Source organism: Coptis chinensis, chromosome 6 (assembly GCF_015680905.1).
Source record: "Coptis chinensis isolate HL-2020 chromosome 6, ASM1568090v1, whole genome shotgun sequence".
NCBI lineage: Eukaryota > Viridiplantae > Streptophyta > Magnoliopsida > Ranunculales > Ranunculaceae > Coptis > Coptis chinensis.
In genome coordinates this window covers 60615195-60687283 of record NC_141461.1, presented here as the reverse complement: position 1 = coordinate 60687283, position 72089 = coordinate 60615195, and the positions used below count along the sequence as shown (strand labels likewise).

General features: G+C 39.0%; 1 long non-coding RNA gene across 4 annotated transcripts; it reads left to right on the top strand.

Annotated features, from left to right (window-relative positions):
* Positions 1-23056: 23056 nt before the first annotated feature.
* On the top strand, positions 23057-56814 carry LOC147493801 (uncharacterized). Of its 4 annotated transcripts, none has more exons than XR_015199037.1 (5): positions 23057-23145; positions 54985-55083; positions 56008-56151; positions 56350-56432; positions 56649-56814. It is a non-coding gene; the product is annotated as an uncharacterized LOC147493801 (long non-coding RNA). The 4 variants fall into 4 exon arrangements; XR_015199035.1 differs by lacking the exon at positions 23057-23145 and adding an exon at positions 53986-54055 and having other exon boundaries at positions 56649-56813; XR_015199036.1 differs by lacking the exon at positions 23057-23145 and adding an exon at positions 54544-54745.
* Positions 56815-72089: the final 15275 nt, after the last annotated feature.

Below are 72089 nucleotides of genomic sequence, written 5' to 3'. Positions count from 1 at the left end.
TTGGGTTGACGTAATCTAAACTTAGATTTCCTTCGTTCGCATAACTTACGTCACACACGCACTTCTAGGCCTTCTTCCACCCTCTTATACATCACCCATGGTTGGAATTGAGTGTTTTATAGATCATTGGATTGGAAATTCTCTACTGATCATTTCCATAACTCATTCGCCAAAATCGGGCCCAAGAACGAAGCGCAAATTGAGTTTGAATTTGCTTTAAAAATCGAAAATTTTGAATTCAAACCGGGCTTAGGCCCCAAACGCATCGACGACGGCGTCACCTTCCTTCCCAAACCGCACGCACGCACAGTGTTTCCACTTCCATCCCGCCGGTTACAAGTTAAATAAAATTTTGGAAACCAAAATAAAAAAATAAATATAGAGAGAGGGAAGAAAACCTAACTACAACTACACCAAGGAAATCAAACCCACCTAAAATCTTCTCTAAACCATCATCACCACCAACCCAACTCCGAAAAACAGCCACCAATTATAGTCTCCACCACCACCACCACCGCCACCAACGCCGTTTTTAGTAGTTTTCTTCAAAACTTGCCTCCCCACAGTCTACAAACCATTAGTAGTCTAAGAAATTTCAATGGGCCACTTACGTAGAATTTTGCCGAACACGCGTTTGCTTCCGACCGGAAAGCCATTTTATGACGGAGATGTTCAAGAGACATTGAACGGATCGGTTGTTGTACTCAACTGAGGAGTTCTATCACTATGATTTGGTAGAACAGTTTTATAAAAGTTTAAAATTGGAAGGGGATAGGATTTTCATAAAGTTAGGAGGAACGCGGAGAGAAGTAACAAGACGGTTGTTAGTCGAATCGTTAGGAATTATGCTTGAAAGCAGCCTAGTAACGACAATTCAGGAATCCCAGTATACTAGAGTTCCTGCTTTGATGAGGATACGGTCGTGGAGGGTGAATACAATCCAACATCCCATTCGTCCGCTAGACCATTCTCGAGAACCAATCAACCGGGTCAGAGCTCGGTGGATTGGTAGGAACGCCCTCAGGAAAGTCAAAGTCAGTGATATCGGCCTGCAATGTCTGCACGTTCTCTGGATTTTGCAAACAAAGAAGTATAATTTCTGCATCCTCGATTTAATGTTTAATGTGATTTGAGGAGTGGGGAAGAGTTTGGGCGCCCTCTTCTTCCGTATTGATCACTTTAAGATCATGCTCTCCTTTAGAGTCTGCCGCAAGATCTACTCCTATTAAGATCAAATTGCATTCTAATGCAAGTATCTATACAGATTGCATCCAAGAGACTTGGCGTTATCCGAAGAAAAAATGGATGAGTCGGAGGATGAAAGGAGGATATGACATGTCCGGATGAAGATGCATTAGATAATTGTAATTCTAATTTAGAACGATGCAAGTGTTGCAAACCGCCTTGGAATGCGTTTATGGTATTTGTGAAAATATCCGAGATAGACAGAGTGTAGTTCAAAAGAAACAAGGGAACCTTCGTGAGGAGATTTGAAATGCTCGAAGGGGTTCGACGATATCTTATCTAACATGGAGACTATCCACCAAGCAACAACAACCAAAGATGCACGATTACTTTCGATCGAGATGGAAGCCCAACGCTTGTTCCGAATAGAGATGCTACGACGCGATGCCACCCGTGGAGGACTCTGTTTCAGCCGAGTCCGACAGCATGAGCCGCCGTCGCCAAGCGACGATGGTTCAAGCCATTCTCCATCCCAGAGCCAATCTCCATCTCGTGGTCCATCTTCATCACACAACTAGGTGTTCACCCGGTTGGAGTTATTTGTTATTTCATAATTTCGTTTTATTAGTTGAATTTTTTAATTAGGTAGTTAAATTTAAATATTCATGTGTTTGTTTTATGTTGTTTGGATTTAAATTTTATTTTTAATATAATTGGTTAATTTCGAAAGTAACGCTTGTTTTATCATTAATCCCACCTTCCCCGACTTCGTTTGGGGTGGAAATATTTAGACCGAGCATAAGTCGTTATATGATCATATGCTGTAAGTTGTCTTGGAGGAAAGGTTGATAATTTGGCCGATATCGGCATATCTATGACTTGTGTGATGATAGCATGAAATCTACGAGAGTTTAGAAGTTACTATTCTAAATCAAGTATGAAAGATACCAGGATTTTTAGAAAATCATGGAAATGGTTTGTTTCGTTTTTCGGTTTTGGAATTTTCCTATTTTTCGAAATTGCCTTCAAACAAATTGGGAACTTCCCGATTCGCTTTGGTAGCTCAGAACCTATTTAAACTCCTTTCTTTCTACACTAACAAACCACACTACATCCCACCATCATCCCGCAAGACCTTCCACTCCAAGTTTTTTTTCTTTTTGCTCCAAACTATGGTTTCAAATTTCTTCAGAAATTTTAGGCCTTTACATTTTCGAAAATTTTTGTCGAGCGACCAGCCCAAAACACTGTAATTTTAAAACCCACGAAGCGACCATCACGCTTCTATGGTGAGCCGCCGCCACGTTAACGCGAAAAATTGAAATTTTCGGACGGTCATTCCGAGGATTTTTTGTGGAGCTATTCAAAGAGTTATTGTGATGACATCTCCTATAGTCATACCCGAACAGTCCTTCAAAGATGTGTTGGCACCGAGACCTATGGACATTGGTTCCGACAAAGAATCTATGAGTTAGGATGGCGCCATCTATCGTAAGTGATGACGATTCATATTCACCACGCCTACCACCGCTTATTTCTACGACCATGTTAAATTCTATTGTAATCAAGATGGAGAACAAGAATTCTCCGTCAGAAGTCGAGGACACACACATCAATTCGATAAAAATGTAGTCGCTCTAGTTTCGGATTACCACAATACCGATCCTCGCTCACACATCGGTGTATATGACCGATAATGCATATCTTTATGATTATACATATTTCCATGAGTATTATGGGGAGGGTATTTCGAAAGTAATGGACCGAGGGCGATATAGCATTGCCCTTGGTAGCCTTTCCCTAAACGAGGCACCACCATGTTATTCATCCCCGATGAATATTTTGGGGAATGGTCCGCAAAAAAGATCAGGTGACATTTTCCTCGCTTTAGCTGAGGGGGCCGCCGATATGACATTCCCCGAAGTTTTAGTCGCTAGTTTTAAGAGAGAGCCAAAGCAAGAGGCATAAGTATCTTCTTATGCCTGTTTTGGTAAGTCGCATTATCGTAGTTGCCGTATTATTATGTGCACAATTCACAGATTGGGAAAGGGTTGAAGTCATGAGACCCAACCAATCGGTGGTTCGTTCGTCATGAATAATGACTTGGCGGGATGGACGGTGCGACCTCATTTGGTTGCCCCGCACATCCCATCGTATTATGATAACACTTTAACAAAGTTAGCATTAGTAGATGATAACCTGGCGGCAAGCTTGGCAAATTACAATGGATCGGCAGGATGCTTAAGGAACCTCGCCTCACTAATGAGGAAGAGGATGCTTAAAAGGGAGATAAGGTAAGTTTTTAGTTTTGTTAGTGTCCGCTTATGTCCCAAGCAATTTAATTCGTTACCCCCATAATGGGTGGAACTCTTATAGAGTCAATGCCGCTTTTATTTCCTATATTAGTACGCTCTAACTTTGTTTTTGTGATGTTCCTGAATTTCACACGCTTTCAATGGTATTTTTCCTACCCTCTTTATTTACAATACATTGAGGACAAAGCATGATTCTTGTTTCAGCGATAGAAACATGTGTAATTAAGGCATCCGTGAGGATATAGATATGTATAATATGCATTTGTTTCTAGTTAAAATTTCAAAATTTTTCAAAAATATAAATAAATAAGTTTATGCTATACACTTAGGAATATTGGTATTGTTTTCTCTATGCTTTTAACAATCTAGAAGTCTCAACGAAGCTTTTGCATCGTAATAATTGTTAGAAACTTAGGTTAATATGTAGGTAATAATCCTTGCATCTATCCATAAATATATTACATGAGTATCTATGATTGTTAGCAAGAAGTTTCCAAATCTAGGCTAGAGTACTTATTCTACAAATCCCGCGGAGAATATAGCCTTATATGAGCTTAAACATTTGAGAAATGACACAAGGGAGAAGTAAAACCGGATAGAAATCACACGCCCACTTTGCTTGATCACTATGCCATATCCTGCTTAGAATTTAGGCCCCTTTGATCGATATAGCTAGAAATTCAAACCTATGAATTATTTTTCGCTAGTCCCCCTCGAGCCTTTCTTTAGCTTTTCATAAACCACAAATTTTTTACCCCTACAAAAACAAAACAAAACAAAATAAAAAAAAAAAAAAAAAAAAAAAAAAAAAACAAATCAACCTACCCAATTAGAATAAGTTCGAGAATAGAATGAGGAAGAAAGAAGAAAGAAAACCTGTGTAAAAAAAAAAAAATTATCAGTTGCTTCTTTGAAAAACAAGAAAAGAAGTGTTCATTCAAAGAAAAGAAAAATCAAAAAAAAGAAAAAAAAACTCAAAAATACAAAAGAATCAAAGAAGCCAAAGAAAAGATGGGAAAGATGGAACAAGTATAGAAGAAAAGGGTTTCGCCTTTCAATTTTTCTTTTAATATTTTATACATGAAATTTTCCTGATTTCAACCTTTTGAATATCCATTTCATTCATTGAATATCTTATTTTGTTCATGGCGTCGGCTCCATCACTTTCTTTGTTGTCATTGAGATTGCTAGTAAATTTGAGGATGGAAAGTTAACCGGAGCAGAGTTTTTCGCCTGACAATATATGAGATAGTTTTGTTTTATTCCTCGAAGTTTTTCAGAAACAACCGCCTGGCATTTCTCATGTATTACCATAAGAGTATATCTTTTTGTCATAGATGATCGATTATTACAAGGCCAGCTTCAGTTTTCAGTTTGTGTTTTCGATTTCGTTACTTAATTTGCTTTAGTGAGATGTATGGAGGGTTGCATTGAAAATCAAATTTGCGTTTCGAGCACGTTGTCGAAATTCCATGCTTGAGTTTTATTGGTATCAATTGGGACCTTACGCATCCCAGTAAAATCAATTTGCCTTTGGTCGCATGATTGCAATGGTTTACAAAGAAAACGGCAGTAGATAAAAATTTTGTACTTATTTCAAAAGTTCGACACGCAAGAAAAAAAAAGCTTCTTAGGTTTGACAAAAATAAATTACCGAAAAATCAGATCTTCAAAGTCCACAAACGACACGAGTATATTTTAAAAGTCGAAGTTTCACCGACACGTAAGCATTTCAAAGAATCCGCATTACGTGCAGAATTGTTGACGACCCAAGAAGATTAAAAGAGTCGTTTTCAACCGAAACAAAAGCCTTTGGAAGAATCGCCTTGAAACAAAGCCAAACGCCACATGTCGCCAAGTCGATCTTTGATCGCATCTTCGATTCGGGGCTAATGCTCAAATGACCAGCCCGGAAAAAAGTTCAACGGTAAAGCTTGACCCATGCAGAGAGAATAGGGGGACGAAAGATCCAACCCAATGGTTAGGCCTCGACCTAAAGAATGGGCCCTGCGCCAAAACATGGCCCAGTTCATGCACAATTTTTGATTAGATAAATAAAAAACAAAGCTTATCCTTGAATCGAAAGGCCAGACCATTAGAGATCAGTACCCCAGATTGCTTTGATTAAATTACCATTTAGTTCATTTTCAACCTGGAGATTTAATCATTATTTGTTTGAGATTAGATAAATAAAAAATTTCGATGAATTGTGTTATTCAATTCAGCCTTTTAGATTCATATGGGAATGATCATTATTGAGTTTGACCAAGGCTAAAACCTCCATTAGAGGTTGATGATTAAAACTTCGATGAAAAGTTCGATGCATTGGTAGAACTTAGACGGGTAGAAGAAAATGTGGGTGGAAGTGGATGCACAGTAATTATCGGCCACAGTGCCATGATTCAGGCAGATGAAGAACTGTGATTCAGAAGCCCGTTCGTGAAGAATACAAGAATCGAGATCTAGTCCTAGTTCCATGGTTAGTTATTGTTGATTCGGAGGTGATTCCTCCCCAATCTCTTTTATCAGATTAAAATAACATATTTCCATAGTATTCGTAGTTTAAATTCAAATAATCAAATTCAGTAAGTATCATAGCATATTAGAAGAAAGTTTCCTCATCGACTTTAAGATTGATCATTAGACTAGAAAACATTCCATGTTAGAGTAGAGTGGAACGAACCTTTTACTCACCACTATATCCCCAAGTGATTGAGAGTAGAGAAATCTTTGATAAATTAGACACTTAAGATTGTTTTGTTTATTTTACGCTTGAGTTTCATTATTTCATTTAGGTAAAACTATCAATTTTATCTTTATCACAGCCATCTCTTGATGCTTCTTCTGGGTGGAGGTAGTGATAAAAATAAAATTGAATAGCTTACCTACTTAAATAAACGATGAAACTCAAAACGTAAGTAAACTAAAACTATTTTATGATCCTATATGCTTATCAAAGATTTCTACTCAATCCTATGAGATATAGTATGAGTAGGAAGTTCGCTCCACTCCTAGTGCTCTAGCATGGAATTGTTTTCTAATCTAATTAGTCGCTTTAAAGTCTAATGAGAGCTTTAATTAAGGTGTGTTATACTACGATACCTATATGAAATTGATTATGTTGAATCTAACTACAAATGCTATGGAAATATGATTGTTTTGAATCTAGATAAAGGATTAGAGGGGAATTGAATCCACCCTAATCCAACTTAATAGCCTAGCATAGATTCTTGTATCTCGATTCTTACGCTCTACGGCAAGAAATTCGAAGTTCTAATCCCTAGTGTTCATGGCATTTCTACCGAAAGTACTAACTAGCATGTGAGGTCGCCCACCCATTCTCATGGCTTAATCAATAACCTTCTAGATTGGAATAGATTCTACAATGCTTCTACACTATACCACTAGTTTTCATCAAGGCTTCATTAACCCTCTAATGGAGGTTTTAGCCTTGAATCATTTCAAGAATTATTCCCATATGAATCTAAACTAAACATATTATCAAGATTCAAATTTACTAATCTAAACTAAACGATAATTAAATTCTAATTAACAACTAAGAAATGGTAACCAACAATAATTAAAACTAGATCTAATAGATTGAAATAACACAACCAAATTGATAAAATAACTATTTTAATTATCTAATCAATCAAGAATAATGATTCAAAGACTTAATCTAAAACAAGAATTGAAAATGGAACTAAAACTTAGTTTAATTAATTAAACTAGATCTAGAATTATCTATATTGTTTTAGGTCTAACTAGCTACCATTAACAAAGAGCTAAGCTTTGGTTTTTATATGTCTAGATCCAAAAAATCGTGCATGGGCTTGGAGCCATGTTTTGGGCCAGAGAATCAGGCCCAAAACCCAATATTTTCAGTCCAAAAAGGCATCTTCAGCTGCAGTTGGCTTCAACAGACTTTTCGTCCACTTCTGCTTCTCTGATTGGGTCAAGGATTGGATCATTGAAAGCCCTTTCCGAGCCAGTTGTTTTGACATAAGGTAGGCCCCATTCCGGAGGTCTGAGTCCAAACATACGCCATCGGAAGTTCTCCGACTTGTGTGTCAAGCTTTTCTGCCCGCGGTTGACTTTTCAGCTTTTGACCGACTTTTAGGAAGGCTTTGTCTTCTTTGAATCTAGGCCTTTAATCACGGAACTCCTTAGTAACCGACCTTTGCTCTTTTATCTCGCTAAAGTGGCACATTTCTGCACATAATGGACTTTGAAACCCCGAATGCATAAAACACGTGAATCAGTGTTAACTCTTAATTATTACTCACATAATCGGGTCTAAAACTATGGATGTTATTGTGGTTAAAACTACAGTTTTGGGCTCTTATCAAACCACCCCCCAAACAGCATTTTGCTTGTCCTCAAGCAAAGATGAGAAATTAGAATAAGTGACCAAAAAATGGAGTTCTATCTACTCTCATTTTCATTGAAAAGCATTGCATTGACCATATGCAACAAGGCCTTAAATCACTAGGAATTCCCTAGTGGACGAAGTTATAGCCTCGCGGAGAGTTTTCCAAGCTGAAGGTACTCACAAACTTCAACTATACTACAACGACTAAGAAATAAAACTATTGTTTCCTCATTCATGTCCCAACTATCTATACATCTCACTAGCAACCTAATAAGAATAACTAAGTCAAAACCCTAAGCTAATACATGCATAATAATCAATCATCTATGATACAAATATAAATACTACTTGTAATACTATAAAATGCCTAGCGTGTTCGCTTCTGAAAACTCGAATAGCTGCCCTTAAGTAGGTCCTCACATAAATGTTAAGACAAAACCACTCGATTTTTCTCGCCAAGTTTCGCTTTTTATCCAGCAAAGTGTGGGCACACACTTTACCTTACAATCTCAATGACAAACAAGGAAGCCGGAGTCGATCAAACACATCCGCCATTTACTATCACACTAACCTAATCCTAATTGAGTTTAGAGGTCTTTATTAGGTGTCATGGGATTAGGAAATGGTTTAAGAAGGAAGAAAAAATGGATATTCAAAAGGACAAGTCCGAGATAATAGAGTCTTCATATTATGTAACTTAGAGAAAACATTGTTATTTTATTTTTGCTTCTATACTTTGTTTCCATCCTTAGCCATATATTTTTCTTTTTCTTTTTCTTTTGGCTTTTGGAGTTTTTTATTCTCTTTTTTTGGAGTTTGATTTATTTTATTTTTTTTTTTTTCCTTGGATGGAAACTTCTTTTCTTTTTCCTCAAGCAACTACTAATTTTCGCTTAATGTGTTTTTTCTTCTTCTTCTTTACTCATTCTATTCTCGACTTATTTTATATTGGGTAAGTTGAATTTTTATTTTGTTTTGTTTTGTAACAGTGGTAAGGATTTGTGGGTTATAAAAGGCTAAAGAAAAGGCTCGTGAGGGGCTTATTAGCGGAAAATAATTCATAGGTTTGAATTTCTCGCTATATCGATCCAAAGAGGCCTAAATTCTCGCGCTAGATATGGCATAGTGATCAAGCAAGTGGACGGTGATTTCTATCCGATTTTACTTCTCCCTTGTGTCATTTCTCAAATGTTTCGCTTCATATAAGGCTTTAGGCTATATTCTCACAGGATTTGTAGAATAAGTACTCTAGCCTAGATTTCGTAAATTTTAATCGCTAACAATCATAGATACTCATGTAATATATTTATAGATAGATGCAAAGATTATTACCTACATATTAACCTAAGTTTCTAACAATTATTCCGATGCAAAAGCTACGGAGACTTCTAGATTGTTAAGAGCATAGAGAAAGAAAACAATACCAATATTTCTAAGTGTATAGCATAAACTTATTTATTTATATTTTTGAAAATTTTGAAACTTTAACTAGAAAACAAATGCATATTATACATATCTATATCCTAACAGATGCCTTAATTACACGTGTTTCTATGCCCCCAAACAAGAATCATGCTTTGTCCTCAAAGTATTGTAAATAAAGAGGGTAGGAAAAATACCATTGAAATGTGTGAAATTCGTGAACATTTGCAAAACAAAGTTAGAACGCATTAATATAGGAAATAAAACCGACGCTAACTCTATAAGAGTTCCACCCATTATGGGGTTAACCGAATTAAATTGCTTTGGGACATAAGCGCACACTCAACAAAACTAAAAACTTACCTTATCTCCCCGCTTTAACATCCTCTTTCCTCGCTAGTGAGACGAGGTTCCTTCGCGATCCCCGCCACCATTGTAATTTGCCAAGCTTGCCGCCAGTTATCATCTACTAATGCTAACCTCGTTTGTTATCATGTCCGATGGGATGTACGGGCAACCAAATGAGGGTCGCACCGCCATCCCGCCAAGTCATTATTCACAACGAATTTAACCAATCGGATTGGTGGGTCTCATGATTTCAACCCTTTTCCAACTGCGGAATTATGCAATAATACACGTAAACAACTACGCATGATGCGCTTTTACTAACACGTGCATAAGAAGATACTTACGCCTCATGGTTTGGGCTCTCTTAAGACTAGAGACTAATACTGGGAATGTCATATCGGCGACGCCCCTCGCCTAAAACGAGGAAAATGTCACCAGCAAGATCGTTTTGAAATGAACCGCCATTCCCAAAAAATATTCATCGATGAATAACATGGTGGTGCCTACGCTTGGAAAGGCTACCAAGGGCAATGCTATATCGCCTCGGTCCATTACTCAAATACCCCCCCCATAATACTCATAGAAATATGTATAATCATAAAGATATGCATTATCGGGTCATATATGCCCATGTGTGAACGGATCGTATTGGTAATCCCAAACTAAAGCGCCACATTTTTATCTAATTGATGTGCCGCGCGGTCTTCGACTCACGACGGAGAATTTTTGTTCTCCATCCCGACACAATAGAATTTAACATGGTCGAGAAATAAAAGAAGTTGTGGTGAATATGAATCGCCATCATTTACCGTTAGGATGACGCCATCCTAATCGGCAGGATCCCTTGTGGTCGGAACCAATGTCCATAGGTCTCGTGCCCAACACATCTTCGAAAGACTGTTCGTGTATGATTATAGGAGATGTCATCTTAACTACTCTTTGAATAGTTCCAAAAATCCCGGATCAACCCTCCAAAATTGGAATTTCCCGCTAATCAAGGTAAGGTATGCGGGCGCCACATAGGCGGTGGTCAAAGGCCTACGCGGTGTTAATGCTTTTTACAGTGTTTTGGCGCTGGTCGCACTCGAGAGGGGGCTGGGTCGCCTTTGCAAAATTTCGCGGAAAATGTAGAGCAGCGCAGCGCGTTCGTAAGTGTCAAAACCGGGTTTAGAGCAAAAAGAAAGAAAAACTTGGAGTGGAAGGTGGATAATGGTGGGGTGTAGTGTGGTTTGTTAGTGTAGAAATAAAGGAGTTTAAATAGGTTCTGAGCTACCAAAACGAATCGGAAGTTCCCAAATTGTTTGAAGGCAATTTCCGAAAATAGAAAAAAAATTCCAAACCCAAAAACGAAACAAACCATTTCCATGATTTTCTATAAATCCCGGTATCTTTCATACTTGATTTAGAATAGTAACTTCTAAACTCTCCTAGATTTCATGCTACCACCACACAAATCATAGATATGCCGATATCGGTCAAATTATCAACATTTCCTCCAATACAACTTTACAGCCAGATGATCATATAAATAACTTATGCTCGGTATAAATATTTCCACCCCAAACAAGTCGGGAAGGTGGGATTAATGATAAAACAAGCAAGACTAAAAATAACCAATTATATTAAAAATAAAATTTAAATCCAAACAACATTAAATAAACACATTACTATTTAAATTTAACCATCAATTAAAATCCAACTAATAAAACAAAATTTTGAAATAACAAATAACACAACCGATGGTGAACACCTAGTTTTGTGATGATGATGGGCCCCTGGATGGAGATTGGCTTGAACCATTCTGTTCTTTTACGACGACGCCATGCCCGGCCGGACTCGGCTGAAACAGAGTCCTCCACGGGTGGCATGCGTCAGAGCATCTCTATTCGAACAAGCTGGCTTCCATCTCAAGCATCGAAAAGTAACGATAACCGGGTTTTGTTGATGCTGGTGGATAGTCTCCATGTTAGACAAGATATCGCCCGTAACCCCTTCGAAAGCATTTCAAATCTCCTCCGGGTTCCCTTGTTTCTTTGAACTACAACTGCCTATCTCGGATATTTCCACAAATACCATAAACGCATCAGCAAGGCAGTTTGCAAACACTTGCATACGCGTTCTAAATTAGAATTACAATTATCTAATGCATCTTCATCCGCACATGTCATATCTTCCCTTTCATCCTCCGACTCAACCATTTTTTCTTCGCATAACGCCAAGTCTCTTGATGCAATCCAGATAGATACTTGCATTAGAATGCAATTTGATCTTAATAGGAGCAGATCTTGCGACATTCTAAAGGAGAGCATGATCTTAGTGATCAATATAGGAAGAGGCGCCAAGCTATTTTCCCCACTCCTCTAATCACATTAAACATTAAATCAAGGATGCAGAAATTATACTTATTTGTTTGCAAAATCCGATTGAGAACGTCGAATCGCGACATTGCGTGTCGATATCATCGACTTTGTCTTTCCCGAGGACGTTCCTACCAATCCACCGAAAGCTACAGCCAGTTGATTGGTTCTCGTGGGTGGATGGAATGGTGGTTACTTGAACCGGTGGCTGTTTTTCGAGTTACCGATGCGGTGGATAGAATTGTCGTGGTGGTGGTGGTAATGGTTTAGAGAAGATTTAAGTTGGCATTTTTTGATTATCTTGGTGTGGGTGTAGTTAGGTTTCCTTCTCTCTATTTTTTTTATTTTGGTTTTCAAAGTTTGATTTAACTTATAACCGCAGATTGAAAGGGAAACACCGGTGGCGTATGTGGTTACTTGCGCGGCGGTTTGGGAAGGAATGGAGAAGACGGCTTTACGGCGCGGCGGTTTGGGCCCAAGCCTAATTTGAATTCCAAAATTTTCCAATTTTTTTCCAATTTCAAATTCAATTTGCCGCTTGCAAGCATCGCCTCGATTTTGGCTTAATGAGTTATGGAAATGATCAGTAGAGAATTTCCAATCCAATGATCCATAAAACACTCAATTCCAACCATGGGTGACGTATAAGAGGGTGGAAAATGCCTCGGCGCGGTGTGACGAAGTTATGCTTAACGGCGAATTCTAGGTTTAGATTACGCCAACCCAATTGAACTACAAGTAATGGGCCTAAGCAACACCAATGGAAAGTTCGAAAGCAATACCAATGGAAAGATCGATCGTTTCACCCCCAAACAAATTTTTAAACACAAAATTTGTTTAAAACGCGGGTCGCTTAAAGTCGATTCCCAAGACTTGTTGGATTGCTATTTCTATGATTTTAGAATTTTTATTTTATTTTTATTTTTATTTATTTTTATTTTTATTAGTTCATTATAAGAAACACTAAAAACAATAAATACATAATTCACCCCATAGAGGAACATGACTCAAAACCAAGAAAACATGCAAAAGTGGAAAACGTGGAATTATGTTAACCGTGGACTTAGGATCCGTACTTTACAGCCACACACTCCATAGGGAGGGCCCGTTACCTGAATGGTGCACTTACCACTATATAGGAGTGAAAGGAAGTACACCAAATGACAAAGGTCGGTCCTCATAGATGTGGTCCCGTGAAAAGGACTTCCTCTACATCGGGACGTAAGTTCGTGGAAAATGTTTTAACCGCTGACCATTAACTTGAAAGGTACCGTTGTCATTTGATTTACCAAGGTGATTGCCCCGTAGTGGGTGACTTCAAGAACTGTAAAGGGCCGCACTAACGGTTTTTAGTTTTCCCGGGAAAATATGTAGACGGAGTTGTAAAGCAAGATCTTTTGACCGACCACAAACTCTTTTGGCGAAGATATGCTTATCATGAACACGCTTCATGTTAGTTTTATAATCCTTCATGAGATCGCATTTAATCGCCACGGATTTCTTCAAGCTCATTCAATTGTAACTTCGCTTGACACCCGCCCTCATCAATATTAAAGTTAAGGCTTTTATAGCCCACGAGCACGGTGCTCTAATTCAACGGGCAAATGACATGGTTTCCCAAATACAAGTCTAAAGGGAGACATACCTATAGGAGTTTTGAAAGCAGCCCTATACGCCCATAAGGCATCCGATAGACGCTTTGACCAGCTTTTCCTATCGTGGTTTACAGCTTGTTTCTAAAATCTTTTGATTTCCTATTAGAAACTTCTACTTGTCCGCTAGTTTGTGGATGATAAGGAGTTGCTACTTTGTGTGTAACTCCATACTTTTTCACTAGGGATGCAACAACTCGTTGTAAAATGTGTTCCACCATCACTAATGATGGCTTTCGAATGCCAAACCGACGTAAAAATATATTCTTTAATAAAAAATACAACGGTCTTATGGTCATTGCTACAAGCAAGCTAGGGCATCTATCCATTTAGACACGTGAGTCCACTAACAACTAGAATATAAATGAAACCGTGGGGAAACCGAAAGGACCCATGAAATCAATGCCCCAAACGCCAAAAATTTCTACTATCAAGATTGGATTTAATGGCATCATATTACGCTTCATGATTCGCCCAAGTTGTTGGCAAATAATACACGCCTTGCAATACATTTGGGCATCCTTAAAAAGGGTAGGCCAATAAAATCCACATTGAAGAACTTTAGCGGCTGTTTTCATCCCACTAAAATGGCCACCACACTCTTTGTCATGGCAGTAACGATAGAACTTCATTGTATTCCCACCGGGAATACAACGATTTAATAACTGATCCGCACAATACTTAAAAAGATAGGGCTCATCCCAAAGAGTATAACTTAACTCGCCAAGAACTTCTTACGCTCATTTCTTGACCAATTATAAAGCATAACATCAGCCGCTAAATAATTTACAATGTCAAAGATACCATGGTGCTGAAAAAATGGCATACGATGCTCATCAAAGAAAAAGTCCGGTATGGACTCGTAATCACCGATCGCCGCTTATGAAGTCTAGATAGGTGGTCGGCAACCACGCTTTTGACCCCTCTTTTGTCCTTTATTTCTAATGTGAACTCTTGCAGGAGAAGGATCCATCGGATTAATCTTTGCTTAGCATCCTTCTTCGCAAGAAGGTACTTAAGTGGTCGCATGGTCCGCGGTAAACTAAGGTTTTAGAACCAACCAAATAAGGGCTAAACTTATCTAAAGCATAAATGACGGCTAAGAATTCTTTTTCGGTAGTTGAATAATTCCGCTGAGCATCGCTTAATGTTTTACTAGCATAATAAATAACAGTGGACTTATTATCTAGTTTTTGTCCCAAGATCGCACTAACCGCGATAGTCACTAGCATCACACATGAGTTCGAAAAGGTTTAGACCAATCGGGAGGTCAGATAATTGGTGCAGAGGTTGCATGCTTTTAAAGTTTCAAAAGCCCGCTTACAGCTTAAAATTAAAATCAAAGATTGCATCTTTCAAAAGCAGATTAGTTAAAGGCCTAGCTATTTTCGGAGAAGTCTTTAATAAATTGCCTATAAAACCTCGCATGGCCTAGAAAGGTTCTAATATCACGGACAGTCCCGGGTTTAGGTAGAGTCGCTTATCTTATCTAGTTTGGCCTTATCTACTTTGATGCCATCACTAGATACAATGTGACCTAGTACTATGCCCTTTTTCACCATGAAATGACACTTTTCCCAGCTTTAAAACGAGGCTCTTTCTTCACACACGGTCAAAACCTTAGACAAAGTTAGACAAATAGTCTATGAAGGAGTCTCCATAGATAGAAAAAATCATCCATGAAAACTTCCATAAAGCTTCTACCATGTCACAAAATATATGAAGCATACACCGCTAGAAGGTTCCCAGAGCATTACAAAAAGCCAAAAGGCATTCGCTTATAGGCATACGCTCCAAAGGGACATGTGAAGGTAGTCTTTTCTTGGTCATCAATATCAATAATAATCTGAAAATAGCCCGAGTAGCCATCCGTAAAACAATAAAAGCATGACCAGCCTAGGCGCTCGAAAGCATTTGATCTATAAAAGGTAAGCGGAAAGTGATCCTTTCGTGGCATAGCATTTAACCATCTCAGAATCAATACAGATCCTCCATTTCATAGGACCTCAGGTGACAACATAGTCACCCTTCCCATTTCGCACCATGGTAACTCCCGATTTCTTAGGAACTACATGAATGGGGCTTACCCATTCGCTATCGAGATTGGGTATATGATACCCGCGATCGAAAGTAATCGTAAGACTTCTTCCCTAACCACCTCTTTTTATGGGTGGTTCAAGCGACGCTTAAGGTTCGCGAAGTCTTCGCTATCCTCCAAATGGATACGATGAGTGCAAACATTAGGGTCAATTCCCTTTAATGTCGGCTAGGGACCAACCAATCGCAGACCGATGTTCCCTAATCACCCGGATTAAACGCGGTTCTTCATTCTTAGATAACAGAGAAGATATAATTACCGGATGACTACCATCCGGATCAAGTTGAATATATTTTAACTCGTGGAAGCGGGTTTAAGACCGGGTGGAAGGAAAATCAATAGATATTTCGCCGGGTCCTCATTTTGCATAATGAATACTTGCTTAGGTAGCAAGTCTTCATACTCAATATGTGGAGCAACCGAAGTGTCTACAATTGGTGTGGACTCAAGGATGGTGTTGACTTCCTCTAAGTTAGGAGTCATTTACAAAAAATGAAGTTCCAAAAGAAAGGAATTTGTACATATTGTTTTCGGAAACGTGTTGTTAAAATAATCTTGAGCTAAGCTCTCGATCATGCTAACCTCCCCATCTATGATCTAATCGGGTAATTGTTTCATCATTTTAAAAATATTTACCTCAACCGTAAGATGGCCAAAAAGATAAGGACATCTTACCATCGCGGCAATTTATAAGCGCTAAGGCAGTTGCTAAGAAGGGGCTTCTTTAAGATGATCAAGACAGAGTCATTGGCTTAATTTCTCAGACGAGGATAACAAAATCAGCAGGATAGTAAAAATCCTGAACCTTAACAAGCACGTTTTCCACTACACCCTTAGGATACTTAATTGACCCGTCCGCTTAATTGCAACGCTATTTTTATAGGTTGAATTTCCCCGTAGACTCCATTTGTTTATACAAGTAATACGGGAGTTAGTTAACACCGCCCTCGTGTCTAATAAAGCCGTCGTCGTGGTGGGAATCTCCTAAGGTGCATTTTACAAGAGGGATCTAATTGTGGTCCTTGTACTTAACAATTCCATTATTTTCGGATAAAGTGGGAATTGTTCAATTAAAAAGCCGCCTTTAGGTATGTTGGTCTTACGCCTAGTAGTGCACAACTCTTTAAGAAACTTAGCTGGTTAGGAGCTTTTAATAGCTTTGAGAAAAGGAAGGTTTATCGCTAGATTCTTGAAAATGTTCCTAATCTCCTCAAAGTTTGTATCCCCGGTTAGCATGGCTAACTTCGAGGGAATGGTGGTTTTGCTCTATATTTAGCGTGCATGGCTCTAATTTGATGTGTTACCTTGGCTTTTCGCTTTTTAGTTTGTTGTTTAAATGGTACCTCTACGCTGGTAGGGTCTTCAGTTTCTATTTCGTATCTAGTTCGATATCCGTGTGGAGTATCATGGGGTAACTATAGGTATAGTTACTTTGTTATCAACCACTCTTCCGAGCGGAGAGTGGTGATGGCATTTAGGTCACCTACTATTGTCGCTTCCGCGACTAGTATTACCGCTTACCTCAAAGGTCGTGGTTTGTTGTTTTAAGGTGGGTATGGCTTGTCCCGAAAACACCTTTTGGTCATTTCTCTTGGGCTAACTATTGTATGCCCCGATTTATGGATTGTAAGATCTGTTGGTTTGATTGAGTCATTGATTGGAAAAGTTGTTGGGTAACCTCAGATAAAGGTGTCGATACGATCCGGTTGTGTAGGTGTAGTAGTCACAAGTGGTGCGACCGAACTATCTCACGCTGATTATTAATGGGTGGGTTGTGATAGTTACTATTGTTAACCGAACGATACCTCTATTGGTATTATAACTATTATAATTATTCTCGACCTTGTGCTACACCTTGTCGTGGTTGGCGCTTTGGTTGTTATAATTATTATAATTTCCTTGACCTTGTCCCCGCCCCTGCCTAGGTGGAGCTTGATTATAGTTGTTTGCTTGCCTAACATTTTGGTTATTAAACCCCTCGAGGTGTAACTTGTTGATTGTTTCGCCAACTAAAGTTGGGATGTTGTCTCCATGGGGCATTAGGAATAGATAGTTATTAATAGAGCAAACATTATCTTGCTCTAATTGTTGTTGTTCATAGGCTTAGAGGACAATAGGAGTCGTGGTGCTCGTGGACTCAAAACAGAAATTACATGGGTTGGAGTTTACATTCATGACGGGATAGGCTTTTGTTGAATAGAAATAGCCTCTACCTTTTAGTTAGAGATTCGATTAAATTTTTAAGTTCTCGATCGGGTTTCATCTCAAACATACCGGCGCCTTAATCGTTGAAGAAGAACTAGCAGAGCGGGGATATCATCACTCCCCCCAATTGTTATGGCGTTTTTTAGTTTGTTCTTCTAAAAATTTGTAAGCCTCCGGGCTCCTTTACTTAGGAAACTACCCCCATTCATTATGTCAAGGACTTCTTTATGGTGATGTTGAAGTCCTTTGAAAAGGCACTAACTAACGGTCTTTTGCTAGAGATTGGTGTGGACACTATAAGCAGATCGGTGAAACGATTCCAAGCCTCGTAAAATGATTCATGAGGGTTTTGTCGAAGAAATGAATCTTGGAAAGCATCTCATCCGCCTTTAAGGGGTGGGTAAATATGTTCCATAAATAGTGAACAAGTTTAGCCCACGAAGTTCACAGAGTTAGCGCCAAGCGCTAATCAAGACGCCTTTATCGGGCTAAGGTGAAAGGAAATACCCTCCGCCTTTAATTTGTTCCGCACCAACCGTAGGGATGATGGAATGTTGTAAGGACTTGTTCAATCCTACGATGTGTTGGTAAGGTTTTTCATGGCCTAAACCATGGAAAACGGGTAACAAATTAAATATGTTTGGGGATTCAAAAAATCCCCATCGGTCCGCTAGAACGATGCAAGATTTAGGCTATCGCCAAGGCTTTGTAAAAGCCTGGAGAGGAGTCTCTTTCTTCAGCCATTAGGTCAAGGTGTGGTTGGTGGAATAGTAGTTAGAGGTGTAGTGATTGGTATACTCAATAGATTTGTTTGTTGACGCTGACGGTTAATTACGCTCGTGTTTTCCTCCCACTGCACCTTTAATCTCATGCAAGTCTAAGTCTAAACACTACAACAATCCAAACAATCTTGATATATTAGTATGAACCTCTAACCGAGACGCGAGGTATGGAAGAAAGGAATACCGATAGCGCCCTTGCTGCTTCGCTTTATGAATAGCGCCTTGTTTACGCTGTTCAGTGTAAATAACAAGTTAGAACACTAAAAACTTAAAAATCAAGTTTGAAACAAACCCGCTGAAACCGGGATTTTGGCTTAGGCGCAGTGCGCCAAGATAGGGCGGGTCGTCAAAGCCCTTGTTCCAGACTGACTTAGCTGGTCGAGCTCGGGTATGAAAGGGCTGGTCGCGCCGGTATGAGGGCTGGTCGCGCCTGTTCCAAACTATAGGGCATGTGTTCCTTTATAGGGCCGGGTCGCCAAAGCTGTAATTTTGTCGCGAAATTTTTCGACTAAACGGATAACCACAAAGATGAATCAAACAAGGGGTGGGTGGGTTTAATGGGACTTAAAAATGACTAATTCTATTATGAAAACAATGCTAAAGTGCAACTAAGATGGCAGCCGCCATTTGATAAAAATGAAATTGAATAGCTTACCTACTTAAAATGAACGATGAAACTCAAAACGTAAGTAAACTAAAACTATTTATGATCCTATATGCTTATCAAAGATTTCTCTACTCTCAATCCTATGAGATATAGTGGAGTAGGAAGTTCGCTCCACCCTAGTGCTCTAGCATGGAATTGTTTTCTAATCTAATTAGTCATTTTAAGTCTAATGAGAGCTTTATGAAGGTGTGTTATACTATGATACCTATATGAAATTGATTATGTTGAATCTAACTACTTAATGCTATGGAAATATGATTGTTTTGAATCTAGATAAAGGATTAGAGGGAATTGAATCCACCTCTAATCCAACTTAATAGCCTATCATAGATTATTGTATCTCGATTCTTACGCTCTTACTACGGCAAGAAATTCGAAGTTCTAATCCCTAGTGTTCATGGCATTTCTACCGAAAGTACTAACTAGCATGTGAGGTCGCCCACCCATTCTCATGGCTTAATCACGACCTTCTAGATTGGAATATATTCTACAATGTTTCTACACTATACCACTAAGTTTTCATCAAGGCTTCATCAACCCTCTAATGGAGGTTTTAGCCTTGAATCATTCCAAGAATCATTCCCATATGAATCTAAACTAAACATATTATCAAGATTCGAAATTTACTAATCTAAACTAAACGATAATTAAATTCTAATTAACAACTAAGAAATGGTAACCAACAATAATTAAAACTAGATCTAATAGATTGAAATAACACAATTTGAAATTGTTAAAATAACTATTTTATTTATCTAATCAATCAAGAACAATGATTCAAAGACTTAATCTAAAACAAGAATTGAAAATGGAACTAAAACTTAATTTAATTAATTAAACTAGATCTAGAATTATCTATATTGTTTTAGGTCTAACTAGCTACCATTAACAAAGAGCTAAGCTTTGGTTTTTATATGTCCAGATCCAAAAAATCGTGCATGGGCTTGGAGCCATGTTTTGGGCCAGAGAATCAGGCCCAAAACCCAATATTTTCAGTCCAAAAAGGCCTCTTCAGCTATAGTTGGCTTCAATAGACTTTTCGTCCACTTTTGCTCCTCTGATTGGGTCATGGCTTGGACCATTGGAAAGATCTTTCCGAGCCGGTTGTTTTGACATAAGGTAGGCCCCATTCCGGAGGTCTGAGTCCAAAGATACGCCATCGGAAGTTCTCACTGACTTTAGGCCGCTTTTTGCCCGTGGTTGACTTTTCAGCTTTTGACCGGCTTTAGGAAGGCTTTGTCTTCTTGAATCTAGGCCTTTAATCACGGAACTCCTTAGTAAACCACCTTTGCTCTTTTATCTCGGGCTTAAAGTGGCACATTTCTGCACATAATGGACTTTGAAACCCGAAATGCATAAAAACACGAAATGTGTTAACTCTTAATTATTACTCACATAATTGGTCTAAAAGTATGACTGCTATGTGGTTATAACTACAGTTTTGGGCTCTTATCATGTAGCTCATTAGATTGCAGAGAGCAAACAAGCTTTAGCCATTATTGAGCGAGCTCGTAAAGAATATAACAACCGGTTGACTCGGTAGATAGTGGTGATGTCTCACGCTCCGTGGATGACTACATGGAGCTAGAACGTAAGTACAAAACTCTCAAAAGGTCTGTTGAAAGTGGAGCTGCAACAATCACTGTAGAAAGTACTGTTGCAGATGCTAGTAGACGATCTGATCTACCAACCGACCTGGGTGTTGCTTTTATTGCTCAGCCCACAAAAGATGCTGCCACTAATGTGCTGAATGCAAGTGGTGATCCGGCAAGTGGCTCTGTTGGTGAAAAGGGCTGCCAACTGGACCCTTTGAATGTGGAGAATCTTCCTTGTATCAACTGATTGTGTTATTCTTGTAATTTTATTTGATGATAGATAGATGAAGTTTTTTAACTATATTATCTTTTATTGTTGATACTGATACTTCTATTGTTGATGGGGATGATGAGGTCTTTTTCCCAGGATAACCTCGGGGCTCTAGTATCTAACCAAATTTGTAATAAGTAAAAATATTTAAATTACTTGTTTTGAATTGAGACTGTCTTTGAATTTTGTATGCATGTGATTGTTCCTCTTACTTTTTATTTTGTTATTTGACTAATTGCGGTTGTATAGTAGTAGATTCGACGACCTATTATACCTTGCTAGATCGTATGATGCTTGTAGGTCGTAGGTGTTTGTGTACGACCTGATAGAAGCGCGTAGTTGGCACCTAGGTTGCTTCGTGTCCTTACGTGTGTGCGTTACACCAAAACTACCATTTTCTAAAAGTTAATTTTACATCAAGAACGGTTATATATGTTACCACCTTTATCACCTAAAATATCCGCTAGTAAATAAAACAATCGTTAGAAAATATCGCAAATAATAATTTTAATAATTTTGATTAACTTGGTCACGGTTAGTGCGGTATTGTATAACGCTTGTATCCGTGGAGTAAAGTAATAAACCAATTAAAGAAATAGCTTAAAAGGAAAGAAAAGAAAGAAGCTGGCAATTTTGGGTAGGCACCCATCTCCCCTTTGATTCTCTCTCATTCTCATTGCAAACACTAGCTAATAGTTAGAACAATGAATTTCATCGCCCCCCGTAAACTCTCTCTCTCAATTGACCGAAATGGAATCCACGATCTCGGATTTATTTGTAATTAGAATCGGATCTCGACGAGCAACTAGTTCCAGCAGGAGGTTGGATCTTGTTAGGCATGGAGAAGCATTCTTAAAGGCTATTCCCAATTGCAGCAAAGCAGATTAGGTAAGCTCCCCTCGCTCTCTTTTCTATCCGTGTTCTTCAAATTTGGTAATACGGTGGTTTAATTTCTTATTTTTGTTCCAAGGTTTTTAAAGAGTGATTTTTCTCCAAGTGATTTTTAAATTATCGAGAGAAGACTTTTAGTAAACTATCATGTGTTTTCGATTATAAATTCCTTTCCTTTTCCTTTATCTCATATTTGTAGTGTTTACTTATTGAAGGGTGTTTGTCTACCGGTTTTGCAATAGTTTCCCTGCTATGCTAAGTCTAACTTTGACGAAAAGTTAAATATTTATTGGTTTAATTTGGGGTTAGAGCTTCTTTGTCTTTGTTTTGATGTATCATGTGTATATTAGACTTTAATGACTTTGTTTCTTTAACAAAATGAATGAGGTTTTTTTTTGTGATATTCCGATTAGGGAAAAACAGTGAAGAGAATTATTAGAACATTATAATCATGACAAAGATAAAACAATGAAGAGAATTATTAGAACATTATAATCATGACAAAGACAAACTGTTTATATGTTACAAGGTTATGAGAGTCTCAAGGAATACCTTTAATAAACATTTGATGGTTGATTTTATTTTATACTTTTTGTGGCTATAAATTGAACATGTGTTGGCTGGTCTTCCCCATGTTGGACAGTTTATATGTTATATATGCACCTAAGACTCTAAGGCACCATGAATATCCTAATGAATATACCCCTTATTAAACAATTAAGTGGTTTTATTTTCCAAAGTGGGTCAACATGACTGCAAAGAGTTGATCCACTACTTTACCCATCCATTTAATACAACTAGAGGTGTTGTTTCAAGAAATTAACTACATGAGTAGCATTTTTGTGCATTTTCGGGTCAGGTAGGCTCACATCCTAACATTGTAGACTGTCAGCAAGGGAGGAGCTTCTCGCCATCTCTCAATGGCTGATATAGTGACTCCAAGTTTGAAGGAGGTTACTAGGTGGTGTGAGTTAGGACATAGTAGGTAATGATCCAATTTCTTCTAATTTTAACTTGGTAGTTGCATCTCAAAAGTTTCCCAAGAGATTTGGGAACTCTCAAATAAGGTTTTTGTGAGGTGTCATAAAACAAAGGTTCAAGAAAATCGGTTTCGTGGAAATCCTCGATGCAATTATGGTCCTTCATTGCCCGGATTAGTAGCAAACGGTGGGGATTAGATGTGACATTGACCGATAACTCAACCAGATCATAGGCAGAGTAACACTTGTTTCAAAGAGTAATATCCGAAGTTGATAATTTTGCTATCTATATATTGGTGTATATTATTGTATTCAAAGTATGTTTTAATCGGCAATTCCTTTTAAAATTGCATTAAGAGTAAAATTTTTATGATGCTTGGGAGGCTTGGTTTGAGCAAAGTTTGGACATACATATATAGAATTTGGGAATATGAATAACCTCAAAAATTATTAGAATGACAGGTTTGTCCTATTATTTTGTTCTATTTTTATTTTTTTTTTTTATTGAAAGATGTCTTTATCTTCCCCGTGAATAGAACCTCTTTGTTATTCTATGCCTCTAACAAAGGTCCCTACTCTATATACCTTCATCATATATGGCTTCATTTTTTTTCTTCCCAGATTGGATCACTTCTTGCCATATAGACACTAATTAAATTACCGATGTTTTTTCAATTCCCCCGACGCCTCCATGGTAAAGATACAATCACAGCCTTTAAATTATTTCCCTTTCCTTTTGAGTCTGTGTTAGTTGTGTGCAAATTTTAGACTTCAAGGGTGACTAACTGACTATCCTCCACTTTGTTGAGCCTTAGTGTTGAAGTTTAGGCATGTACTAATTCATCGGCTTTTTCCACCGATTTATTTGCATGTTATCAGGTCGGGCTTGTTAGTGTCCAAATCCTTACTCCATGAATGTTTCATTTGCTCTACGAGTTTGGTCGAAGAAAAATGGACAAGATTGGTCACAAGACATAATTTTGCCATCTTTCTCATAGTAATGGAGGTTTCATATCTCACATATTCTATTAAGGTAACATATATGTTTCCATATAGCTTAATGTCATTGTAGAGTCAACCTTGTGTATGTGTATTTTTATGCATTTGGTCTGCCCATCTTTCTTTTGCATCTTAGTGTTTCGCTTTCTTAGTAAGTGGTGAGTCATAAAGGAGCTAGTGTGGATTTCCTCAGAGTGTATTAATGCACCTTCAAAGTAAATTACTTAGTAAGTCGAATTAGAAATTAGAGATCTCGTGGAATTCTAGTGTGAGGTTGGTTGTTTATTTTCACTCAAGTTATATTGGTTGTACATTCCTTATTGTTGGAAGTTAAAACTTGATAGAGGTATTTGGAAGTTCTCTACTTAATATCTTATCATTTGCAAGCTTAGTTATATTAAATATGGGGTTCCCGAATGGAAGTGGGTAGTTTGTTGTAGAAAAGGATTCTCTTGTTCCGAGTTGAATTCGATATTTTAATATTGAATTAATCTTTGGTGCTAATATAATGATAGTACTCATGGGTTGGAGTACAATTGGGACAATATGCCAAGGCTTTAGATATGACACGTAAATTTCCTTACACTTACGTAACGATTACTCAAGGGTATTTAGGTTTCTTAATTAAGTGGTCGATAGCCTTAAATATGTTTTGGTTTGCAAAAGACAAATGTGTAGTTCTTGGGTTCGTTAGGAAATCGACACCCCACCGAACTTGCTCTTGGGGTTTGTTTAATATATTTTCTTAGCTTATGCAGATATTGTATATCGCTGCATGCAACTTCTTGTACATAGTATCTTGTTCTTGCTTCTTTGGACCATCTTCACATTAGTTAACTCGGCCATTTCTTTTTATATTCACCGTAAGTGACTAGCAAATGCATCCAAGAGCTTTGTATGCCTTCATAACGCTATTTCCCTTTTTCTTTTCTCGATAACTAATGAAATTTGTGTACTTAGGTGGCTTCCGCTTGATGTTGTAAGGATATGAGGACGCCATTGGCTTGAACCGCTGTTTCACCCAGTTCTAGTTCAGACATACCGACATTTGCAATCACAAATAATCCTTCCTTTCCTCTCTTGAATGTGGTTAATATAACAAGGTATTTCACAGACTTTCACATTTACCTTCGATATAGATATGTCCGCTAAAAGTGGCTTAAAAAATTGGTCTCAGATTTATTTGTACCGAAGTTTCTTTTTCGAATGGGCACACACAAAATACACCTTGAACTATAAGCATAAAACCCGATAGGCACCGAAGTTTTACGGATTTAAAGATTTTGTTGGACTGGTCTATGCAGAGTGTGGGTTGCAATCCTTTACCTCCCCGTGGAAGTGATGTTTGTGATGTCTCGCCTAGAGAGCATGCACCGTAGTAGGGGAAGGTATTTGTTATATTCTCTCTGTCATCTTATTACTAATCCCTCCTTTTGTTGCTATTTATTCACCTAGTTCCTTTTACATGTTTGAGATTAGCAAGAATACCATTATGTATTGAAACTATACAACTAGAACCTATATGCCTATTATGTTGTAAACGGACTAGTATTTTGGTTGTGGTTGTGATTGTTAGGGGTTGGTTTTGTGTTGGGTTCTTTTTCAGAAACTACAATGCAAGTACTCATGGGTTAAGTTGGAGTATAATGGTGACAATATGCCGAGGCTTTAGATATGATGCGAAGTTTTTTACTCTTACAAGAATGATTGCTCAAGGGTAGGTAAGTGGTCTTAAAACAGTTTTTGCTTTACGTTTACCCAAATTGTATTGCCTATTGAGAGGTTGTTGCTTGTTGCCATTTTTTCGATTTTCTCTTTAAATGCTTTTTTGAGGCCAAAAGCTATCCTTTATGTGTTGTTGTTTTGTCGCGAACCGGTGGAGCCTTTTAAATGTGCTCTCGCTTCATTTCCTACTTAAACAAATCATTCTCTTTACTTGAAGATAATATGGAGGAATGTTGAAAGGCTAGATTATGAAACGGACTTTGCTCGCTTATGTTTGTTTATATATGTCGCTGAAATGAATCAAGGAAGGAAGTAGGAAAACTTCTTTAGCTTTAGTTTTTATGTTTATGTAAATTGGGATTTGGGTGGATTGGAGGCTTTGTTTCTATGTAAATTGGGATTTGGATTGGTGGATTTGTTTCTATAAAGTTTAATTGGTTGGTTTTTCTTTGTTATTCTTTTGTTGTTGTGGAGTGTGATATATTATGTAAGATGGAATAATCGATCCGGGGCTAGAGCTATAAGTGTGGTGGAAACAATTTGATCCCGAAATTAATTTTATTTTCCAGTGTTTACAATTTAGTAACGGATATATCCGTGACATACCAAATCATTTTTCCCGCCTAATTATTAGAAATGTAACAAATGCATCCGTTAGTGACTGACCACCAAACTTTACTCACATTTATATCCGCTATAAAACCACCAATTTGATTGACATTTATCTGTTACAAATATTTATAGTAACGGATATATCCGCTAGTAATTTTTTTGCCTAAGTGATCAGAATATCTCGTGAGCTAACTAATATAATCGTTAGTAAAATATAAGTAACGCTTATAACCGTTGTAAACGCCTCTTTTGGTGTAGTGGTGTATTGATTGGTTACTTTTAGGGGAACGCTTTTTTATCGATAATTAATCTTTGAGTGGTAATTATAGTTGAGTCAAACTTAACCTTTTCAAATGCCTCAAGTTGATTTATGGTCCTTTTGGGGGTACCCCGGATTGTATTTGATCGATAATTAGGCTTTATGGCAATTATAGTTGAATCGTTTTAAACCCGGCGCTGGCGTTAAGTTGATTTGTGGTCCTTTTGGGGACCGTGGATTGAATTTGATTGATAATTAACAACCTGCGGTAATTATAGTTGGTCGTGACTTAACCCTGGCATTGGTGTTACGATCTGATACTTTGATATCCTAGATCAGGTAGTGATTGCAAGATACGTGGCACTCATGTAATGCAAGGATAACATTTATACACAAAATGCTGATGGAATTTTATTCATATTGGTTGATATATATGGAGACAAATTATTGATAAAAACGCTTTAAGTAGAGTCAGATTCCAAGGTCGGGAAGCATATCACCGAAGCTGAGTTTTGATCCAAGAACTTCATTTCCAATGATTTTGTAAACTATGTATGGGCCTTCCCAAGTTGGGTCAAGCTTGGGTAGTGCTAAGGTGTTTTTGAGGACTAGGTCGCCAGCTTTGAAAGATCTTGGGATGACCTTCTTATCAGAAGATCATTGGATTGTTTGGTGGTACCGAAGCCAGGGATATTGCAGCTTGTTTCCCTTTGCTCCTTTAGAGGTCGACTTTTGGTTAAGATGATATCATTTTCTCCTCGATTTGACGATGTCCTAACGGTGGTTGTGGATTGTAAGTTCCGATGGTATGACCGCTTCGCTCAAGCAAAGTGTGAAAGGAGACTCGTTGGTACCGCTCGGCCATTGTTATGTATGCCCATAAGATGTTCTCGAGTTGTTCCGCCATCAGTTTTTCTTTGCTCTCCAACTTCTTTTTGGAGATTTTCTTTGATGGATTTGTTTGTGGCCTCCGCCGCCATTGCTTTGTGCATATCTAGGTGTAGAAAATGCTTGAGTGATGTGCCATTTTGTAGGAAAGCCTTGACTTGCATGCCAAAGAAATCGGGTTCCGCTTGTCCATGACGAGGGTGTAAGGTAGACCAAATCTTGTGATGATATTAGTCCATATAAAGTTGATGACGTGAACTTCCTTGACTTGAACGAGTGGTATTGCTTCAACCCATTTGGTGAAGTAATCTGTGGTTGTATGGATGTATTTGAGTCATGTTTTCTTTTGTGGGATAAATGGTCCCATGATGTCTAGCCCCCACATATGGAAAGGCTAGGGGGCTAGCTATGTTGATCAACTCCCATGCTGGACTTAGATAGTTATGGAAAAATATTTGACATTGGTGGCATTTGAGAGCATACTTCTTTGCCTCGATGTGCATGGTTTGCCAATAATACCCTTGGGCAATTGCTTTACGGGCCGTAGATCTTGCTCTCGCATGGTTGCCACATTCGCCTTTGTGAATTTTGTCAAGATGAGTTGGTCTTCGGTGGAGTTATGCACCTTAGGTGGGTCCTCCTACGATTTGGCGGAACAATCGCCTATTGATCACAAGTATCGGGAGTTCGAATTGTATGGCATGAGCATTCCTTACCCGCGGGAGCTCGCCATGTAATATAAATTTCAGAAATGGGCCTATCCAAGATTTAGTGATTTCTTTTTCGGATGAGGGTGAAAGTTCGCGAGGTCAGCTTGACACTTTCTTGTTGGTAGGCGGCCTCTCTAGGATGTCAATGTAGACTATGCCGACATGCATCTAGGGTTTTCAAGGCTAAGAAAGCCGGATCGTCCGCATGATGTGTGTATCCTCTCCGGGAATGTGTTCCAAGAAGAATATTGTGAACGAGCCGATGATATCATTGACGCACCGGAATGCACGTCGCGAGCTAAGTTTGCTCGCTTTGTCACATACTCTTTAATCGACCGTTTGACGATTAGTTTTGAGTCACTATAAGTTTTGAACTTTCGACTTGTAGTGTTGTGCCATTTGGAGGCTTGTGATTAATGCTTCATATTCCGCTTCGTTGTTGGATGTTGCGTAAATCGATCTTGATTGACTTTTTGTAGCCGGGTTCCTTTCGGTTAAGTTCACACAACCCCCACCCACTACCATTGTTGTTGCACGCCCATCTACATAGAGGTTCCATGTGTCCGGGAGGTCGATTGACGGGTTCCCGTTAACATCTTCGACAGGGAAGTCAAAGAACGACCGACCTTTGTGAGACGCTCGGGAAAAATTTGATGTCATGTTCATCGAAGTTCTTCGCCCCCATTTGGCCATGCGGGTCTTTTTTTGTTGTTAGAACTAAAACCCGCTTTGATGGGTACATCTATTATTAGCTTGATGATGTGAGCCCGAAGTAAGGTCGAAACTTGCAAGCGAGTATATCAAAGATAACATTGTTTTCTTAATTGGAGAGTAATGCTTTTCTAAATCTGCTAATGTCTTGCTAGTGAAATAGACCGGTTTTTCGATTCCTTCGCTTTCGCGAAAGAGGTTGAGCTGATGGCAAATTCAGTAGTTGCGAGGTAAAGCCCTAGTATTTTTCCTTCATTCGGTTTGGACAGGACGAGCAGAGTTGATAGGTAAGCCTTCGAGTCGCTGAAAGCTTTATGGCATTCATCTGTCCATGTGAATGTTGCACCCTTCTTTAGTATTTGTAGAAATGGTCCGTGATTTGTCGATGCACGGAGATAAATCGTTGAGGGTTTGAAACCATGCCGGATAGCTTGTGAATTTGTTGCTTGCAAGTTGGTTCGCATTTCAAGGAGAGGTCGATTTGTTTCGGGGTTTGCTTCAACGCGCCTTTGTGAAACGAGATATCCTAGGAATTTCCTCGAGGCTACCCCCAAATACACACTTTGTGGGTTGAGCTTCATCTTGTTTTGCGCTAATCTTTCAAAGGCTTTTGCAGGTGAGAAATGTGGTCGCCAGCCTTTTCACTTTTAACTACCATGTTGTCTACGAGACTTCCATGGTGTCGCCTAGCAAGTCTTTTGAACATCTTTGTGACAAGTATCCGGTAGGTCGCACTTGTTCTTCAAGCCGAATGGTAGGACGTGTAGCAGAATCGTCTTTTTGTTCGGGTTATGAAGGACGCTTTTTCCTGGTCTTCTTTTGCAAGTGGCATCTAATTGTATCCGCTATATGCGTCCATAAATAATAAAAAATCATGTCCACAAGTTTGATCTACCAGTATGTCAATCCTGAGTAGGGGGAAGCTATCCTTTGGGCAATGCTTGTTGACGTTGGTGAAGTCTATGCAAAGTCGTACTTGGCCATTTTTCTTAGGAGCAACTACAATGTTAGCTAGCCAGGTCGGGTATTAGACTTCTCTGATGGATCTAACATTTTTGAGCTTTTATATCTCTTCATTAATGGCTTTTTGAAATTTGAGTGCTAGTTTCTTAGGTCGTTGTTTGATAGCCTTTATAGTTGGATCTACATTTAATTTTCCAGGCGTTTAATTCGAGGGTCGATTCCCCGCATATCGATATACGACCAAGCAAAAACATCTTTATTGAGAGATAGAAAATTGACAAGTTGCTCCTTGAGCTTGGGGTCTAAATCAGCCCCTACATAAACATATTTTGGGCCATCATTTGTGCCCAAATTGATTTTTTCTCCTGGTTCGATTTGTGCTTGTATTTCCTTGAGCTTGGCTGCCGATGTCGAGGGGCTGGAAGCTGGAGGATCTTGGCGCTTTAGGATGTCTTTGGTTTGGACGACCTGAAGTTTTGACCGGTTGCCGCTTTTGACTTGATTGCATCGATGAGCTTCTAGTTGGTTGCTTCTAAGCTCGCGGATGCCTCGAGGTCCCGGGAACCGCAGGACTTGGTGTAAGGTTGATGGAACTACTAGGATCTTGTGAATCCATCTCAAGGCCCTAAGATGGCAATGTATGACGACTTGACATCAATCATACTAAAGCGTGTTAAGGTCTTGACCATGTCATCTTTTTTCTCCAATGGAGACCGGTAGAATGACGCCTCCAATGGTATCTCAGGCGTCTCCATGAAACCCATAGAGTGGTGCATTTGACTCTATCATCACCGAAGTCCGCAAGTGCATATCCTTGTAGGTTTGGCAGAAGACGGCGTCACAGAGCCGCCCTCGATCGATTAGGGACCCGCTTTGACCGTCCATCCGTTAATCTTGACGTGCACTACCGGGGGCATCATTGTGGGGTAGGCACACCTTGCCCAGATTTTCCTCGTGAATGATATATGAAGGTCGATTGAGAGCTAGTAGAGTGGTCACTTCCAGCCTTTGTGGGAGAGGTGGTAGATTTCTTGCAAGGTTTTACCGGCGCTTTTCAACGAATTCGAGGTCTTGTTGTTGGAGGTGTATGTAATCATGTGGATTACTTTTTCCTCATCATGATCGAGGAGTGATGTCTCCCCGTTATGTCTCTACCGACCCAGAGATTTAGATCATCGGGTTGTTCTCGCCGCTTCCTTCAAGCGAAAGGTGTCGTTCATGGCTATAGCTCCCCGCTTTTATTGAGGTTGGCATTCAGCTTTATGCATGAGGTCGTCGGCAGAACTCTTTTTAGCTTTCCCTCTTCGACTAAATCTTGGAGGTAGTGCTTAAGGCTCAAACATTCATCGTGTCATGGTGGTGGAGCTTATGGAAGTGGGCAAGATGGACGCCCTCGATATTGCAATCACCTTGTTGATATTTAGTTTGAAGTAAGGTGTCAGATATATCTTTTTTAGGATATGGCTTGGCATCCCCGAGAAGTTGGAGAATTCCTCGCTTGGTGCATGAGGGTTTTGGGAGTTGTTGCCTTGTTGTTGTTGCTTGAGTATCATTGATTCTTTGGGTCTCAACTTGTCGCCATCGCAGGACTTCTTTTGCCTTTGGGCCGGGCCATCCATTCTTCGTGACTTCATGAACTTGTCGATTCTGTGGTACGTGTCGCCTAGGGCGCTCGCTTGTTGCGCGCATGAAAGACCCCCGCTAGGTTAGAGTCGACTAGGAGGGTGTTGGTGAATGCAGAGGTTGCAAAGCCGCCTTTGAGGCCCGACTCCATTGATAGAAGTTCCTACTTGAAACGCCCTAGGAAAGCACGGATAGTCTCGGCCCGGTGTTTGCTTCACCGGAACAAATGAAGTCTAGGTCGGCTTGTTTCTTTCTATTGTGGATGAACTCTTCCGCAAACGCCCTACCCGATTTTGTCAAAGTTGTTGATTGAATCAAGAGTGAGCGTGTAAAACCAGCCTAATGTTCCGGCCCTTCAAGCCGGGCCGGAAAGAGTTTGCACTTTAGGTAGTCATAGTCCGAGCGCTGTAAAGCGCCGATTTTAATCAAAACGAAGCTATGTGCTAGCCCGACATGAGCTGCCTTCGCACAATGGGAACTTTGGTTGGATAAAGTCGGTTGGAGGCTACTTTGTCCCCGACTTCTCGCGGGTGAATGGTGACGCCTTTGTATGGCCGGAGCATCTTCGAACGATCCGGCCGCTACCGGGCTTTTTCGCTTGTTTTGTCCAATTGTTGGGTGAGGTCATCAAAGGCGCTGATTAGTGGTTGTTGTGGAGGCTGCGGACCGCATTGTTGTCGATGGCGCTTTGAGTCACGCTTGTTGGTGTTGAAGTGGTTTGCTCGCGGCATCGCTTTTGGTTCTCTTGGTGGAGTGTGGTGAATGACTCATGGAGGAACTTGACTTGATCTACTAGAGCTTGTATTTGTCCTTCCATGGTGGTTTTCTAACCGCCTTCGCGGGCTTTGGCGTAAAATAGTGTGGGTGTTTTCTCAAGGAAACGAACCGCGACGCGCCAATGTAGATGTGGATTTTGTGTTCACGACGATGTTGAGTTTGGTAGGGAATGATCGCGACTCTTTCTTTGGACAAAAGTTGCTACACGATCAAGTTTTCTTTGGGTAAACTTGAATCAAACCTTACGAAGTTCATCTCTCTACTTATAGATGTTTGAGATGACTTTCCTTATTTGCCCTGTGCCGCTGTCAAGTATAGATCCATATTTTGTGCTATCTTGATGATTCGGCCATTACTTCGATGTTACAAAGTAAATGTCTCCTTGATTGGTGCGTTGACCGAGCTCCGGGATCGCTGTGGGTAGATCACTTGCTTCCATATATGGTCAGTGTTTGATATTTGGGACTACCCGAACCGGGTTGTTGTTACGCCCCGTATGGTAATGAAATGGGTGATGTACGAAATGGAAGATACTACCTAGTGTGTGGACATGTGTGCTATAATGATATGTTTGAGAACGGAGGGTACTTTACACTTCCTAAGAGGTGTTAATTTGAGTTCTTTTTACTAGAATACTTTGTAAGCAGTTCGAAGTTATGCAATTACTTATATGCCTATCTACAAAAAGCCTTGTGGCTTTGAATGAGAGTATGAGATGGGTGTGACTATCGGTTGTTGTTTTTTGGTAATCAAACTATCAAAGTGTTATATTGCTTTATGCTCTTCCCGACTTCTTAGATATATTAACCGATAAACACCTAAAACCGTAATATTAAACCCCGTAGAGACATAGTATTTTGGTTAATTATGTGTTTAATAATCATGAAATAATTATATTTTCGTGTTTTTGCAGGTTTTCGCGAATTAACATGAATATGATGATAAACATGCATCAAAGTACGAGAATATTGTGCATACCAAGTCTTCCCACTCAGCCCCTGAAGCTAACATAGCCCGGCTAGAGCCAAGATTCCAAAGGACATAACCAAAGGCGTAACGGGTCCACGTGTAAAGAAGCAACAAACTTCGAAGCTCACATCTTTCAAACTTGGACGGGCGAAGTTCGAAAGTGAACCGCCATATTGACCATATTGTAGCCTCACGCGAAAGACGTAAAGTTGTAAAATGCCAAAATCCTAGCTACCATCGACACAACATGTGAACCCACTCTGCAGCCCACAAGATATGATGAGTCAAAGATACATCGACAAGTGGAAAGACACTTATGTGCCACCTTGCAAATGGGAAAAAGACAAAACAAAAATCCATGCATGATTTGATGTTGCAAATGAAGAAAAAGCAAAAACAAATTAAAAAGTAAAGACAAACTTTTGTAATATAAAGTTTGGATTGTTGCAAAGTGAAAAACAAAACAAATAAAGGGAGGCTTCACGGAAGGGCTATATATATGAGAAGGGACTTTACCTTGTTGGGGACTTTAGGACTTAGCTTTATATTCTTGTATTAGTTTCATTTCCAAAGACGATTGTTGCTTTCTCCTTCCAAGAGTTTATCTTTTCTTTTTAAAGCATCAAGTACTATAAGTACTCTTTTATAAAACTTATTTCTTTTCAAGTTAAATTCCATTTCTTCATTTACTTATTTATTGTATACAGAAGATCAATTAATCATCCAATGACCATGAGCTAAAATCCTCCCAAGGGGAGGGTTAATGATGTTCATGTGAGGATCCCGATTGACACTTTAATGTTCCGTAATCACTACTTAGGAATTAGGTATAGATTATGCATCCAAATTCCAAAATGATTGAGACCGCCCAAGTTTGGAGTGTTGATACTCCGTAATCAGCCTCGCGAGAGACCTAAAATGTCTCGCTAAGACTCTATGGTGTCGATAGCTCTCTCGATTTGTTCCAAATTGGATGTAGAATCAAACCAGAGCTGAAATGATATTCCGTGAGATAGAATATTAGTTCAACTCCTTATGCTAGTGAGATGAGCCTAAAGATGCGCATCTCACTAGGGATCGATAGTCGACATCGCCTTAGGTTTGTCTATGAACTCTAGACGGATTAGAGCTGTGAGTGATATGGTAATTTAACCGCTGAAATCGATTCTTGCATGAGTACGGTTAACCCTTCTCCCGTGATCTTTATCCCCGTTTATTTTACGAGAAATCAATCATTGTTATCTTACATCACTTGCATTATCAAGTAATTTAATTAAACTTGAGAAATAACCTAAACTCCTACTCAATATAAGTTGTAAATCCGGCCAGAACCTTGTCGAGCCCCTAAGGTATGGACTCCATCCCTTTACTCGACCTATCATACAAACCCACGCGGAGTAAGGTAACTTGACTAAACGGACGCTACGTACTTTTGACTTTGGACTTAAAAAATCAAAACCTGAAATTACCGCTTATCATTAACCCAAGGAATAAAGAAAGCAATAAGTCATTTCTTTTGTTGTCATCTTGTAGATAACTTATGTTCATGCCGGGTTATTTTGATTACAAATATTTAAACAAACGACACTGAGGTTAGCTCTCACACCGCTCAACTTTTCTTGTACCCAAGAGCCATATATTGCCGGGTCCGGTCCGAGTTCCACGGGGAGTTAATTTGTTTTAGGTTCCAATAGGTACAAATGTTTAGTTCTCTTCCTACAAAGGTGAGGAACTCACTCACCTTTTGTAACCGGGTGTTTTGCACTTGACCCCATCAATAAAATTAACCTTATAAAAAAAAATCATAAATAAATAACTTAAAGTTCCAAATTTCTAAGCATTGTGCACATCGCACACACCCCTCACGCCACGCCGTATGATTGTGTGGGCTTGAAGCGAGAGGTTCACCGTAACTAACCATCTACAAAGCTTTTAGGGCTTTAGGCAATTAGGCTAAGCAAGTTAGTTGTCTTTCGGGCTTAATTTTGATCTAGGTAGTACATAAAAACAATTTCACTATAAGTTGAAATGTCCACCCGATTTTGATCTAGCATATTCCCAAGTACTCTCTGGCATCATTGAACGTAAGTACCGGATTTTTTTGATCATTTTATAACAAATTTTGCAACTTTTAATTCATGTTGTGTATTCTAAACTTTACATCAAAAACTAAATAATCCAAAACAACTCTATATGTCAACGCCACTAGCAAAGACGACATTGTGCATTTACATAATTACATGTCCATGTGCTGAATAAAATGATTAATCCCTCCTCCCTATGTAATGTTAGAAAAATGGATGCAATTGAAAGTTCAAAGTGTTGTGAACATATGGAACTTGGATTTACACAAATCTATCGAGAAATGAATGAGTAATTTGTCTCCCAAGTTATCCCACTTGAGATGAAATGGTTGATAAATGAGTGTGAAAAACACTTAGTCCCACATGGAAAGAACACCAAAACATTGTTGAGTTTATAAGGCCTAATTGTAGCTTCATGGGTTGGGGCCCCAAGGGTTACAACTAATTTTCCATGGAGACGGGAACATACCAAGCTCAACAAGAAACACACCTATTTTCGACCGCTTCGGCTAGCTTGGGCATGGCTTGGTGGTGTGTAGTATATCTTCTTTTGGACAACCAATTTCTTAACAAGGCCTAATCCATTTGGGCCCATAAAGCTTAACAGTTTTCTTGAAATAGTAAAGAGAGAAAACCTTTTTCGAAATGGTGCAACGGTTCAAACATTGCATTATGTCTAAAAGGTGCAACTTTTTTTAAAGATGCAACGTTTGAAACGTTGCATGATGCCAAAAGGTATGCCCTTTCAAAAAGTTACATTGTTGTTTTGAAATGCACCCTCTTATAAATATCAGACTTTTGCATGAAGAGAAATCTCTTTTGCATCTCTTTCATCTTTGTTCTTAGTCATAACACAATGTTGAGCTTGTTGATTCTGTGGAATTAAAATGGTACTTTCCATAGAAGAAAAAATTCGCTCTATCTTGGAAGACAAGCTCATCCATTTTTTTTCAAAAAGTTTAGAGGTTATGGCGGACTCAACCTCAGATAGAAGAAAATCTCAAGTACATCGCTCCTTTTCTATCCTCCTCCACAATACTATGTAACTTTAGATCAAGAGGTGGAGTAAAAGAAATGACAAGCTCATCCCGAGATTTGTACAACTTTGAAAGATAGTGTTTTGTCTGATTACCCTCTATATACATGCTTAAAAGTACATTTAACAAAAGCCTTCTTAGAAAAGCTTATTTGGGGCCACAATGTTTGCACAATACCATGGGTTTTAAAATTAATCCTCAATGCTTTGATAGCTCTCAAGAGGTCCGAAGTTCGCTTCTAACTTGAGATACCTTGCGCCTATCTTAAAGTTGAAGACCATTTGATATCAGCGAGAAGTTCCTCGATATAAACCGACGCTTTTAGGTGAGCTGCCAAAGATATGGCAATTTAACATTCCCAAGAGTATCTTTTCGATGATCCCTCCAAAGCCATTGCTATTGTCTTCGACATTGAGTATTTAGTATTGAAGCATGTATCGTCTTCCTCCGGGTGGTGTCCAAGTTTATCCAGGTTGGAGATTGATCCTTGAATTTTAGGTTCAACCCAATCTTGCTGCCAATATTCTAAGAGATGCATTCATTCACGCCATTAGATTACTAAGATATAGGCGTGATATTGGACATGATCTTGATATTTGCTTCCAAGCAATAAACCTTTAGATTTTTCTTTCAACTTCTCGCCACACCAGATTTCATGTACAGCATCACTAATACATACCTTATATCAACACTAGGGAGTTGATTCTACATAGACGGAAGATCTTGTACCATTCTTTAGTAGATCCTTTTACATCCCTCCTATCCTAAGTCTCCCTCTTAACAGATTCTATATCGCTCTTGAGTCGAAGCTAATTCAAAGAATAAGTGCTTGAGTGCATCTGTTGTGATGTGGGTTTTAGGTTTTGACATGTGTTGTATCCCGAGTGGCGCTTTGGTTTTAGACAATTGAATATAGTGATGTTTGAGATGTTTATATTTCAAATATTCATTTTTAATTGTTTTTTAAAATCGGATTGTGACAACTATCCACCAACCATGCGACATAATGGAAGAGAAGAGACTCCTCTCTCCGACTTCTACAAAGCTTTGGCGATAGCCCTAAATCTTGCATCGTTCTAGCCGGACCGATTTGGGGATTTTTGAATCCCCCAAACATATTTAATTTGTTACCGTTTTTCCATGGTTTAGGCCATGAAAACCTTACCAACACATCGTAGGATTGAACAAGTTCTTACAACATTCCATCATCCTACGGTTGGAAAAGGAACAAATTAAACTAAGGGTATTTCCCTTCACCTTAGCCCGATAAAGGCAGCGTCTTGGTTAACTGCCCAAGCGTCTATTTCAATGGACTCGTGGGCTAAACTTGTTGACTATTTATGGAACATTTTACCACCCCCTAAAAACGGATGAGATGCTTTCCAAGATTCATTTTTCGACAAAATCCTCATGAATCATTTTACGAGGCTTGGAATCGTTTCACCGATCTGCTTATATAGAGTGTCCACACCATAACCTAGCAAAAGACCGTTAGTTATTGCCTTTTCAAAGGACTTCAACATCACCATAAAGAAGTCCTTGACATAATGAATGGGGGTAGTTTCTTAAGTAAAAGGAGCGCCGGAGGCTTACAAATATTTAGAAGAACAAACTAAATAATAATAACAATTGGGGGCGATGATATCCCCGCTCTGCTAGTTCTTCTTCAACACTTAAGGCGCCCGGTATGTTTGAGATGAAACCCGATCTAGAACTTAAAAATTTAATCGAATCTCTAACTAAAAGGTAGAGGCTATTTCTATTCAACACAATCCTATTCCGTCATGAATGTCAACTCCAACCCATGTAATTTGTTTGAGTCACGAGCACCACGACTCCTATTGTCCTCTAAGCCTATGAACAACAACAATTAGAGCAAGATAATGTTTGCTCCATTAATAACTATCCTATTCCTAATGCCCCATGGAACAACATCGACTTTAGTTGGCGAAATAATCAACAAGTTACAACTCGGGGCTTTAATAACCAAAATGTTAGGCAAGCAAACAACTATAATCAAACTCAACTAGGCAAGGACGGGGACAAAGGTCAAGGAAATTATAATAATTATAACAACCAAAGCGCAACCACGACAAGGTGTAGCACAAAGGTCGAGTAATTATAATAGTTATAATACCCAATAGAATTATCGTTCGGTTAACAATAGTAACTATCAAAACCCACCCATAAATAATCAGCGTGAGATAGTTCGGTCGCACCACGTGACTACTACACCTACACAACCCGGACCCGTATCGGCGCTTTATACAGGTTACCCAACAACTTTTCAATCAATGACTCAATCAAATCAACGGATCTTACAATCCATAAATCAGGGCATACAACAATTAGCCCAAGAGAAAGCCCAACCAAAGTGTTTCGGGACAAGCTATACCAAACCACAAAACAACAAACCACGACCTTTGGGGTAAAGCGGTAATACTAGTGCGGAAGCGACAATAGTAGGTGACTGAATGCCATCACCACTCTCCGTTTTGGAAGAGTGGTTGATAACAAAGTAACTATGCCTATAGTTACCCCATCGATACTCCTACTTTGGATGCTCGAACTAGATGCGAAATAGAAGCTGAAGAAGAGCCTACCACGGTAGAGGTACCCGGTTAAACCACAACCTAAGAAGCGAAAGCCAAGGTAACAAATCAAGTCGAGCCATACGCTAAATATAGAGCAAAACCACCATTCCAAAAAGGAAGTTAGCCATGCTAATCGGGGATACAAACTTTGAGGAGATTAGGAGCGTTTTCAAGAATCTAGCGATAAACCTTCCTTTTCTTGAAGCTATTAAAAGCTACCTAATCAGCTAAGTTTCTTAAAGATTTGTGCACTACTGGCGTAAGACCAACATACCTAAAAGGCCTTTCTAACTGAACAATTCCGACTTTATCCGAAAATAATGGAATTGTTAAGTACAAGGACCACAATTAGATCTAACGTAAAATGCACCTTAGGAGATTCCCCACGGCGACGGCTTTATTAGACACGGGGAAAGTGTTAACTTACTCCCATATTATTTGTATAAACAAATGGGTCTGCGAGGGAAATGCAACCTACAAAATAAGCGTTGCAATTAGCGGACATGTCAATTAAGTATCCTAAAGGGTGTAGTGGAAAGCGTGCTTGTTAAGGTTCAAGATTTTTACTATCTGCTGATTTTGTTATCCTCGATCTGAAGTTAAAGCGACTCTGTACCGATCATCTTAGAAGCCCCTTCTTAGCTTGCTAGCATGCTTATAAATTGCGCGATGGTAAGATGTCCTTATCTTTTGGCCATCTTACGGTTAGGGTAAATGTTTTAAAATGATGAAACAATTACCGGATCCATCTATAGATGGGGAGGTTAGCATGATCGAGATCTTAGCTCAAAATTATTTTAACAACCGTTTCACGAAAATAATATGTACAAATTCCTTTCTTTTGGAAAGTCAGATTTTGTAAATGACTCCTACTTAGAGGAAGTCAACACCATCCTTGAGTCCACCCAATTGTAGACGCCGGTTGCTCCACATATTGAGTATGAAGACTTGCTACCTAAGCAAGTATTCATTATGCAAAAATGAGGACCCGGCCGAAACATCTATTGATTTTCCTCCCACCCGGTCTTAAACCCCTTCCCCGAGTTAAAATATATTCAACTCGATCCGGATGGTAGTCATCCGGTAATTATATCTTCTACTGTTATCTAAGAATGAAGAGACAAGTTTAAAATCGGGTGATTAGGGAACATCGGTCTGCGATTGGTTGGTCCCTAAAGTGACATTAAAGGAATTGACCCTAATGTTTGCACTCATCGTATCCATTTGGAGGATAGCGAAAACTTCGCCCGAACCTCAGTAAGCTTGAACCCTGCCATGAAAGAGGTGGTTAGGGAAGAAGTCTTCTACGATTACTTTCGATCGGGTATCATATACCCAATCTTTGATAGCGATGGGTCAGCCCCATTCATGTAGTTCCTAAGAAATCGGGGAGTTACCATGGTTAAACGCGAAAAGGGTGACTATGTTGTCACCTGAGGTCCTATGAAATGGAGGATCTGTATTGATTCTGAGACGTTTAAATGCTATGACATGAAAGGATCACTTTCCTTTACCTTTTATAGATCAAATGCTTTCGAGCGCCCTAGCTGGGTCATGCTTTTTATTGTTTTACGGATGGCTACTTTCGGGCTATTTTCAGATTATTATTGATATTGATGACCAAGAAAAGACTACCTTCACATGTCCCTTTAGAGCGCGTATGCCTATAAATGAATGCCTTTTGGCCTTTGTAATGCTCATGGAACCTTCTAGCGGTGTATGCTTCATATATTTAGTGACATGGTAGAAGCTTTATGGAAGTTTTCATGGATGATTTTTCTATCTATGGAGACTCCTTCCGCGGTTGTTTGTCTAACTTTGTCTAAAGGTTTTGACGGTGTGAAGAAAAGAGCCCTCGTTTTAAAGCTGGGAAAAGTGTCATTTCATGGTGAAAAAGGGCATAGTACTAGGTCACATTGTATCTAGTGATGGCATCGAAGTAGATAAGGCCAAACTAGATAAGATAAGCGACTCTACCTAAACCACGGACCGTCCAAGTGATATTAGAGCCTTTCTAGGCCATGCAGGGTTTTATAGGCGATTTATTAAAGACTTCTCGAAAATAGCTAGGCCTTTAACTAATCTACTTTTGAAAGATGCAATCTTTGATTTTAATTTTAACTATAAGCAGGCTTTTGAAACTTTAAAAGCGCCCTAACCTCTGCACCAATTATCTGACCTCGATTGGTCTAAACCTTTCGAACTCATGTGTGATGCTAGTGACTATGCAGTTAGTGCGATCTTGGGACAAAAACTAGATAATAAGTCCAGCTGTCATTTATTATGCTAGTAAAACATTAAGCGATGCTCAGCGAAATTATTCAACTTCTGAGAAAAAGAATTCTTAGCCCGTCATTTATGCTTTAGATAAGTTTAGTCCTTATTTGGTTGGTTCTAAAACTTTAGTTTACACGGACCATGCAGCCGCTTAAGTACCTTCTTGCGAAGAAGGATGCTATCGAGATTAATCCGATGGATCCTTCTCCGCAAGAGTTCACATTAGAAATAAAAAGGACAAAAGAGGGTCGAAAATGTAGTTGCCGACCACCTATCTAGACTTCACAAGCGGCGATCGGTGATTCCGAGTCCAAATACAGGACTCTTTTCACGATGAGACATCTGTATGCCATTTTTCAGCACCATGGTATCTTTGACATTTAAAAAATTATCTAGCGGCTGATGTTATGCCTTATAATTGGTCAAAGAAATGAGCGTAAGAAGTTTTTGCGGAGTTAAGTTATACTCTTTGGGATGAGCCCTACCTTTTTAAGTATTGTGCGGATCAGTTATTCGTCGTTGTATTCCCGGTGGGAATATAATGAAGTTCTATCATTCTGCCATGACAAAAAAGTGTGGTGGACATTTTAGTGGGATGAAAACAGCCGCTAAAGTTCTTCAATGTGGATTTTATTGGCCTACCCTTTTTAAGGATGCCCAAGTGCTTTGCAAGACGTGTATTCGTTGCCAACAACTTGGGCGAATTACGAAACGTAATATGATGCCATTAAATCCAATCTTGATCGTAGAAATTTTTGACGTTTGGGGCATTGATTTCGTGGGTCCTTTCCCGGTTTCCCACGGTTTTATTTATATTCTAGTTGCCGTGGACTACGTGTCTAAATGGATAGAGGCCCTAGCTTGCCGTAGCAATGACCATAAGACCGTTGTATTTTTTATTAAAGAATATATTTTCTGTCGGTTTGGCATTCGAAAGCCATCATTAGTGATGGTGGAACACATTTTGCAACAGAGAGTTGTTGCATCCCTAGTGAAAAAAGTATGGAGTTACACACAAAGTAGCAACTCCTTATCATCCACAAACTAGCGGACAAGTAGAAGTTTCTAATAGGAAATCAAAAGATTTTAGAAACAAGCGTAAACCACGATAGGAAAGATTGGTCAAAGCGTCTATCGGATGCCTTATGAAGCGTATAGAACTGCTTTCAAAACTCCTATAGGTATGTCTCCCTTTAGACTTGTTTTGGAAAACCATGTCATTTGCCCATTGAATTAGAGCACCGTGCTCGTGGGCTATAAAAGTTCTTTAACTTCAATATTGATGAGGCAGGTGTCAAATGCAAGTTGCAATTGAATGAGCTTGAAGAAATCCGTGGCGATTCGTGCGATCTCGCGAAGGATTATAAAGCTAACATGAAAGCGTGTTCATGATAAGCATATCTTCGCAAAGAGTTAAGTAGTCGGTCAAAAGGTTTTGCTTTACAACTTCCGTCTACATATTTTCCCCGGAAAACTAAAACCCGTTAGTGCGGCCCTTTTCTAGTTCTTGAAGTCACCCCTTACGGGGCAATCACCTTAGTAAATCAAATGACAACGGTTACCTTTCAAGTTAATGGTCAGCGGTTAAAACATTTTCACGAACTTACGTCCCCACGATGTAGAGGAAGTCTTTTTACGAGGACCACTGTCTATGAGGACTAACCCTTGTCATTTGGTGTACTTACTTTCATTTCCATATCTTGATAAGTGCACCATTCAGGTAACGGGCCCTCCTATGGAGTGTGTGGCTGTAAAGTCTGGGATCCTAAGTCCACGGTTCACATAATTCACGTTTTCCACTTTTGCATGTTTTCTCGGTTTTTGAGTCATGTTCTCATGGAGTGAATTATGTATTTATTGTTTTTCGTGTTTCTTATAATAAACAAATAAAAATAAAAATAAAATTCTTAAAATCATAGAAATAGCAATCCAACAAGTCTTGGGAATCGACTTTTAAAGCGACGACGTTGTAAACAAATTTTGTGTTTAAAATTTGTTTGGGGGTCAGAAGCAGTCGATCTTTCCATCGGGATTGCTCGAACTTTCCATTGGTTTTGTTTAGGCCCATTACTTGTAGTTCAATTGGGTTGACGTAATCTAAACTTAGATTTCCTTCGTTCGCATAACTTACGTCACACACGCACTTCTAGGCCTTCTTCCACCCTCTTATACATCACCCATGGTTGGAATTGAGTGTTTTATAGATCATTGGATTGGAAATTCTCTACTTGATCATTTCCATAACTCATTCGCCAAAATCGGGCCCGATAAGCGGCAAATTGAGTTTGAATTTCGAAAAATCGAAAATTTTGGAATTCAAAGCTGGGCTTAGGCCCAAACCCGACGCATTACGGTCGTCACCTTCCTTCCCAAACCGCGACGCATACGTTGTTTCCACTTCCATCCGCCCGGTTACAAGTTAAATAAAATTTTGGAAACCAAAATAAAAAATAAAATATAGAGAGGGAAGAAAACCTAACTACAACTACACCAAGGAAATCAAACCCACCTAAAATCTTCTCTAAACCATCATCACCACCAACCCAACTCGAAAAACAGCCACCAATTATAGTCTCCACCACCACCACCACCGCCACCAACGCCGTTTTAGTAGTTTTCTTCAAAACTTGCCTCCCCACAGTCTACAAACCATTAGTAGTCTAAGAAATTTCAATGGCGCTCTGACGTAGAATTTTCGGAACAGCGTTTGCTTCCGCGAGTTTCGCCATTTTACGGCGGAGATGTTCAAGAGACATTGGAGCGGGTTGTTGTACTCAACTGAGGAGTTCTATCACTATGATTTGGTAGAACAGTTTTATAAAAAGCGAAAATTGGAAGGGGATAGGATTTTCATAAAGTTAGGAGGAACGCGGAGAGAAGTAACAAGACAGTTGTTAGCTGAACTGTTAGGAATTATGCTTGAAAGCAGCCTAGTAACGACAATTCAGGAATCCCAGTATACTAGAGTTCCTGCTTTGATGAGGATACTGTCGTGGAGGGTGAATACAATCCAACATCCCATTGCGTCCGCTAGACCACCCTGAGAACCAATCAACTGGCTGTAGCTCAGTGGATTGGTAGGAACGTCCTCAGGAAAGTCAAAGTCAGTGATATCGGCTCGCGCAATGTGCGACGTTCTCTGGATTTTGCAAACAAAGAAGTATAATTTCTGCATCCTCGATTTAATGTTTAATGTGATTTGAGGAGTGGGGAAGAGTTTGGCGCCTCTTCCCGTATTGATCACGAAGATCATGCTCTCCTTTAGAGCTGTCGCAAGATCTACTCCTATTAAGATCAAATTGCATTCTAATGCAAGTATCTATACGGATTGCATCCAAGAGACTTGGCGTTATCGAAGAAAAATGGATGAGTCGGAGGATGAAAGGGAGGATATGACATGTGCGGATGAAGATGCATTAGATAATTGTAATTCTAATTTAGAGCATGCAAGTGTTGCAAAACTGCCTTGCGGTGCGTTTATGGTATTTGTGAAAATATCGAGATAGGCGAGTGTAGTTCAAAAGAAACAAGGGAACGCCGGAGGAGATTTGAAATGCTTTCGAAGGGGTTCGGACGATATCTTATCTAACATGGAGACTATCCACCAGCAACAACAAACCCGAGTATCGCGATTGCTTTCGATGATGGATGGAAAACGCTTATTCGAATAGAGATGCTACGACGAGCATGCCACCCGTGGAGGACTCGTTTTCAACCCGAGTCCGAATGGGCATGGCGTCGTCGCCCGAAGGACAGATGGTTCAAGCCATTCTCCATCCCAGAGCCAATCTCCATCTCGGGGTCCATCTTCATCACACAACTAGGTGTTCACCCGGTTGGAGTTATTTATTATTTCATAATTTCGTTTTATTAGTTGAATTTTAATTAGGTAGTTAAATTTAAATATTCATGTGTTTGTTTTATGTTGTTTGGATTTAAATTTTATTTTTAATATAATTGGTTAATTTCGAGTACTGCTTGTTTTTATCATTAATCCCACCTTCCCGACTCGTTTGGGGTGGAAATATTTAGACCAGAGCATAAGTCGTTATATGATCATATCTTTGTAAAGTTGTCTTGGAGGAAAGGTTGATAATTTGGCCGATATCGGCATATCTATGACTTGTGTGATGATAGCATGAAATCTACGAGAGTTTAGAAGTTACTATTCTAAATCAAGTATGAAAGATACCAGGATTTTTAGAAAATCATGGAAATGGTTTGTTTCCGTTTTCGGTTTTGGAATTTTCCTATTTTCGGAAATTGCCTTCAAACAAATTGGGAACTTCCCGATTCGTTTTGGTAGCTCAGAACCTATTTAAACTCCTTTCTTTCTACACTAACAAACCACACTACATCCCACCATCATCCCGCACCTTCCACTCCAAGTTTTTCTTTCTTTTTGCTCCAAACTATGGTTTCAGCCCTTCAGAGCGCGCCTGCGGCCTTTACATTTTCGAAAATTTTTTGTCGGAAAAGCCAGCAAAAACTCTTGTAATTCTAAAACCAACGAGTGACAACCATTAACATGTGGCGCGCACCTGCCTTCGATAACGAAAAATTCAATTTTGGGGCGGTCATTCCGAGGATTTTGTGGAGCTATTCAAAGAGTTATTGTGATGACATCTCTATAGTCATACGAACAGTCCTTCAAAGATGTGTTGGGCACGAGACCTATGGACATTGGTTTAGACAAAGAATCCTGCAGATTAGGATGGCGTCATCTAAACCGGTAAGTGATGACGATTCATATTCACCACAACTTCTTGCTTATTTCTCGACCATGTTAAATTCTATTGTAATCGGGATGGAGAACAAGAATTCTCGCAATGTGTAGTCGAGGACCACGACACATCAATTCGATAAAAATGTGGTCGCTCTAGTTTCGGGATTACCAATACGATCCTCGTTTCACACATCGGTGTATATGACCCGATAATGCATATCTTTATGATTATACATATTTCCATGAGTATTATGGGGGAGGGTATTTCGAGTAATGGACCGAGGTGATATAGCATTGCCCTTGGTAGCCTTTCCCTAGCGTAGGCACCACCATGTTATTCATCGATGAATATTTTGGGGGAATGGTCCGCAAAATAAGATGCTGGCTGGTGACATTTTCCTCGCTTTAGGCGAGGGGCGTCGCCGATATGACATCCCCGAAGTTTTAGTCGCTAGTCTTAAAGAGAGCCCAAAGCAAGAGGCATAAGTATCTTCTTATGCCTGTTTTGGTAAAGCGCATTATCGCGTAGTTGTTTACCGTATTATGTGCACAATTCGCAGTTGGGAAAGGGTTGAAGTTATGAGACCCACCAATCGAGTGTGGTTCGCTTCGTTCGCGAATAATGACTTTGGCGGGATGGCGGTGCGAGCCTCATTTGGTTGCCCCGTACATCCCATCGGAATATGATAACAACTAACAAGGTTAGCATTAGTAGATGATAACCGGCGGCAAGCTTGGCAAATTACAATGGTGGCGGGATCGCGAAGGAACCTCGTCTCACTAATGAGGAAGAGGATGCTTAAAAGGGAGATAAGGTAAGTTTTTAGTTTTGTTAGTGTAATGCGCTTATGTCCCAAGCAATTTAATTCGGTTACCCCCATAATGGGTGGAACTCTTATAGAGTTCGTCGTTTTTATTTCCTATATTAAATGCGTTCTAACTTTGTTTTGCAGATGTTCCTGAATTTCACACGTTTCAATGGTATTTTTCCTACCCTCTTTATTTACAATACATTGAGGACAAAGCATGATTCTTGTTTGGGGGGGGGGGCGCATAGAAACATGTGTAATTAAGGCATCTGTGAGGATATAGATATGTATAATATGCATTTGTTTCTAGTTAAAATTTCAAAATTTTTCAAAAATATAAATAAATAAGTTTATGCTATACACTTAGGAATATTGGTATTGTTTTCTTTCTCTATGCTTTTAACAATCTAGAAGTCTCACGTAGCTTTTGCATCAGAATAATTGTTAGAAACTTAGGTTAATATGTAGGTAATAATCCTTGCATCTATCCATAAATATATTACATGAGTATCTATGATTGTTAGCAGTAAGTTTCTGAAATCTAGGCTAGAGTACTTATTCTACAAATCCTGTGAGAATATAGCCTTATATGAGCGAAACATTTGAGAAATGACACAAGGGAGAAGTAAAATCCGGATAGAGAAATCACACGTCCACTTGCTTGATCACTATGCCATATCCTAAGCGAGAATTTAGGCCCTCTTTGGATCGATATAGCTAGAAATTCAAACCTATGAATTATTTTCCGCTAGTCCCCCCTCTGAGCCTTTCTTTAGCTTTTCATAAACCACAAATCCTTTACCCTGTTACAAAAACAAAACAAAATAAAATTTAAAAAAAAAAAAAAAAAAACAAAACAAATCAACCTACCCAATTTAGAATAAGTCTGAGAATAGAATGAGGAAGAAAGAAGAAGAGAAAAACCTGTGTAAACAAAAAAAAATTAATTAGTTGCTTCAGAAAATAAGAAAAGAAGTGTCCATCCAAAGAAAAGAAAAATAAAAATAGAAATAAAATAAAAACTCCAAAAAAATAGAATAAAAAGAGTCAAAAAGCCAAAAAAAAAGAAAAATATGGCTAAGGATGGAAACAAAGTATAGAAGCAAAAGAAAATAACAAGGTTTTCTCTAAGTTACATAATATGAAGACTCTATTATCTCAGACTTGTCCTTTTGAATATCCATTTCCTTCATTCTTAAACCATCTCCTAATCCCCGCAACACCTAATAAAGACCTCTAGCTCAATTAGGAATATGTTAGTGTGATAGTAAGTGGCAGATGTGTTTGGTCGACTCCGGTTTCCTTGTTGTCATTGAGATTGTAAGGTAAAGTGTGCCCACCGCATTAATCGAGAAGTTTAAACTTCGAGCCGGAAAATCAGAGTGGTTTTCGCCTTGACAATTATGTGAGGACCTACTTAAGGGACGCTTATTCGAAGTTTTTAAACGAACCTCGCTAGGCATTTCATTGTATTACTCATAGTATATATCTTTGTATCATAGATGATTGATTATTATGCATATATTAGTTTAGGTTTTTGACTTGGTTATTCTTATTCATTTGCTAGTGAGATGTATAGATAGTTGGGACATGAATGAGGAAACAATAGTTTTATTTCTTAGTCGTTGTAGTATAGTTGAAGTTTGTGAGTACCTTCACTGGAAAACTCTCACGAGGCTATAACTCATCCACTAGGGAATTCTTAGTGGTTTAAGGCCTTGTTGCATATGGTCAATGCAATCGCACTCAGCAAAACGAGAGTAGATAAAAATCCATTTTTGGTCACTTATTCTAATTTCTCATCTTTGCTTGAGGACAAGCAAAATGCTGTTTGGGGGTGGTTTGATAAGAGCCCAAAATTGTAGTTTTAACCCTGTAACAGTCATACTTTTAGACCAATTATGTGAGTAATAATTAAGAGTTAACACTGATTACGTGTTTTTATGCATTCGGGTTTCAAAGTCCATTATGTGCGAGAGAAATATGCCACTTTAGCGAGATAAAGGAGCAAAGGTGGGAGTTACTAAAGTAGTTAAAGGTGATTAAAGGCCAAGATTCAAGAACAAAGCCTTTCTAAAAGCCGGAAAAAAGCTGAAATTCGACCGCGGTGAACAAACACACAAGTCGTGAACTTTCAAAGGCGTATCTTTGGACTCAGACCTCGAATGGGGCCTACCCTTATGTCAAAACGACCAGCTCAGAAAAGAGCTTTCCAATGGTTCAAGCCTTGACCAAGCAGAGGAGCAGAAGGGGACGAAAAGTCTGTTGAAGCCAACTGCAGCTGAAGAGGCCTTTTCGGGATTTGAAAAGAATTGGGTTTTGTTCGATTCTCGGCCCAAAACATGGCTCAAGCCCATGCACGATTTTGGATCTGAAAGTATAAAAAACAAAGCTTAGCTCTTTGTTAATGGTAGCTAGTTAGACCTAAAATAATATAGATAATTCTAGATATGTTTTCATTAATTAAATTAAGTTTTAGTTCCATTTTCAATTCTTGTTTTAGATTAAGTCTTTTTGAATCATTGTTTTGATTGATTAGATAAATAAAATAGTTATTTTATCAATTTTGAATTGTGTTATTTCAATCTATTAGATCTAGTTTTAATTGTTGATTGGTTACCATTTCTTAGTTGTTAATTGGAATTTAATCATTATTTAGTTTAGATTAGTAAATTTCGAATCTTGATAATATGTGTAGTTTAGATTCATATGGGAATGATTGCGGAATGATCCAAGGCTAAAACCTCCATTAGAGGGGTTGATGAAGCCTTGATGAAAACTTAGTGGTATAGTGTAGAAGCATTGTAGAATCTATTCCAATCTAGAAGGTCGTGATTCGCCATGAGAATGGGTGGACGACCTCACATGCTAGTTAGTACTCGGTAGAAATGGCATGAACACTAGGGATTAGAACTTGAATTTCTTGCCGAAGAGCGTAAGAATGAGATACAAGAATCTATGCTAGGCTATTAAGTTGGATTCGAGGTGGATTCAATTCCCCTCTAATCCTTTATCTAGATTCAAAATAATCATATTTCCATAGTATTCGTAGTTTAAATTCAAATAATCAAATTCAGTAAGTATCATAGCATATCACCTTCGTAAAGCTCTCATTGACTTTAAGATTGATCAATTAGACTAGAAAACATTCCATGTTAGAGTACTAGGAGTGGAACGAACCTCTTACTCCACTATATCTCAAGTGATTGAGAGTAGAGAAATCTTTGATAAATTAGACACTTAAGATTAGTTTTAGTTTACTTACGTTTTGAGTTTCATTGTTCATTTCGTAGGTAAACTATCAATTTTATCTTTATCACAGCCATCTCTTGATGCTTCGTGGGTGGAGGTAGTGATAAAAATAAAATTGAATAGCTTACCTACGAAATAAACGATGAAACTCAAAACGTAAGTAAACTAAAACTATTTATGATCCTATATGCTTATCAAAGATTTCTCTACTCTCAATCCTATGAGATATAGTGGAGTAGGAAGTTCGTTCCACTCCTAGTGCTCTAGCATGGAATTGTTTTCTAATCTAATTAGTCGTTTTAAAGTCTAATGAGAGCTTTACGAAGGTGTGTTATACTACGATACCTATATGAAATTGATTATGTTGAATCTAACTACAAATGCTATGGAAATATGATTGTTTTGAATCTAGATAAAGGATTAGAGGGGAATTGAATCCACCTCGAATCCAACTTAATAGCCTAGCATAGATTCTTGTATCTCGATTCTTACGCTCTTACGCAAGAAATTCGAAGTTCTAATCCCTAGTGTTCATGGCATTTCTACCGAAAGTACTAACTAGCATGTGAGGTCGCCCACCCATTCTCATGGCTTAATCACTCCACCTTCTAGATTGGAATAGATTCTACAATGCTTCTACACTATACCACTAAGTTTTCATCAAGGCTTCATTAACCCCTCTAATGGAGGTTTTAGCCTTGAATCATTCCGCAATTATTCCCATATGAATCTAAACTAAACATATTATCAAGATTCGAAATTTACTAATCTAAACTAAACGATAATTAAATTCTAATTAACAACTAAGAAATGGTAACCAACAATAATTAAAACTAGATCTAATAGATTGAAATAACACAATTCGAAATTGATAAAATAACTATTTTAATTATCTAATCAATCAAGAATAATGATTCAAAGACTTAATCTAAAACAAGAATTGAAAATGGAACTAAAACTTAGTTTAATTAATTAAACTAGATCTAGAATTATCTATATTGTTTTAGGTCTAACTAGCTACCATTAACAAAGAGCTAAGCTTTGGTTTTTATATGTCTAGATCCAAAAAATCGTGCATGGGCTTGAGCTATGTTTTGGGGGAGAATCGTGCCCAAAACCCAATATTTTCGGTCAAAAAGGCCTCTTTCAAATTCGCAGTTGGCTTCAACAGACTTTTCATCCACTTCTGCTTCTCTGATTGGGTCAAGGATTGATCATTAGAAAGCCCTTTCCGAGCCAGTTGTTTTGACATAAGGTAGGCCCCATTCCGAGGTCTAAGTCCAAACATATGCCATCGGAAGTTCTCGAACTTGTGTGTTCTGCGATGTTGACTTTTTCAGCTTTTGACCGGACTTTAGGAAGGAAGGCTTTGTCTTCTTGAATCTAGGCCTTTAATCACGGAACTCCTTAGTAACCGACCTTTGCTCTTTTTATCTCGCTAAAGTGGCACATTTCGCACATAATGGACTTTGAAATCTGAAATGCATAAAACACGTAATCAGTGTTAACTCTTAATTATTACTCACATAATTGGTCTAAAAGTATGACTGTTACAGGGTTAAAACTACAGTTTTGGGCTCTTATCATGTAGCTCATTAGATTGCAGAGAGCAAACAAGCGCAGGCCATTATTGAGCGAGCTCAGAAAGAATATAACAACCTGGTTGACTCGGTAGATAGTGGTGATGTCTACGTTCTGGTGGATGACTACATGGAGCTAGAACGTAAGTACAAAACTCTCAAAAGGTCTGTTGAAAGTGGAGCTGCAACAATCATCGTGAGAAGTATCGTTGCAGATGCTAGTAGGCGATCCGATCTACCAACCACTGGTGTTGCTTTTATTGCTCAGCCCACAAAAGATGCTGCCACTAATGTGCTGAATGCAAGTGGTGATCCGGCAAGTGGCTCTGTTGGTGAAAAGGGCTGCCAACTGGACCCTTTGAATGTGGAGAATCTTCCTTGTATCAACTGATTGTGTTATTCTTGTAATTTTATTTGATGATAGATAGATGAAGTTTTTTAACTATATTATCTTTTATTGTTGATACTGATACTTCTATTGTTGATGGGGATGATGAGGTCTTTTTCCCAGGATAACCTGGGGGCTCTAGTATCTAACCAAATTTGTAATAAGTAAAAATATTTAAATTACTTGTTTTGAATTGAGACTGTCTTTGAATTTTGTATGCATGTGATTGTTCCTCTTACTTTTTATTTTGTTATTTGACGACCTGTGTTGTATAGTAGTAGATTCGACGACCTATTATACCTTGCTAGATCGTATAATGCTTGTAGGTCGTAGGTGTTTGTGTACGACCTGATAGAAGCGCGTAGTTGGCACCTAGGTTGCTTCGTGTCCTTACGTGTGTGCGTTACACCAAAACTACCATTTTCTAACAGTGCTAATTTTACATCAGTAACGGTTATATATGTTACCACCTTTATCACCGAAATATCCGTTAGTAAATAAAACAATCGTTAGAAAATATCGCAAATAATAATTTTAATAATTTTGATTAACTTGGTCACGGTTAGTGCGGTATTGTATAACGTTTGTATCCGTGAGTAAAGTAATAAACCAATTAAAGAAATAGCGAAAAGGAAAGAAAAGAAAGAAGCGGGCAATTTTTGGGTAGGCACCCATCTCCCCCTTTTGATTCTCTCTCTCTCTCTCTCATTGCAAACACTAGCTAATAGTTAGAACAATGAATTTCATCGCTCCCCGGTAAACTTTCTCTCTCAATTGACCGAAATGGAAATCCGTCGATCTCGGATTTCGCTGTAATTAGAATCTGGATCTCGATCGAGCAACTAGTTCCAGCAGGAGGTTGGCGCATCTTGTTAGGCATGGAGAAGCATTCTTAAAGGCTATTCCCAATTGCAGCAGCAGATTAGGTAAGCTCCCTCTCGTTCTCTTTTCTATCCGTGTTCTTCAAATTTGGTAATACGGTGGTTTAATTTCTTATTTTTTGTTCCAAGGTTTTTTAAAGAGTGATTTTTCTCCAAGTGATTTTTAAATTATTGAGAGAAGACTTTTAGTAAACTATCATGTGTTTTCGATTATAAATTCCTTTCCTTTTTCCTTTATCTCATATTTGTAGTGTTTACTTATTGAAGGGTGTTTGTCTACTGGTTTTGCAATAGTTTCCCTGTTGCGGCTAAGTCTAACTTTGACGTAAAAAGTTAAATATTTATTGGTTTAACAGCTGGGGTTAGAGCTTCTTTGTGCTGTTTTGATGTATCATGTGTATATTAGACTTTAATGACTTTGTTTCCTTAACAAAATGAATGAGGTTTTTTTTGTGATATTCCGATTAGGGAAAAACAGTGAAGAGAATTATTAGAACATTATAATCATGACAAAGATAAAAACAATGAAGAGAATTATTAGAACATTATAATCATGACAAAGACAATCTGTTTATATGTTACAAGGTTATGAGAGTCTCAAGGAATACGCCCTTAATAAACATTTGATGGTTGATTTTATTTTATACTTTTGTGGCTATAAATTGAACATGTGTTGGCTGGTCTTCCCCATGTTGGACAGTTTATATGTTATATATGCACCTAAGACTCTAAGGCACCATGAATATCCTAATGAATATACCCCTTATTAAACAATTAAGTGGCTTTATTTTCTACTTTCCAGTGGGTCAACATGACTGCAAAGAGTTGATCCACTACTTTACCCATCCATTTAATACAACTAGAGGTGTTGTTTCAAGAAATTAACTACATGAGTAGCATTTTTGTGCATTTTCAGGTTGTCGCGGAGGCTCACTGATCCTAACATTGTAGACTGTATTGCAAGGGAGGAGCTTCGCCATCTCTCAATGGCTGATATAGTGACTCCAAGTTTGAAGGAGGTTACTAGGTGGTGTGAGTTAGGACATAGTAGGTAATGATCCAATTTCTTCTAATTTTAACTTGGTAGTTGCATCTCAAAAGTTTCCCAAGAGATTTGGGAACTCTCAAATAAGGTTTTTTGTGAGGTGTCATAAAAACAAAGGTTCCGAAGAAAATCGGTTTCGTGAAATCCTCGATGCAAATTATGGTCCTTCATTGCCTGGATTAGTAGCAACGAAGTGGGGATTAGATGTGACATTGACTGATAACTCAACCAGATCATAGGCAGAGTAACACTTGTTTCAAAGAGTAATATCTGAGTTGATAATTTTTGCTATCTATATATTGGTGTATATTATTGTATTCAAAGTATGTTTTAATCGGCAATTCCTTTTTAAAATTGCATTAAGAGTAAAATGTTATGATGCGGAGGCTTGGTTTGAGCAAAGTTTCGGACATACATATATAGAATTTGGGAATATGAATAACCTCAAAAAATTATTAGAATGACAGTTTGTCCTATTATTTTGTTCTATTTTTATCTTTTTTTTTATTGAAAGATGTCTTTATCTTCCTGTGAATAGAACCTCTTTGTTATTCTATGCCTCTAACAGTGCCCTACTCTATATACCTTCATCATATATGGCTTCATTTTCTTTTCTTCCCAGATTGGATCACTTCTTGCCATATAGACACTAATTAAATTACCGATGTTTTTTCGAATTCCCCTGACGTCTCCATGGTAAAGATACAATCACAGCCTTAAATTATTTCCCTTTCCCTTTTTGAGTCTGTGTTAGTTGTGCGCAAATTTTAGACTTCAAGGGTGACTAACTGACTATCCTCCACTTTGTTGAGCCTTAGTGTTGAGTTTAGGCATGTACTAATTACTGGCTTTCCAGTTCGATTTATTTGCATGTTATTGTGTCAGTTGTTAGTGTCTGAAATCCTTACTCCATGAATGTTTCATTTGCTCTACAGAGTTTGGTCGAAGAAAATGGACAAGATTGGTCACAAGACATAATTTCTGCCATCTTTCTCATAGTAATGGAGGTTTCATATCTCACATATTCTATTAAGGTAACATATATGTTTCCATATAGCGAATGTCATTGTAGAGTCAACCTTGTGTATGTGTATTTCTTATGCATTTGGTCTGCCCATCTTTCTTTTGCATCTTAGTGTTTCGTTTCTTAGTAAGTGGTGAGTCATAAAGGAGCTAGTGTGGATTTCCCTCGTAGTGTATTAATGCACCTTCAAAGTAAATTACTTAGTAAGTCGAATTAGAAATTAGAGATCTCGTGAATTCTAGTGTGAGGTTGGTTGTTTATTTTCACTCAAGTTATATTGGTTGTACATTCCTTATTGTTGGAAGTTAAAACTTGATAGAGGTATTTGGAAGTTCTCTACTTAATATCTTATCATTTGCAAGCTTAGTTATATTAAATATGGGGTTCCTGAATGGAAGTGGGTAGTTTGTTGTAGAAAAAGGATTCTCTTGTCGGAGCTGAATTGGATATTTTAATATTGAATTAATCTTTGGTGCTAATATAATGATAGTACTCATGGGTTGGAGTACAATTGGGACAATATGCCAAGGCTTTAGATATGACACAGAAATTTCCTTACATTTACAGAATGATTACTCAAGGGTATTTAGGTTTCTTAATTAAGTGGTCAGATAGCCTTAAATATGTTTTGGTTTGCAAAAGACAAATGTGTAGTTCTTGGGTTCGTTAGAAATCGATACCCTACTGAACTTGCTCTTGGGGTTTGTTTAATATATTTTCTTAGCTTATGCAGATATTGTATACTGTTGCATGCAACTTCTTGTACATAGTATCTTGTTCTTGCTTCTTTGGACCATCTTCACATTAGTTAACTCTGTCATTTCTTTTATATTCACCAGAAGTGACTAGCAAATGCATCCAAGAGCTTTGTATGCCTTCATAACGGCTATTCCCCTTTTTCTTTTCTGATAACTAATGAAATTTGTGTACTTAGGTGGCTTCCGCTTGATGTTGCAAGGATATGAGGACGCCATTGGCTTGAACCGTTGCTCTCACCCAGTTCTAGTTCAGACATACTGACATTTGCACCGTCAAATAATCCTTCCTTTCCTCTCTTGAATGTGGTTAATATAACAAGGTATTTCACAGACTTTCACATTTACCTTCGATATAGATATGTCCGCTAAAAGTGGCTTAAAAAATTGGTCTGTATTTATTTGTACCTGAGTTTCTTTCTGAATGGGCACACACAAAATACACCTTGAACTATAAGCATAAAACCTGATAGGCGCTGAGTTTTACGGATTTAAAGATTTTGTTGGACTGGTCTATGCAGAGTGTGGGTTGCAATCCTTTACCTCCTGTGAAGTGATGTTTGTGATGTCTGTCTAGAGAGAGCATGCACTGTAGTAGGGGAAGGTATTTGTTATATTCTCTCCTGTCATCTTATTACTAATCCCTCCTTTTGTTGCTATTTATTCACCTAGTTCCTTTTACATGTTTGAGATTAGCAAGAATACCATTATGTATTGAAACTATACAACTAGAACCTATATGCCTATTATGTTGTACGGACTAGTATTTTGGTTGTGTTGTGATTGTTAGGGGTTGGTTTTGTGTTGGGTTCTTTTTCAGAAACTACAATGCAAGTACTCATGGGTTAAGTTGGAGTATAATGGTGACAATATGCCGAGGCTTTAGATATGATGCAGAAGTTTTCTTACTCTTACAAGAATGATTGCTCAAGGGTAGGTAAGTGGTCTTAAAACAGTTTTTTGCTTTGGCGTTTACCCAAATTGTATTGCCTATTGAGAGGTTGTTGCTTGTTGCCATTTTTTCGATTTCTCTCTTAAATGCTTTTTGAGGCCAAAAGCTATCCTTTATCACGAGGTTGTTGTTTGTTTTGCAATTGTGGAGCCTTTAAATGTGCTCTCGCTTCATTTCCTACTTAAACAAATCATTCTCTTTACTTGAAGATAATATGGAGGAATGTTGAAAGGCTAGATTATGAAACGTGACTTTGCTCGTTTATGTTTGTTTATATATGTCGTTGAAATGAATCAAGGAAGGAAGTAGGAAAACTTCTTTAGCTTTAGTTTTTATGTTTATGTAAATTGGGATTTGGGTGGATTGGAGGCTTTGTTTCTATGTAAATTGGGATTTGGATTGGTGGATTTGTTTCTATAAAGTTTAATTGGTTGGTTTTTCTTGTTATTCTTTTGTTGTTGTGGAGTGTGATATATTATGTAAGATGGAATAATCAGATCTGGGGCTAGAGCTATAAGTGCAGGGTGGAAACAATTTGATCCCAGAAATTAATTTTTTTTTCCAGGTTTACAATTTAGTAACGGATATATCCGTGACATACCAAATCATTTTTCCCGCTAATTATTAGAAATGTAACAAATGCATCCGTTAGTGACTACAGCCCGCCAAACTTTACTCACATTTATATCCGTTATAAACGACCAATTTGATTGACATTTATCTGTTACAAATATTTATAGTAACGGATATATCCGTTAGTAATTTTTGCCTAAGTGACTGTAACACCCCAGAGCTAACGAATATAATCGTTAGTAAAAATATAAGTAACAGTTATAACTGTTGGTAAACGCCTCTTTTGGTGTAGTGGTGTATTGATTGATTACTTTTAGGGGAACGTTTTTTACTGATAATTAATCTTTGAGTGGTAATTATAGTTGAGTCAAACTTAACCTTTTCAAATGCCTCAAGTTGACTTATGGTCATTTTGGGGTACCCTGGATTGTATTTGACTGATAATTAGGCTTTGCGTGGCAATTATAGTTGAATCGTTCTTAAACCTGGCGTTGGCGTTAAGTTGATTTGTGGTCCTTTTGGGGGGACCGTGGATTGAATTTGATTGATAATTAACAACTGCGTGGTAATTATAGTTGGGTCGTACTTAACCCTGGCATTGGTGTTACGATCTGATACTTTGATATCCTAGATCAGGTAGTGATTGCAAGATACGTGGCACTCATGTAATGCAAGGATAACATTTATACACAAAATGCTGATGGAATTTTATTCATATTGGTTGATATATATGGAGACAAATTATTGATAAAAACGCTTAAGTAGAGCTGTATTCCAAGGCCGGGGAAGCATATCACCGAGCTGAGTTTTGATCCAGTAAACTTCATTTCCAATGATTTTGTAAACTATGTATGGGCCTTCCCAAGTTGGGTCAAGCTTGGGTAGTGCTAAGGTGTTTTTGAGGACTAGGTCGCCAGCTTGGAAAGATCTTGGGATGACCTTCTTATTGTAAGATCATTGGATTGTTTGGTGGTACCGAGCTAGGGATATTGCAGTTGTTTCCCTTTGCTCCTTTAGGAGGTCGACTTCTTTGGTTAAGATGATATCATTTTCTCCTGATTTGACGATGTCAGAACGTGTGGTTGTGATTGTAAGTTCTGATGGTATGACTGCTTCTGTTCTGAAGCAAAGTGTGAAAGGAGACTCGTTGGTACTGGCTCGGGCCATTGTTATGTATGCCCATAAGATGTTCTCGAGTTGTTCTGGCCATTGGCTTTTCTTGCTCTCCAACTTCTTTTGGAGATTTTCTTTGATGGATTTGTTTGTGGCCTCTGCTTGGCCATTGCTTTGTGCATATCTAGGTGTAGAAAATGCTTGAGTGATGTGCCATTTTTGTAGGAAAGCCTTGACTTGCATGCCAGCAAATTGGGTTCCGTTGTCCATGACGAGGGTGTAGGGTAGACCAAATCTTGTGATGATATTAGTCCATATAAAGTTGATGACGTGAACTTCCTTGACTTGAACGAGTGGTATTGCTTCAACCCATTTGGTGAAGTAATCTGTGGTTGTATGGATGTATTTGAGTCATGTTTTCTTTTGTGGGATAAATGGTCCCATGATGTCTAGCCCCCACATATGGAAAGGCTAGGGGGCTAGCTATGTTGATCAACTCCCATGCTGGACTTAGATAGTTATGGAAAAATATTTGACATTGGTGGCATTTGAGAGCATACTTCTTTGCCTCGATGTGCATGGTTTGCCAATAATACCCTTGGGCAATTGCTTTATGGGCCAGAGATCTTGCTCCTGCATGGTTGCCACATTCGCCTTTGTGAATTTTGTCGAAGATGAGTTGGTCTTCGTGTGGAGTTATGCACCTTAGGTGGGTCCTCCTACAGATTTGCGGAACAATCGTCTATTGATCACAGTGTATCGGGGAGCTCGAAATTGTATGGCATGAGCATTCCTTACCTCTGTCGGGAGCTCGCCATGTAATATAAATTTCAGAAATGGGCCTATCCAAGATTTAGTGATTTCTTTTTCGGATGAGGGCTGAAAGTTCGCGAGGCTGTTGACACTTTCTTGTTGGTAGGCGGGCCTCTCTAGGATGTCAATGTAGACTATGCTGGGACATGCATCTAGGGTTTTCAAGGCTAAGAAAGCCAGAATGTCTGCATGTATGTTATCCTCTCTGGGAATGTGTTCCAAGAAGAATATTGTGAACGAGCTGATGATATCATTGACGACCTGAGCGTACGTAGCTAAGTTTGCTCTGTTTGTCACATACTCTTTACTGATCTGTTTGACGATTAGTTTTGAGTCACTATAAGTTTTGAACTTTCGGACTTGTAGCTGTTGTGCCATTTGGAGGCTTGTGATTAATGCTTCATATTCCGCTTCGTTGTTGGATGTTGCGAAATCGATCTTGATTGACTTTTGTAGCTGGGTTCCTTCTGGTTAAGTTCACACAACCCCCAGTCCACTACCGCTGTTGTTGCACGCTCCATCTACATAGAGGTTCCATGTGTCTGGGGAGGCTGATTGATGGGTTCCCAGTTAACATCTTCGACAGGGAAGTCAGCAACGACCTGACCTTTGTGAGACGTTCTGGGAAAAAATTTGATGTCATGTTCATCGAGTTCTTCAGCCCATTTGGCCATGCGGGCTGTTTTGTTGTTAGAACTAAAAACCTGCTTGATGGGTACATCTATTATTAGCTTGATGATGTGAGCCTGGAAGTAAGGTCGAAACTTGCAAGCAGAGTATATCAAAGATAACATTGTTTTCTTAATTGGAGAGTAATGCTTTTCTAAATCTGTTAATGTCTTGCTAGTGAAATAGACCGGTTTTTCGATTCCTTCGCTTTCGCGAAAGAGGTTGAGCTGATGGCAAATTCAGTAGTTGCGAGGTAAAGCCCTAGTATTTTTCCTTCATTCGGTTTGGACAGGACGAGCAGAGTTGATAGGTAAGCCTTCGAGTCGCTGAAAGCTTTATGGCATTCATCTGTCCATGTGAATGTTGCACCCTTCTTTAGTATTTGTAGAAATGGTCTGCATTTGTCAGATGCACGTGAGATAAATCTGTTGAGGGCTGAAACCATGCCAGATAGCTTGTGAATTTGTTGCTTGCATGTTGGTTCTGGCATTTCAAGGAGAGGTCGTATTTGTTTTGGGTTTGCTTCAATGCGTCTTTGTGAAACGAGATATCCTAGGAATTTCCTCGAGGCTACCCCAAATACACACTTTGTTGGGTTGAGCTTCATCTTGTTTTGGCGCAATCTTTCAAAGGCTTTTTGCAGGTGAGAAATGTGGTCGCCAGCCTTTTCACTTTTAACTACCATGTTGTCTACGTAGACTTCCATGGTGTCGCCTAGCAAGTCTTTGAACATCTTTGTGACAAGTATCTGGTAGGTCGCACCAGTGTTCTTCAAGCTGAATGGTAGGACGTTGTAGCAGAATGTTCCTTGTTCGGTTATGAAGGACGTTTTTTCCTGGTCTTCTTTTGCAAGTGGCATCTAATTGTATCCGCTATATGCGTCCATAAATAATAAAAAATCATGTCCACAAGTTTGATCTACCAGTATGTCAATCCTGAGTAGGGGGAAGCTATCCTTTGGGCAATGCTTGTTGACGTTGGTGAAGTCTATGCAAAGTCGTACTTGGCCATTTTTCTTAGGAGCAACTACAATGTTAGCTAGCCAGGTCGGGTATTAGACTTCTCTGATGGATCTAACATTTTTGAGCTTTTATATCTCTTCATTAATGGCTTTTTGAAATTTGAGTGCTAGTTTCTTAGGTCGTTGTTTGATAGCCTTTATAGTTGGATCTACATTTAATTTGTGGCAAGCGACCTGAGGGTCGATTCCTGGCATATCGATATACGACCAAGCAAAAACATCTTTATTGAGAGATAGAAAATTGACAAGTTGCTCCTTGAGCTTGGGGTCTAAATCAGCCCCTACATAAACATATTTTGGGCCATCATTTGTGCCCAAATTGATTTTTTCTCCTGGTTCGATTTGTGCTTGTATTTCCTTGAGCTTGGCTGCTGCTGATGTTGGAGGGCTGGAAGCTTGAGGATCTTGCGGCTTTAGGATGTCTTTGGTTTGGACGACCTGAGTTTTGACCGTGGTTGCTGCGCTGACTTGATTGCATCGATGAGCTTCTAGTTGGTTGCTTCTAAGCTCCGTGATGCCTCGAGGTCCGGGGAACCGCAGGACTTGGTGTAAGGTTGATGGAACTACTAGGATCTTGTGAATCCATCTGCGTCCTAAGATGGCAATGTATGACGACTTGACATCAATCATACTAAAGCGTGTTAAGGTCTTGACCATGTCATCTTTTTCTCCAATGGAGACTGGTAGAATGACGTCTCCAATGGTATCTGTGCGGTCTCCATGAAACCCATAGAGTGGTGCATTTGACTCTATCATCACTGAGTCTGGCAAGTGCATATCCTTGTAGGTTTGGCAGAAGACGATGTCACAGGAGCTGCCTGGATCGATTAGGACCCGTTTGACTGTCCATCCGTTAATCTTGACGTGCACTACCAGGGGCATCATTGTGGGGTAGGCACACCTTGCCCAGATTTTCCTCGGTGAATGATATGAAGGTCGTAGATTGAGAGCTAGTAGGAGTGGTCACTTCAGCTTTGTGGGAGAGGTGGTAGATTTCTTGCAGTGCTCTTACTCGCCTGCGCTTTTCACGACCTGAGGTCTTGTTGTTGGAGGTGTATGTAATCATGTGGATTACTTTTTCCTCATCATGATCGGAGGAGTGATGTCTCCTGTTATGTCTCTACCGACCTAGAGATTTAGATCATCGGGTTGTTCTGCTTCTGCTCCTTCTGCGAGCAGGTCGTTCATGGCTATAGCTCCTGCTTTTATTGAGGTTGGCATTCAGTTTATGCATGAGGTCGCTTTCTGGCAGGAACTCTTTTAGCTTTCCCTCTTCGACTAAATCTTGGAGGTAGTGCTTAAGGCTCAAACATTCATCGGTGTCATGGTGGTGGAGCTTATGGAAGTGGCAGTATGGACGCCCTGATATTGCAATCACCTTGTTGATATTTAGTTTGAAGTAAGGTGTTGTATATATCTTTTTTAGGATATGGCTTGGCATCCTGGAGAAGTTGGAGAATTCTCGTTTGGTGCATGAGGGTTTTGGGAGTTGTTGCTCTTGTTGTTGTTGCTTGAGTATTGATTGCTTTCTTTGGGTCTCAACTTGTCGCTTACTGCGAGGACTTCTTTGCCTTTGTGCTGGGCCATCCATTCTTCGTACTTCATGAACTTGTCGATTCTGTGGTACAGGTCGTCTAGGCGTTCTGGCTTGTTGCGCATGAAAGACCCTGCTAGGTTAGAGTCGACTAGGAGGGTGTTGGTGAATGCAGAGGTTGCAAAGCTGTCTTTGAGGCCTGACTCCATTGATAGAAGTTCCTACTTGAAACGTCCTAGGAAAGCGGATAGTCTCGCCGTGTGCTTGCTTCAGCTGGAACAGCGAGTCTAGGTCGGCTTGTTTCTTTCTATTGTGGATGAACTCTTCTGCAAACGTCTCGGCCAGCTTGTCAAAGTTGTTGATTGAATCAAGAGTGAGCGTGTAAAACCAGTCTAATGTTCCGTCCTTCAAGCTGGCTGGAAAGAGTTTGCACTTTAGGTAGTCATAGTCTGGAGCGTTGTAAAGCGTCAGGATTTGGCTGAAACGAGCTATGTGCTAGCCTGGACATGAGCTGCCTTCGTACAATGGGAACTTTGGTTGGATAAAGTCAGTTGGAGGCTACTTTGTCCCTGACTTCTGTGGTGAATGGTGACGCCTTGTATGGCTGGAGCATCTTCTGAACGATCTGGGCTGCGCTGGCTTTTTCGTTTGTTTTGTCCAATTGTTGGGTGAGGTCATCAAGGCGTTGATTAGTGGTTGTTGTGAGGGCTGTGACCGCATTGTTGTCGATGGCGTTTGGAGTCACGTTGTTGGTGTTGGAAGTGGTTTGCTCGTGCATCGCTTGGTTCTCTTGCTGGAGTGTGGTGAATGACTCATGGAGGAACTTGACTTGATCTACTAGAGCTTGTATTTGTCCTTCCATGGTGGTTTTCTAACCAGCTTCGTGGGCTTGCGAAAATAGTGTGGGTGTTTTCTCAAGGAAACGAACCGGCAGACGGCGCCAATGTAGAGATGTGGATTTTGTGTCTACGACCTGATGTTGAGTTTGGTAGGGAATGACTGCACTCTTTCTTTGGACAAAAGTTGCCTACGTATCAAGTTTCTTGGGTAAACTTGAATCAAACCTTACGTAGTTCATCTCTCTCTACTTATAGATGTTTGAGATGACTTTCCTTATTTGCCCCAGGCCGTTGTCAAGTATAGATCCATATTTTGTGCTATCTTGATGATTCGTCATTACTTCTGATGTTACAAAGTAAATGTCTCCTTGATTGGTGCGTTGACTGAGCTCCAGGATCGCGGTAGATCACTTGCTTCCATATATGGCTGTGTTTGATATTTGGGACTACCTGAGTCTGGGTTGTTGTTACGTCCTGGTGGCGTGGTACGAGCTGGTGATGTACGAGCTGTGAAGATACTACCTAGTGTGTGGACATGTGTGCTATAATGATATGTTTGAGAACGGAGGGTACTTACACTTCCTAAGAGGTGTTAATTTGAGTTCTTTTTACTAGAATACTTTGGTAAGCAGTGAGTTATGCAATTACTTATATGCCTATCTACAAAAAGCCTTGTGGCTTTGAATGAGAGTATGAGATGGGTGTTGACTATCACAGTGTTTTTTTTTGGTAATCAAACTATCAAAGTGTTATATTGCTTTATGCTCTTCTGACTTCTTAGATATATTAACTGATAAACACCTAAAACTGTAATATTAAACCCCGTAGAGACATAGTATTTTGGTTAATTATGTGTTTAATAATCATGAAATAATTATATTTTCGTGTTTTTGCAGGTTTTCGCAATTAACATGAATATGATGATAAAACATGCATCAAAGTACGAGAATATTGTGCATACTCGAAGTCTTCCCACTCAGCCCCAGTGAAGCCAACATAGCCTGGCTAGAGCCGAAGATTCCAAAGGGACATAACCAGTGCAGAACGGGTCCACGTGTAAAGAAGCAACAAACTTCCGAAGCTCACATCTTTCAAACTTGGACGGCGAGTTCGGAAAGTGAACTGCCATATTGACCAGGGCGACGAGCTCTACGCAAAGACAGAAAGTTGTAAAAATGCCAAAATCCTAGCTACCACTGGACACAACATGTGAACCCACTCTGCAGGCCCACAAGATATGATGAGTCAGCATACATCGACAAGTGGAAAGACACTTATGTGCCACCTTGCAAATGGGAAAAAGACAAAACAAAAATCCATGCATGATTTGATGTTGCAAATGAAGAAAAAAGCAAAAACAAATTAAAGCAAGTAAAGACAAACTTTGTAATATAAAGTTTGGATTGTTGCAAAGTGAAAAAAACAAAACAAATAAAGGGAGGCTTCACGTGAAGGGGCTATATATATGAGAAGGGGACTTTACCTTGTTGGGGACTTTAGGACTTAGCTTTATATTCTTGTATTAGTTTCATTTCCAGTACGTATTGTTGCTTTCTCCTTCCAGTAGCTTATCTTTTCTTTTAAAGCATCAAGTACTATAAGTACTCTCTTTTATAAAACTTATTTCTTTTCAAGTTAAATTCCTGTTCTTCATTTACTTATTTATTGTATACAGCAAGATCAATTAATCATCCAATGACCATGAGCTAAAATCCTCCCAAGGGGGAGGGTTAATGATGTTCATGTGAGGATCCTGATTGACACTTTAATGTTCCAGAATCACTACTTAGGAATTAGGTATAGATTATGCATCCAGTCCCAAAATGATTGAGACTGTCCAAGTTTGGAGTGTTGATACTCCAGAACAGTCTCGCGAGAGACCCAAAATGTCTCGCGCGAGACTCTATGGTGTCAGATAGCTCTCTGATTTGTCCAGCTGATGTAGAATCAAACCAGGAGCTGAAATGATATTCCAGAGATAGAATATTAGTTCAACTCCTTATGCTAGTGAGATGAGCCTAAAGATGCGTGCATCTCACTAGGGATCGATAGTCGACATCGTCTTAGGTTTGTCTATGAACTCTAGACGGATTAGAGCTGTAGTGATATGGTACTCTAACTGTTGAAACTGATTCTTGCATGAGTACGGTTAACCCTTCTCCTGTATCTTTATCCCTGTTTATTTTACGTAGAAATCAATCATTGTTATCTTACATCACTTGCATTATCGTTAATTTAATTAAACTTGAGAAATAACCTAAACTCCTACTCAATATAAGTTGTAAATCCAGTTGTGAACCTTGTCGAGCCCTAAGGTATGGACGATCCCTTACTCGACCTATCATACAAACCCACGTGAGTAAGGTAACTTGACTAAACGGACGTTTACAGACTTTTGACTTTGGACTTAAAAAAATCAAAACCTGAAATTACCGTTTATCATTAACCGAAGTGGATAAAGAAAGCAATAAGTCATTTCTTTTGTTGTCATCTTGTAGATAACTTATGTTCATGCCGAAGCTATTTTGATTACAAATATTTAAACAAACGACCTGAGGTTAGCTCTCACACTGTTCAACTTTCTTGTACCAGTAGCCATATATTGCTGGGCTGGTCTGGAGTTCTACTGGGGAGTTAATTTGTTTTTAGGTTCCAATAGGGGTACAAATGTTTAGTTCTCTTCCTACAGTGTGAGGAACTCACTCACCTTTTGTAACTGGGGTGTTTTGCACTTGACCCCATCAATAAAATTAACCTTATAAAAAAAATCATAAATAAATAACTTAAAGTTCCAAATTTCTAAGCATTGTGCACACTGCACACACCCCGTTACGTCACGCCAGATGATTGTGGGCTTGAAGCGAGAGGTTCACCAGAACTAACCATCTACAAAGCTTTTAGGGCTTTAGGCAATTAGGCTAGCGTTAGTTGTCTTCTGGGCTTAATTTTGGATCTAGGTAGTACATAAAAACAATTTCACTATAAGTTGAAATGTCCACCCCGATTTTGGATCTAGCATATTCCTCAAGTACTCTACTGTTGAACGTAAGTACTGGATTTTTTTGATCATTTTATAACAAATTTTGCAACTTTTAATTCATGTTGTGTATTCTAAACTTTACATCAAAAACTAAATAATCCAAAAACAACTCTATATGTCAACGTCACTAGCAAAGACGATTGTGCATTTACATAATTACATGTCCATGTGCTGAATAAAATGATTAATCCCCTCCTCCCCTATGTAATGTTAGAAAAATGGATGTGCAATTGAAAGTTCAAAGTGTTGTGAACATATGGAACTTGGATTTACACAAATCTATTGAGAAATGAATGAGTAATTTGTCTCCCAAGTTATCCCACTTGAGATGAAATGGTTGATAAATGAGTGTGAAAAACACTTAGTCCCACATGGAAAGAACACCAAAACATTGTTGAGTTTATAAGGCCTAATTGTAGCTTCATGGGTTGGGCCCCAAGGGTTACAACTAATTTTCCATGGAGACGGAACACAGTCAAGCTCAACAAGAAACACACCTATTTTCGGACCGCTCAGCTAGGCTTGGGCATGGCTTGGTGGTGTGTAGTATATCTTCTTTTTGGACAACCAATTTCTTAACAAGGCCTAATCCATTTGGGCCCATAAAGCTTAACAGTTTCTCTTGAAATAGTAAAGAGAGAAAAACCTTTTCGAAATGGTGCAACGGTTCGAAACATTGCATTATGTCGAAAAGGTGCAACCTTTCTAAAGATGCAACGGTTTGAAACGTTGCATGATGCCAAAAAGGTATGCCCTTTCGAAAAGTTACATTGTTGTTTTGAAAATGCACCTCTCTTATAAATATCAGACTTTTTGCATGAAGAGAAATCTCTTTTTGCATCTCTTTTCATCTTTGTTCTTAGTCATAACACAATGTTGAGCTTGTTGATTCTGTGGAATTAAAATGGTACTTTCCATAGAAGAAAAAATTCGTTCTATCTTGGAAGACAGTTTCTCATCCATTTTTTTTCAAAAGTTTAGAGGTTATGGCAGACCTCAACCTGTATTAGAAGAAAATCTCAAGTACATCGTTCCTTTTCTATCCTCCTCCACAATACTATGTAACTTTAGATCAAGAGGTGGAGTAAAAGAAATGACAAGCTCATCCCGAGATTTGTACAACTTTGAAAGATAGTCAGCTGCCTGATTACCCTCTCTATATACATGCTTAAAAGTACATTTAACAAAAAGCCTTCTTAGAAAAGCTATTTGGGCCACAATGTTTGCACAATACCATGGGTTTTAGCCTGAATCCTGAATGCTTTGGATAGCTCCTGAAGAGTCTGAGTTCGCTTCTAACTTGGAGATACCTTGCGCTATCGCAAGTTGAAGACCATTTGATATCGCGAGAAGTTCCTGATATACAACTGACGTTTTAGGTGAGCTGCCAGCATATGGCAATTTAACATTCCCAAGAGTATCTTTGATGATCCCTCCAAAGCCATTGCCATTGTCTTGGACAGAGCCGTTAGTATTGAGCATGTATGCGTCTTCCTCTGGTGGTGTCCAAGCGATCCAGTTGGAGATTGGATCCTTGAATTTTAGGTTCAACCCCAATCTTGCTGCCAATATTCTAAGAGATGCAGATTCATTCACGTCAGTTAGATTCCGCTGAAGATATAGCTGCATATTGGACATGATCTTGATACTTAACTGCTGCGTCGAAACCTTTAGATTTTTTTCTTTCTTCAACTTCGCTCACACCAGATTTCATGTACTGTATCACTAATACATACCTTATATCAACACTAGGGGAGTTGATTCTACATAGACGGAAGATCTTGTACCATTCTTTAGTAGATCCCTTTACATCCCCTCCTATCCTAAGTCTCCTCTTAACAGATTCCCATACGTTCTTTGAGTATTGACAATTCAAAGAATAAGTGCTTGGAGTGCTCTGTCAAAGCATTACAGAGACTGCATTTAGAGTGTTGTACCATTTTCTTCTAGATAAGCCTGTCTTGCGTAAGAAGGCAGTTTGAGAGTAACTACCATAGAGTGAATGAATGTTTTGGTATAGAGAGCTTACCCCACACCACTCTATACCATTTTACCTTTGTTCTCACTTTTCTTAGCACTGAATATGTTGACTTCACTGTGAAATCCCCCGTGGTACTAAGGGCCCATACCACTTCATCCTTCTCCAGATATCTATTAACTTCAGTCCCCATGATAATATTCTTGATGTGTCCAGCTGGGAGAGAGGTAATAGCTGAGGACCATTCGCCTTGCTCCAAAACATCACTAACCTTTGCTGCCTCGTTAAGATTAAAAAGATTTCTTGCTTCTGATATCTCCCATAGAGATTTGCTTGAGCACCATAGGTCATGCCAGAACCATGTATTAGTGCCATCTGCAATAATATACTTAATATGATTCCTAGCTATATCTCTGTGTTGTAGGATTCCTCACCAAACCCAAGAGCAGCTGGAAGGAATTCTCATAGTCCAGAAATAGTGTTTTTTGATATGCTGGCTCCATGTCCAATTTGCCCACAAAGAGTCCTCTTTCACTACAATTCTAAAAACCAGGCCACAGTACGCAACCTTATTCCATGTTCGTGCATCCGTCATGCCCAAACCACCCTGTTCCTTTGAGAATCTAAGAACCTCATGACTTGCATGATGCATTTTGTTTGCCATGCTAGGACCTGACCAAAGGAATCGATTACAAATCTTGGAAACCTTGTCAAGCACTTTCTTTAGGAGGACAAAAGTTTGGACTAATAAACTTGAAATGAGGAAAGAACTGATTGAATGAGTTCAAGTCTACCTGCCCTTGACAAGGTTTTATTCTTCCAGTTTGAAATTCTGGAAGTTAAACGTTCCACCAATGGGAGACAATCTCTTATTCCAAGTCTTGATGACGTCAAGGGAAGCCCAAGATAGGAGATTAGGGGAGATATGAGAGAGATACCCAATGCATTTGGTAAGACTTCACCCGCAGCAGAGGACATACAACCAACAAGTTAAGTGGATTTGGCCGATTTTACATTCAGTCCTATAACTTGAGAGAATTTCTGGAGTATCTCTTTCACAGCTAAAATGGAGTCCATGTCTCCTTTGCAGAAAAGTAGGGCATCGTCCGCAAAAAATAGATGAGAGATACTTAGTTTTTTGCACTTAGAGTGGGGATGAATCTGCCCAGAGATGAGAGCTTGCCTTAGTAGTCCAGAAAGGATTTCCATTACAAGAACAAACAAGTATGGCAAGACAGGATCACCTTGCCGCAAACCTTTTTCACCTTCAAAGAAGCCTTCAGAGTTGCCATTTAACATAATGGAATATGTTGGAGAGCAGTAGCACATTGTAAGCCATTCTACGAAGAGAGGGGGGAAACCAAAGCTGTGCAAAATAATTTCCATGGCCTTCCAATTAACAGAATCAAAAGATTTCCTGATATCAATCTTGATAGCACAGTTTCTAAATCCATGTTTCCTTGAGTAACCTCGAATCAATTCATGGGCCAGAATGAGATTATCTTGGATGTTTCTGCCTAGGACAAGGCAGACTGAGCTCCAGAGATTAAGAAAGTGATACAGTCCTTCATCTTACTTGTAAGAATCTTAGTAACACATTTATAAATAGTATTATAATAAGCAATAGGTATGAATTCATCAACCTTAGAAGGGGCAAGAGATTTGGGTATTAAGCATAGTAAAGTAGAGTTTGTACCTCTCTGGATGGCTTTATGTGAAAAAATATGCTTAATTGCAAGAATGAAATCATTACCCACTATGTCCCAGGATTTCTTGAAGAAGAAGGCATTAAACCCATCTAGACTAGGCTTTTGTTGTCCTCCATAGAGAAAATAGCTTCTTTGATTTCCAAGTCTTTGATATCCTTCACCAAATTGTTGGCCATATCTGATGTTAACCCAGGGAGATCGAGCTGCTCTAAAAACTGAAGATAACATGTACATAGAGAGGTTTCACCCAAGAGATCATAATAATAAGATATAAATGCTTGGGCTACATTATCTTGACCTTCCTGCATATCTCTTTGTGCATCAATAATAGACCAAATGTTATTTGTGATCTTCCTTTCTTTGATAGAGTTATGAAAGAATGCATTGCATTTGTCCCCAAAAGATAGCCAATCAGTGTGGGTTCTTTGCAAAAGATCATGTTCTTCCATGAATGAGCATGAGAGAACAGAGTTCCGACCTCTTTACTCTTTTAAGATTAAAAAAATGAATGTCTAGAGGTTTCTAATGCAGCCTTTTTTGTATATCTTCAAGATTTGTTTTTGTAGTGTTCACCAAATTCTGAAGATCTGTGGAGGTGAGTCTCGGCCATCCTTTGAGAGCAGCCTTTAGAAGTTTAAGCTTCTTAGACAGCATGTAGGAGCGATTTCCTTGTTGTGGTATAGACCAACATTTGCTAAGGGTTTCCTTGAATAAAGGATTAACTAGCTAGTAGTTGCAAAAATGAAACAGAGGTCTGTAGATAATCTTGTTAGAGAGGGTTAACACAATTGGTGTGTGATCAGAGAGTCCCTGTGGTAAGAACTCAACTCCAAAAGAAGGGAACATAGCTACCCACATTGGGTTAATCAAGCACCAGTCTATCTTAGACCACTTTCGAAATAAACCATCTCCATTGTTAGTCCAAGTAAAAAAACATCCACTCGAGCTATGATCATAAAGACTTACAGTGTTGAGACAGTGAGCAAAGGGAGTAGTTTCCCTAGGATGCACCAATTCTGAGCTGATCCTTTCATGAGAGTAAATGACATTGTTAAAGGCGCCCATCACACACCAAGGGCCAGTGACTGTTCCATGCAGATTCATGAGGTCTTGCCAAAGAATCTGCCACTCTGCTTTTTTATTGCTTACATAGATACGTGTAAGATGAAACACTTGTGAAGAAGCTAGTACCGTGACTTGAGCATGAATAAACTGAGCACTTTCCAGAATTTTGGAAAAATATAGCTGAGAAGGATCCCAAGATATCCAAATACGACCAGAGCGATCACTAGAGTAATTGTTCTCAAAAGACCAAGCAGGGGAGCAGACATTGCTAATACCTTGAAATTTTTCTATTTTGACTTTTGTTTCAAGGATGCAAAAACAGGATAGATTATTTCAAGTTCTGAAAATATTTAAATCTCTTGCTTTTTTCAGATCATTTATTCCTCTAACATTGTATATACATATCTTCATAAAAAACTATCATTTTTGTTTGTTTTTGTTACCTGAGCCCTTTGGCCTTCCACTGCTTCTTTTGCCAGATTGTTGCTGCTTTTGAAGTTGGGCACTAGTAGTAACCTGTGATGGCATACGCAGAGGTGTAGCTAGGTTTGATACCATATTCTGATCATCAAATGGTTCCTCCTACTGCTCAGAGATATCATTATCTACTATGCCTTCTTCCTCCAGTACAAGGGCTATATATGTGTTATTCTCTAAATTGAAGTGGAATAACTCCTCTTCAGTCAAGATGTTATCATCATTACTTGCTAGCTCATTTTGATCTCAAGCTCTATTATAAATCACAACTTCATTTCCTTGAGTACCAGAATCCCTGTGACTATCTCCGATTACCTCTGGAGGGTTTGAGGATGCCCGCAAGGCTACTGTAGTGTTACCACGAGAGCTGGACAATAAAACCTCCGGATTGTGTTCCTTACATCTGAGAGAAGGAGTGATTAACGGTGGCCCATCAAGCACTTGGGGTTTGATGTTGTACTACCATTTATGCCACCGT